Raw genomic sequence first — 69,985 nt, forward strand, 5'->3', positions numbered from 1 at the left:
TTGTGCAGATGCCGAGAAGTGTGTTCAGCTCTGGCTGAACAACATCAAATCTTGTGTGTGGACTCAGTAAGAAGACGCTATCAGTGCAAAATAAAATATTTTTTAATAATCTCATAAAATAGTATACGTATATATGGATTTGAGTATATATCAAGTCCATGTACAGTAATTTATAAGATAATTGAAAGGCATTTTCACTTCACACATATCTAAAAGCGAGTATACATGGACTTGAAAATATTGTGTAAAGTCATTTTACTTTCTGAAGGATACACTTACATTAGTTTATTGTCATATACACCAGGATGCAGTGATTCAAAACTGCATCTGAATTTAATATCCTATTTCTAATGTTTGGGAATATCAGTTTAGAATAAAGAAGATGCTCTGTGAATGGAAGTACAAGTGGCTGAGAGGCACAGAGTCTCTTGCCCAGAGTAGGTGAATTGAGGACCAGAGTTCATGGGGAAAAGATTTAATAGGAATCTGAGCGGTAAGTTTTTCACACAAAGGGCGGTGGGTGTATGGAACAAGCTGCCAAAGGAAGTAGTTGAGGCAGGGACTAACCCAACATTTATGGGTAGTGTACACGGGGCGACTTGACGCAAGATGTAGCCAGAGTGGAGTGGTCGTGGTCTAGCACGATATCACACGATATAACGGGGGTAGAGTAAAGAGTTCCCACGGTACTCGGCAATTCTGTCATTTGTGCGAGTGACTTGTCCGTCTCCTGATCTTCCCTGAATGAACATCGTGGACTGTAGTGTAGTTAATCACGTGGCACAAATGATGTTACTTTGTTGTCACACACTCTATTCGTTTTTTTCATCCGAGCTCTTTAATGAGCTGAAGAATAATCTGTTTTTTTAGACAAATGTTGTTTGGTGTGATGCACCTTCTCTCAATATGTGCAAGAAGTCGTCTTTTTATTTTGTCAAATATGAATAAAGACTGTGTCTCACATTGACCGTGATGATTGTGTTATTTTATGATCTACTGAGAGGTGAAACTTTCAGTCTGAAGAAACTTTCAGCCCGAAACGCCACCCGTTCCTTTCTCTCCAGAGATGCTGCCTGTCCCCGCTGAGTTGCTCCAAGCAACTGGTGTCTATCTTCAAAGGAGTGACTTCAGGAGATCTCTCTCTCTCTCTCTCTCTCTCTCTCTCTCTCCCCTTCTCCCCTCTCTCTCCCCCCTCTCCCCCCTCTCCCCCGCTTCTCTCTCTCTCCCCTCGTCTCTCTCCCTCTCTCTCCCTCCCCCTCCCACTCTCTCTCTCCCTCCCTCTCCTCTCTCCCCCTCCCCCTCTCCCCCTCCCCCCCCCCCTCCCCCTCCCCCCCCCCCCTCCCCCTCTCCCCTCTCCCCCCTTCTCCTCTCCCTCTCCCTCTCCCTCTCCCTCTCCCCCTCTCCCTCCCCCTCCCTCCCCTCCCCCTCCCTCCCCCCCCCTCCCCTCTCCCCCCTCCCTCTCCCCCTCCCTCTCTCTCCCCTCTCCCTCTCTCCCCCTCCCTCTCTCTCTCTCACACAGGCATGAATGGATGAACTCCGCGGGCCAGGCAGCATCTACAGAGAGAAATGGACAGACGACCCATTCTTCAGGCTGCCTTATGTCTCTCCCCCCCCCCCCCCCCCCCCCCCCCCCACCCTCACCCCTCAACCCCCAACCCACACACGCGAATGCTGGAGAAACTCAGCGGGTGCAGCGGTGCCGAAACGTTGTCTATTTCCTTCGTTCCATAGGGGTTGCTGCACCCGCTGAGTTTCTCCAGCATTTCTCTCTGTAGATGCTGCCTGGCCCGCGGAGTACATCCATTCACGCCTGTGTGAGAGGGAGGGAGGGAGAGAGAGAGAGAGAGAGAGAGAGAGACAGTCCTGGTCAGTCCTTTGAAGATAGACACCAGTTGCTTGGAGCAACTCAGCGGGACAGGCAGCATCTCTGGAGAGAAGGAAACGGGTGGCGTTTCGGGTCGAGAGCCTTCTTCACACTCTCCCTCCCTCACTCTCACACAGGCATGAATGGAGGAACTCCGCGGGCCAGGCAGCATTTACGTTCCTTCTCTCCAGAGATGCGGCCCGTCCCGCTGAGTTGCTCCAAGCAACTGGTGTCTATCTTCAAAGGACTGACCAGGACTGCCTCACTCTCTCTCTCTCTCGTCTGTCCATTTCTCTCTGTAGATGCTGCCTGGCCCGCGGAGTTCATCCATTCACGCCTGTGTGAGAGGGAGGGAGAGAGAGAGAGAGAGAGAGAGAGACGCACACACAAGGTTTCAGTGACAGACACCCACCGCCAGTAAATGAAGACACCCCCATCTTTCAGACAAAAAGAGACACACTGACATTAATGAAATGTTTAGCTAGTTTTATTAGATTTGTATGTAAATAGCAAACTGGCTGGATTCACTCTATCCAACTTCGGGGTTCACCATTGGCAGGAGTTCCCACGGCGACCGCAAGAGTTACTACCGATATCGCACGGGACACTTCGTTCATAAAATGTTGCAATGCTCAACCACAAGTGCACAAGACACTCTTGGACAAATTCAAACATGTTTGAATTTTCTCCCGAGTACCCAAGGTACACGATTAGCTGCCGTTAGCGCCACGGTGGTCCACGAATGCCGTACTGTTACCGCACGAGGTTCCCACGATGTCAAACTCTGGTTACCTCTTGCGTCAAGTCGCACCGTGAAAAGGGGGTTTAAAGAAACAGTTAGAGAGGCACATGGATAGGACAGATTTGGAGGGATATGGACCAAACACGGGCAGGTGGGATTTGTGTGGGACTATTGTAGCTGGGACATGTTGGCTGTTGTGCGCAAGTTGGGCCGAAGGGCCTGTTTCCACGCCGTGTGACTCTATAACTCTACGGCTCTGTTGGTTTGGTAATAGGAGGAAGAGGTTAATGGTGGTGGGTTGGTTTTGTGCTGGAAAACTGTGTCCTGCGGTGGGCTATAAAAATCAGCGCTCAGACCTTTACTGTTTGATATATACTGTATGTTAAATTACTTCGGATATGAATGTCGGATGTATGAACAGTAAGTTTAAAAATGACACAAATATGGACAGAGTTTTTGATAGTGAGGACGATAATCATAGGTTACAGAATAATGGACGGAGCAGCGGCAAATGGCATATAATGCTGATCAGTTCACAGTGATGCACTTTGGGAGGACTAATGACAGCTCATGATGAGCGGTGTGGTACGAAAGACAGTGAAGGGAAAAGGGACCTCAACGTTTCAATGAGGTCCCCCCCCCCTCATCTTTCTAAACTCCAGCGAGTAGAGGCCCAGTGCCGTCAAATGCTCATCATATGTTAACACATTCATTCATATAAATAGGGGAATGATGGAATTGCTGCGGGAACTAACTGAGAATCGAAAGGCCAAATGGCCTGCTTCCGTGTTATGAGAAAAAGTAACACTGGTGTTATCTCCGGTAAATAGCATTGCAAGTCCTTTTCTCTAATTTCTGTAACTGCTTCTGGTGAGCTATGGAACATGCTGAAATGCTTGTGCTCAGTTTAAAATCAGTTTGATGTGGCCAGGTTGTGATTGCTGTGTTAATGCCAGGTTTTCATCTCGTATGCAACCAGACCTCCAGAGACCACCCCTGCCTAGTTGACTCATTTCTTATTTATTCTTGTCCTCTCCTTGACGAAGCAGTTTGGTTGAGGGAGTTGGATTTTTTTTCAAACAACACATTAGAGCACTCCATTATTAGTTGATAAGAAATGTTTCTTTGTTGCCTGGGATAGGCCCAGGTCAGTTTGGCAAATTTTCCAAGAGCTGCCTTCATGGATAAAATTTCCGATGGCCCAGACAACAGAGGTCTTTCAGAAGTGCAATGCTATCTCAATATCCTTACTAAAATGTTTGGAGACTCACATCACATTTGTAGGTTTTTGACCAAGTCCATCAATCACTGCATTCACGCAAGATCAATGTTATCCCATTTTCTCATCCACTCCCTTACTCACTCGGGGCAATTTTACAGAGGCCAATTAACCTACAAATCTGCACGTCTTTTGGATGTGAGAGGAAACCAGAGCACCCGGAGGAAGCCCACATGGTCACAGAGGAAATGTGCAAACAATCAACGATAAGGTCAGGATCAAACCCAGGACTCTAGCGCTGTGAGACAGCAAGTCTTGATGTATACAAATGTTACATTATGTTTTGTATGCTTGACTGAGTGTATATACCTGTGATGTTGCTGCAGGCAAGATTTTTATTGAACCTGTCTGCATGGTCTCATCCTCAGCTAAATTAATTTTCATCTGTCACTGCTTTACCCGACCCCCACTGATCTACATTCCTTTATATTCTTCTGTATCAACTACTCACCCAATTTTTGTTAGTCAGCAAACTTACGAATCAGTCAATCTACTTTTTCATCCAAGTTATTTATATTTTGGAAAAATGACTATTACCCCAGCATCAATTTCTCTGGCACATTATTGATTACACCTGTTACCCTAACCTGTCGGACAAGTCAACAATGCAGGACTTTGTCAAACCTTGCTAAAGTCTATTTAAAGCATGTTTATTACCCTACCTTCATCAATTTTAGTAGTTAGCTCCTCAAAAGAATCAGTCTGATTACTGAGACAGGACTTCCTTGCATAAACCCATATGACTCCTCTTAATTGGTCCTTGCCCATCCACGTAAATATAAATCCTTTCCCTAAGATGTTTTCCCCATAGTTTCTCGACTATTGATGCAGGGAATTTTTTCTTCCTCTAAATGTCTTACTTCTTACCTTACATTAGCGCCCTCTGATCTTAGATACTTGTTCCCTGGGGAAAGCGTTTTTGCTACCTCACATAAAAGGGTGGTGGGTGTATGGAACAAGCTGCCAGAGGAGGTAGTTGTGGCTGAGACTATCCCAACTTTTAAGAAACAGTTAGACAGGTACATGGATAGGACAGGGACATGGACCAAATGCGGGCACGTGTAGCTGGGACGTGTTGGCTGGTGTGGGCAAGTTGAGTCGAAGGGCCTGTTTCCACACTGTATCACTCTATGACTACCTGCCTTTTCTGCTCCATATCCATTGCCTGGGGCAGAGGAGAAGCGTACAAGAAGGATGGGTTACACCTGAACAGACAGGGAGGCAGGTGTGCTTGTGTTGCTCGGGAGGTTCTAAGCTAGACTGGGATGGGGTGGAATCCAATGTAGTAGTGAGGCAACTGGATGGCAATACAGAAGTCAAAAACATCGCTCAGTAGATAGAATGGGCAGAAGTACGTCAGGGTGTGTGGAAAGACGATTGGATTAAATTGCATTTATTTTAATGCCAAAGGCCTGATAGGTAGTAAGGCGAATGAACTCAGGACGTGGATAGGTACGTGCGACTAGGATGTTATAACTACCACAGCAACCTGGCTCAGTGGGGGACAGCTTAATGTTCTAGGTTACAGGGGAGGTTGTGGTGATGGGCGTAAAAGAGGAAGAGGGTGTAGCATTACTTATTAAGGAGAACATCATGGTAGTAGTCTGATATGACATTATGGAAAGAAATCGTAGCCATATGGTTGGGGCTGAATGGGGGATGATCATCTTGCTGGGATTGCACTTTAGGCTCACAATAGTCATTGGGATTTAGAGAAATAAATATTCCAGGACTTTGCAGACAGCTGTGAGAATAATAATATCATAATAGGGGATTTTAATTTTTTCCTGGCATTGGGATTGCCAAGGTGCCAATGGCTTAGTTGGGCTGGAATTTGTCAAGTGTGTTCTGGAGAGTTTTCTCAGGCAACATGTAGTGGGCCCTACAAGAGAGAGGGCAAAGCTTGACCAACTCTTAGGCAATTGTGCAGGGCAAGTGACTGATGTGTCAGAGGGAACCTCTACCACTCTATTGGCCATAGAATGGTTATGGATAATAAATACAGGCATTGTCAGCAACTCACGTTTGCAACTTACGAACGAATGGAAGAAATGTTGTTTTTGCTTCTTTATTTGTGTGCAGAGATCACAAGCCAGGTCTTCACTCTGACCAGCCCACTGCAGATCAAAAATAAGGAATACTTTGTGCATTCAAGAGGGTCTTTTCAGAGCTGATAATCTCAAAACAGTATGAAGATGTAATAAATAAATGCATTTTATGAAAGAACCAAAATGATTTTAATAAAAGTCTGGTCCAACATGTGAGTGACTTCATTTTATATTACAGAAAATAGCTTTAAAAAAAAACTATACTGAAATATTCACGTTGCATTTGAGTACTAGTCAGTTTCTTGGTACATTAAAATATATAGGTATTTAAAAGTGTCTTTGTTTTATATAATTCATATGTTCTCAGGCAGGCAAAAATAACTTCTTCAAAACCTATCAAACTTTGATTATTCTGCCTCGTCAGTGTCCAATGGCGGACATTTTTACAAAAAGTGCTCATTCCAAAATTGTTGTTCTTTAAGTACTTTGGCTGGAAGTATTTTTTTTTGTTACAGACACCTTCCCTGCCTTTTAACTATTCATTTTACTTTTCAATAACTAAAAGTAAATCTAGAATAGATTTAATATGTATAGAAATTAATACAGAAAATTGCTGTCAAGAATAAAGCATTGAGGAATAACCTCTTTTGTCAATAGTTGATGCTTCACAGGATACTAATCAATAGTGCAATTACTCATTCATAGGTAGCACCTTGAGTCCATGTGCATTAATGTAAGTAAGAAAAATAGTTGCCCTCCTTTCAATCACATCAATCAGCTTCTCGATTCCCCTGCGACCTCCCTGGCTCTCCCAGTAAAGTTGGTCAAGGAACAAGGACTGAAGAAGTCTCTCTCGGAGAAGTCCGTTCTTCAGTATGGATATGGCAGATTCCGGAAATCTGTGGAAATATCACAAAAGATCTTATGTGCTGTTCACAGCCTTCTTCCTGCACATATTATACGGAAGCAAACCATGTCATATTTTGAATGTGTAGGAAGGACCTACAGATGCTGGTTTACACCGAGAATAGATACAAAATCCTGGGGTAACTCAGCGGGTCAGGCAGCATCTCTGGAGAAAAGGAATAGACAATAGACAATAGACAATAGGTACAGGAGTAGGCCATTCGGCCCTTCAAGCCAGCACCACCATTCAATGTGATCATGGCTGATCATCCTAAATCAGTACCGCGTTCCTGCCCTGCCCATATCCCCTGACTCCACTATTTTTAAGAGTCCTCTCTCTTGAAAGCATCCAGAGAACCTGCCTCCACAGAATCCAGAGAATTCCACAGACTCGCCACTCACCAAAAAGTGTTTCCTCTCCATTCTAAATGGCTTACTCATTCTTAAACTGTGGCCCCTGGTTCTGGACTCCCCCAACATCGGGAACATGTTTCCTGCCTCTAGCATGTCCAAGCCCTTAACAATCTTATGTTTCAATGAGATTCTCTCTCATCCTTCTAAACTCCAAAGTGTACAAGCCCAGCTGCTCCATTCTCTCAGCATATGACAGTCCCGCCATCCCAGGAATTAACCTTATAAACCTACGCTGCACTCCCTCAATAGCAAGAATGTCATTCCTCAAATTAGGGCACCAAAACTGCACACAATACTCCAGGTGTGGTCTCACTAGGGCCCTATACAACTGCAGAAGGAATAGGTGACGTTTAGGGTCAAGACTCTTCTTCAGACTCATTCATGTGCATTAATGTAAGTAAGAGAAACAGTTGCCCTCTTTATAAGACAAGCTCAGTTTGCCACCTAGATTTCCATGATCATGTTTCCAAGCTGCATAAATTCTTTCGTTGGGAGTTTGCCACATCTTGGCACTGCATCTTTAGTGTCCTCCTCACTGTTCACCAAGCCAAATTATCCAAATCTGTTGTTTGCACCCAACTCTGTCTGTCCTGCCATCGCCATAGCTAACTGGATGACCAGCCTCCAACAAATTACATTGAAAATTCTTGGCTGAGAGATGAAGCTTTGATCGTGCTAACCCAATGATCCAATGAATGATCCAAAGACCAATTTTACTCAAAATTTTTCTTTTTGTACTCCCCAAAATCATTTATTTATAGCTGAATTTAAATCTTTCTTTGAAGCTGGGCAACTTTTAGAATATAATTCTTGCAAGAATTTTTGCATTAGATAATTTACTGTAGCATGGATAAGGCACTGCAGATTACATTTAATTAAGATAGATATAACGTGTTGCATCTAAGACAAACCAGGGTAGTAAAGCAGAGTAATGCAGAACAGAGAGTCCAAGGGTACAGGTGCATGGTTCCATGAAAGTGTGACTCAAGTGGAAAGGGTGATGAAGAAGGCGTTAGGCACGCTCGTCCACAACAATTGAGATATTGAGTACAGGAGTTGGAACATGGAGATACAAGGAACTGCAGCAAAGCACAACGCGCTGGAGTAACTCAACAGGTCGGGCAGCATCTGTGGAAGGAAAGGATAGGTGAGGTTTGGGGTCAGGACCCTTCTTCAGATTGATTGTAGTAGAAGAGAGAATGCTGAATAAGGGAGATGAGGGTGGGTCAAAGCCAAGTAAGTGTGTCTGAAGAAGGGTCCCAACTCGAAATGTCACCTATGTTCTGCAGGGATGCCACCTAACCCGCTGAGTTACTCCAGCATTTTGTGTCTTTTTATCCTGTTAAATAGTATATGGATATAGGGACATTATATTAAAGTTGGGCAAGACTTTGGTAAAGACACATATGGAGTATTGTCCCAGTTATGGGAAATATGTCATTAAACTGGAAAGGGCGCAAAAAAAACTTTATGAGGATGTTCTCAGATCAGAAGAGGCTGGGTCGACTGGGTCTTTTTTCCCCGGAGTTTCGGTGGCTGAGTGGTGATCTTATTGAGATTTATAAAATCATCAGGTGCACATATCCTCCGGCAGCTCACTCCATACACCTACCACCCTTTGTGTGAAAAAGTTTCCCCTCCGGTTCCTATTAAACCTTTCCTCCCTCACAGTAAACCTAAGCCTCTGGTTCTCGATTCCCCTACTCGGGGCAAAAAGAAACACTGTGCGTCTACCCGATCTATCCCTCTCATGATTTTGTACACCTCTATAAGATCACCGTTCATCCTCCTGTGCTCCAAGGAATAGAATCCTAGTCTGCTCAACCTCTCCCTATAGCTCAGACCCTCAAGCCCTGGCAACCTCCTTGTAAATCCTCTCTGAACCCTTTCCAGCTTGACAACATCTTTCCTATAACATGGTGCCCAAAACTGAACACAATACTCTAAATGCGGCCTCACCATTGTCTTATACAACTGCAAGATGACCTCCCAACTTCTATACTCAATGCTCTGACCCAACTTCTATAGCCAATGTGCCAAATGCTTTTTGACCACCTTATTTACCTGTGATGCCATTTTCAATGAACTGTGTACCTGTACTCCTTGATCCGTCTGCTCTACAACACTAGCCAGAGCCCTACCATTCACTGTGTAGGTTCTGCCCATGTTAGTGCTCCCAAAATGCAACACCTCACATTTCTCTGTATTAACTTCCATCAACCATTCCTCAGCCTACCTCCAAAACCGGTCAAGATCCTGCTGCAATTTTTTGATAACCATCTTCACTCCCTGCAATACCACCGACTTTTGTGTCGTCTGCAAACTTGCTAACCATGCCCTGTATGTTCTCATCCAAATCATTAATGTAGATGACAAACTGCTGAGGCACACCATTACTGACAGGCCACCAGTCTGAAAAGCAACCTTCCACCATCACCCTCTGCTTCCTTCCATGAAGCCAATTTTCTATCCATTCAGCTATCTCTCCTTGAATCCCTTGGGATCGAAACTTCCAGAGCAGCCTACAATGCGGAATCGTGTCAAATGTCATACTAAAATCTATGTCTACATCTCTGCCGTCGTTGACCTTTCTGGTCACATCCTTGAAAAACTCAATCAGATTCATGAGACACGCCTCCCACGTACAAAACCATGTTGACTCACCTGAATCAGCACAGTCCACAAAAGTGCATGTATATCCTATCCCTCAGAAAACTTTCCAATCACAGATCTTTAGCTCACTGACCTGTAGTTCCCAGCCTTTTCTTTGTAGCCATTCTTGAATAGAGGCCCAACATTTGCCTCCCTCCAGTCTTCCAGCATCTCGCCTATATTTAAAGACGACTCATAAATTTTCCAGAGGGCTCCTGCAAATTCCTATCTAGCTTCCCAAAGTGGCCTTGGTTATATCTAATGAGGCTCAGGAGATTTGTCTATCTTCATACGCACAGAGACTTCAGCATCTGTGTCCGTAACACTGACTGCTCTCAAGACACTTCCAGTGACTCCCACGAGATCCTCTGTCCGCCTGTCTCTCTCCACTGTAAAAATCTGGTAACAGTCAAACTCTGCAGCATGACCCTGGGAATCATGATTCTGTGGCTGAATTCTCCTGATATTTAGCACTTTTAGGAGCCTACATACTGTATTCAAATTGCAAAAATAGTTTATCCTAATTGCTATGGAAGATTTATATATTTCATAACCATCTGGGCTATTGCATGCGAGCAAAAAATCGCATCTCATGGACAATCTGCCGATTTCACAGTGCTCAATGGGTAATTTTATTTAGAGCATGGACCTGAACACATTCCATTTTGCATTATTTCTTTCCCAGGAGAGCACATAACTTGGCTTGGATGAGATACATTGAATATATAATGTCATGCCCAAATGGCCAAGTATCATTTTGAAATATTGAATTTGGAACAGAATTCTCCTGCTGTGCTATTTACTATTTCCCTTCCCTGTAGCCATTAACTATCTTCATTTAACCCTTTGTACTTTGCTTGATTGTATTTGTGTTTAGTGCAGCACACCCACATTATAACGGGCCATTGGGGGGAGGGGGCAAATGGTGTCCGTTATTTCCAATTGTCTGCTTTAACCAAGTAAGATATTATCATTGGATGTAGTTAAAGAACTGCAGATGATGGTTAATATATAAAAGGCCACAAACTGATAGAGTAACTTAGTGTGCCAGGCAGCATCGCTGGAGAACATGGATTGGTGATGTCAGGACCCTTCCTCAGAATGATTGAGTCGGCTGAGTGACTACAGCGTGTGCGGACATGGCATCGAAGGACGAGAAGCCAAAGCAAAGAAGTCAAAGCCAAAGAGCCGAATGGAAACAAAGCTGAAATGCCAAATAATTGAAAGCATTCGAAGCCGAAAAGCCAACTAACCAAAAGGCTGCATCGGCTAAAAGCAAACTCACCAAATGGCCGCTCTGCCGAAACGCCACCTAACTGAAAGGCTGCGTCGCCTACAAGCCAACTAACCGAATGCCACTCTACCCGAAAAGACAAATAATGGCTTGTGTGGGAAAATGACCCCCACCCTCCCGTCTCCACCGGCCAGTGATGTAGTGGACGCGGGGGTCTGGAACAATTGCTAACAAGTCCTGCCCCCCAGCGACGTCATGTCCGTTATTTGACTTTTTGGCATTCGGTTAGTTGGCTTGTAGGTGACACATCCTTTCGGGTTAGGCGGCGTTTTCGGCAGAGCAGCCATTCGGTGAGTTTGCTTTGAGGTGATGCAGCCTTTCAGTTAGTTGGTTTTTGGGCGTCCTGCCCTTTCTGTTCATTGGCGTTTCTGCCTCGTATGCTTTAGGTTATTTGGCGTTTCGGCTTTGTTTCCATTCGGCTATTTGGCTTCAACTTCTTTGCTTCGGCTTCTCGTCCTTCGGCACCACGTCTGGGTACCGACTGCAGCACTTTGTGTAATATGCCCATAATGTGTAGAATGCAAAACTGGGATAACGTGGAACTAGTGTGCGAGTGATCAATTGTCGGCGTGGACTCGGTGGGCCAAACGACCTGTTTTCACGCTGTATCTAAACTAAATCTTATCAGATCTCTTTCCAACATTGGAAGCCAACAGCTGCATCCTGCAGTAATTTGGGGCAGCTCTGCAAAGGGAATATGATTTTTTTTTTCTCGGCTCTACAACTCACAGAAGGCTACTGCAGGAAACCACGTGTCCTCAATTGCTGAGAGAATTCAGGTGGTAAATTTAGATTTGGTTAATTGATTAATCTGAAATTTTAAATGGTCGTGGTGACTTTCAAGTTCCCGCAATATCAAATCACAGGTGTTCTTCAGGAAAGGAGGACCTAACATGGGACTTAAACCAACAGTAATGCTCTGTCAATAGCCTTGCTAAATTCTAACAGCCATTTCAGTGGCACTGACTAAAATATAATGAAAATTAAAAGTAAACCAAAAATTGCTGAAGAAACAAAAGAACTGCAGATGCTGATTAATACACACAATGATACAAAGTACTGGAGTAACTCAACAGGTCAGGCACATCCCTGGAGAACATGGATAGGTGACATTTTGAGTTGAGACCCTTCTTCAGACTGATGGCTATGCAATAATATTTGTCTTTTACTTCTCCTTTTAATACCTTCAATCAGATGGGATTTCTTTGTCAAGAATCAAATCTGCTAGACTGAATGAAAATGAAACACTTGATCATACTTGTGCATTTTATGTTTCCATCTCCTCATTACTTTTGTGTTTTGCTCCATGGATGGTAAGCTAAAAATAAAGAAGTGAAGAGAGATACTCTTCATGGCTTGGCTCATAACAGTATCACTATAGTGTGTATATTGGGTCTCAACATAGCATATAATCCTGCTGTAGTTTTAATATCCCATTCTAAATAGATACTCACTCAGTTATTCCTTGCAATACTTTAAAATTTAAGTTGTCTTCATTTCTGTCAAAGAAGCCCTTATTGTCTATGAAGACCAAATGCCGTGGATCACGGTCTCTGTACAAAATGTGAAACAAGCTGATGTTGTCCTGATTGTCACATTTCATTTTCAGGCCGTTTTGAGCACAAGTATCTTCCTTTCTAGGTCGAAATCCGCAGCAATTTCTGTCAAGTCTATTATAAACCTGAAAGAGAAAGCTTCCCTGAGATTATGTTGAAAATAAAATAATATCAACTGTAAATGCAGAACAAAAAACAAAAACAAACAGAAGACAGGAGGAACTGCAGTCTTGTGCAAAAAAAATACAAGGCGCTGGAGTAACTCAACGGGTCAGGCAGCATCTGTGGAGAGAATGGACAAACAAAATTGCAATCTGGACCCTTCTTCAGACTGTTTGCAGGGAAAGGAGAAAGCTGGAAGAGAGGAGGGCATGGGACAAAACTAGGCAAGTAACAGGTGGATACAGATGAGTGGGGGTGATTGGCAGACGGGTGGGCAAAGGCCAGATGGGGCAAAGGCAAAAGGAAACAAAATCCTAAGAAGAGAAGAGAGGCCAGAAGAAGAGATGTACAAGGAGACCATGGAAGAGCACAGGGGGCAGAATAATATGAGGAATGGGTGCACATCTTAGAAAGGCACAGGGAAGAGAGGGGGGTTAAAGAGGGAAGGGGGATTGTTCGTTCCCTAAAATTGGAGAATTCAATCTTCATACCATTGAGTTGTAAGTTATCCAAGCAGAATATGTGACGCCGTTACTCCAGTTTGTGTGTGACTTCACTCTGGCAATGAATGAGACCCAGAACAGGAAGGATGGTATGGTAACAGGAAGGGGAGTTAAAAACGTTAGCAACTGGTAGATCTTGGCACGCTGATCACAAGTGGTACGTAAATGATCGCCTGGTCTAAATTTGGTCACAGCAATATAAAGGAGATCACATCTGGAGTACCAAATGCAGTAGATAAATGCAGCTCATAAGCTGAGATATAGTCCCAATTACCCAACCTACCTCATTGTAGTCCTTGCACTTTTTTTAACCAGCACTTTTTCTATAATTTTAACAATATAATGCTGAACACCATGTTGTACACTCATGTATTTTTTCTCTTTGCACGACCTGTTGTACTTGTGTATAGGTTGATCATACTCATATATAATATGCATGCAAATAAAGCACACAAACAAATTTTCACTGTATTTGTGTACACATGACAGTAATAAACTAATACCAATTATTTAAAAACAATAGCCAGCATTGGGATTCATCACAAATGGCAGATTAACACATTTTAAATATTATCTTCTGGACATTGCTTATAGTACCTCCAGTGGTTGGAGCATCACTGAAGGAACAGTATTTTAATGCACCTTCAATATCTGTAAAGTAAAGCATTCTCTATATAAAAGGTTTTTAAAACCATGGCAAACCAGATACAAGTGATGGCACCACAAATATATCTGAGGAAAATCATGTGGACATTTAATAAAAGATAATTGGCATTTATAACTCATTTCCAATAAAGATATTTAATCTACAAAGATCCTAGAGGAGCTCCTCTAATATCTTTGACCGTGACCACCCATTGCACATTGATTTCAGATCTTGAATGCTTTACAGTAATATTCAACGTGTACTTTGAACACTCAATTTTATACTTAATTTTTGAAATTATTGTATCGTTTGGAGAATGAAATAGTTGCCAACATTTTGTAATGTTGAACTTGAAGATCTTATTTTCATAAACCTTTAGATCAACAATGTATTGCTGCTGAAAGCTGAAAATAGGCATGGTTGATACTGGCTGTAATTGACAAACACTGACTGTTAAGATACCAACAGGAGTCAACATCATGCCTCTTAAACAAAGGAAGAGAGAAAATTATAGACTCTGATGATATTGATACTATTGGATTCCCTGTTAATTTACAAAGATTACATGAGTGGAAACAAATACTGCATTTTACTTCGGAGTCACGTGAGTGACTACGTGAAGAACCCGTCCAGCACGCATGCGCGACATGAGCGTTCACGCAGATGCAACAGCGACGAACGAGAGTACGGGCGCTCCCGCTACAAGCCTGAAGGAACGGACTGTTATGTAAGTTCTTACCCACAGGTTCGATTTTACAACTTTGCTCCTCTTTGTTGCTCCAGGGGAAACTGGAGAGAGCAAAGCAGAACAGAGGGAAGCGGCCCCCGTTCGACTCCAGGGAAGGAGCATTCCGTCAGTGGAAGGGGGAGAGGTGGCACCTGGACTGCACACGCTGCGATCCACAGTCAGGGTACTGAGCCGATGTCCAGTCCGCTAACAGCTGTCTGACCAACAGCAGCGGACTGGAGGGAAACTCAAAAACCGGCCGGTAACCCCTGCATACTCCCGACAAAGAGACTCGCCGCCCGAGAACCGCAGAAATGCCGCCTGAAAACGGCAGGCAGCCTCTAGAGCAAAGTCAGCAACCAAACCTCGGGCTGGAGACAGACACGGAAGATGGAACCGGCACTTCAAACTACCGCCCGAGAGCAAGTAAGTGTCTGTTCTCCAAGCCTAGAGTAAGGTCATGGAGTAAAAAACTCCAGCGAGACTTGCCTCGGGAGCTGGGGCAAGCTCGCCAAAGGAGCATAACACTCCCGCTCCAGTGCTATAGCACTGGCCATCTCCCTTATCGAGGGATCGATGGCGACCAGGGCTGGGCTAGTCAAGAAGAGGGGTCACTGGCTGAACAACATCGGGAGTATGCTTGAGGTACAGGATCAGGAAGAGCTGCTGGGTGTGGCCGCTACGTGGCTACACCACGAGCGAGATGGCCTTTTCAGTCTAAACTGACAGCCAGCTTACTACCTGGTTTTTCAAAAAAAAAAAAAAAAACCTCTCCAAGACAGGTAGTCATGAGGCGTTGGATTTTATCACGCCTCCCCAAAATTGCATTTACTCAAAGTGCCCACCATTATTGGGGGGTACATTGAGCAGGGCATTTAAATACCCAAATATCTTAAATTGCATTTGATACCCCTGACGTCGGCTATCATTTTCGCATGCTCATTCCATAGGGGCAGAGTAGTATGGCAAAACACCTGACCCTACTGTTCACAGTATGCACCGCACCTTCTCGAAGGAAGTCATAAAACCTGCCCTCAACCTAATAAATTCACAGGACTGTGAGAACGCCGACTTCACAACCACAGATCCTGCTATCTGGCAAAGTTACCAAACCAAGCCTAAAAAACTGGACAAAGTGTCCAAGATATTCGGCATCATGAGGGCAGGGCCTAGAATGAGCAAACCACACAAAACCAGACAGCAGTACCTCTACGCGTCCACCAGTAGGCGTCTACTTAATGGTACTGGTGAAAGTTCGGGACCCGCATGCCAGCCCCCTTAAGCCTTTTCAGGCCAGGGTCCAGAGTGGGCCCCATGGAAAATGCGCCACCCCCCAACATCACCTACAGACAAGGAACCAGAAACCGAAGAAATGAACACACCACTAAACAACAGTGAAGGCAGATTAATATGGTTCCTACCATCACATAAAAGGTGAAGGGTTTGTACTAACAGGGTGGGGGGGGGTCACACCTGGGTTGGAAGCATGAAGAACTATCACACTTGGTAGTTATATACCAAAAGTATTCAAGGATAAAAATTGAATTAAGAAACTTGCCACCAGTTCAGCATGCACCCCAAAGGGGTCTACCCTCCCACTAAAAAAGAACATGAGGGACTAGCTAACTGGAGAAGATATACAAAGGGGTCATAAAGAAGTCTAATGTGAACCTTTGGTACCAAAAAACCCAAAGATGATGAATGTAGCACCATCATTGACTTAACCACTTGAGTATTTTCACCAGGTATACACACTTTATGGAAACTTGTAACTGCTAACCGTAGATTTCCTAGGATACTTTATGGTAGACATCGACTTAAAAGATGCATACTATTCAGTAACCATTCATAAAAGATCTTCTGAGATACCACAATTTACCTGGATGGGGTAACTATGGCAGTATAAATTATTAACAATGGCTAATATGAGCCAAAACTGTTTTCCAAGATATTTAAACCAGCCTTGACACTATTAAGGAACATATCATTATGGCATGTCTCTATGATATTAACAACAGACAAATCCATGGAAATAACTAAATAAGCAGCATTAGCTACTAAAACTTATTTAGCCTGGGCTCTGTCATACAATCCAGATAAATCTACGTTGACACCATGCACAACTATGGACTATCTGGTATTCAGTTAACTCTATCCACTTATCCATAACATTGCCATAAGGAGAGTCAGCGTATGGCACAACCTGTCACAATTAATGGTAACAATCAACCAACCATTCAACAAAGTGGCAAGAGTAATTGGGAATTAGTAGCAGCATTACCAGCTACTTAACTTGAACCTTTCCATTAGAGCTAAGGTGCTAGTGTTTAAACAAAATAACCCATACCCAGAAAATGGTGGCAAATGGACTAATCTAGAGTCGTCATCACTATAGACACTGGGCATAAAACCTAGTTGGAAATATTGAGTACGTTCTATTGGTAAAAGCATATTGTTCAGTAGTGCACGATTTTGCATGTTCGTTTATAAATTAACAACATCACAGTGGTGGCATATACCAAACCACTTGAGCGGAATAAAATCGATATCATGTGACAATTTATTTAACAATTGGAAACCGTATGTCGTCAAACATATTTGACCATCAGCAACTTACCTACCAGGTGAGCTAAATACTGTAAACAGACATATTAAACCAAAGTGTTTGCTGAAATTACAAAGCAATATGGAACACCAGATATCGATTTCCTTGTATTCCAATTGAATCACCACATACCGATGTATGTCACATGAAACCAAACTTTGAGGCAGTGGCAATGGATACATTCCCACTGAACTGGGGGGGGGGAATCTAATCTCTATGTTCTCCCCTTTTCTACCTCATCAGTCAGGTACTACAGCCTCATCAGTCGGGTACTACGCAAAATACAGATGGACTCTGCTTCAGGTATTTTAATAGTACCCCGACTAAACCTCCACAGTCATGGTTCCCAGTGGTCCTCGACATGGTCATTAAAACCCTAATGATTTTCCCAGTAGCCCAGACTTATCAACTCACCCAGTTTCAGGCATAAGCCACCCATGCCACGATAAATTAAACTACTGGGTTGCAGATTTGAAAAAAACACTGCATGGCCTGGGTTGCAGAATTGGGAAGACCACTGCTGGGCCTGGATTGTCAGACAGTACTATCGACACGATGACAGCATCCCATCGCATATCGACAAGGGAACATACTTGGCGAACATCAAGAAGTGGGAAGATACTGTTCAAATACAGGAACTACACATTCAACTACAACAAAACCTGTACTGGAGTTCCTGGCAGGTCTTCACCACAATGAAGGACTCAGCTACAGCACCATTAATACAGCCAGAAGTGCTCTGTCAGCCTACTTAACTCAGGCACCAGGACAACAGGCCATAGGGTACCACCCACTGGTGATCAAATTCAGGAGAGGCATATTCAAATCTAATCCCCCAGACCTAGGTACACCCAAATCTGGGATGTCAGTGTGGTCCTGACGTACCTTAGGGGATGGTCACCTGTCAGGTCCCTCACCCTGGAACAACCTACCCTGAAGACGGTCATGCTGATGGCCTTGTCCCAGCACAAAGAGTCCAGTTCCTCCATCTACTACGATTGGACAATATGGTTATAACACCAGACCGTCACATTTACCATTCAGGGGCTTGTCAAACAGAGCAGACCAGGAACATCAGGTCCAGTCATGGAATTCCGGGCATACCCACCTGCCCACGGTTATGTGTCATGACCCACTTATTGAACTACATTGACACAATAAGAAATCCCCGAGGGAGAGAAAAAGCCTTATGGGTCAGCCACAAGAAACCTCATGGTCGGGTGACAAGCCAAACTATCTCAAGTGGCCCAAGCAGGTACTGGGAGTTGCTGGAGTAAATACTAACGTGTATAAATCTTACTCCACCAGGGCAGCATCCACATCGGTGACTAAGAGGATGGATGTGCCTATGGACCACATCCTGGCTACAGCGGGGTGGTCTAGGGAGTATACGTTCCAAACTTTTATAATAAGCTGCTGGCAGAACCTGTATCGTTTGCAGAAAAAGTATTAGACTCTGCAAATATATAATTTAAGCCCGGGGGAGCATTTTGGTCTTGTTAATAACACCATTATTGTTTTACAAACAGATTCATGATTGATTACGATAACATACTTCCTCCCTCAAATGACTTAGACAGCGAGTGAAGTATGAACTGTTACATGGTTTGAAATCACAGAGCTTTAAAATCTTCACGTAGTCACTCACGTGACTCCGAAGTAAAATAGTAAGATTAAACGAGAATTTACCAGTTTGAAGTTTCATCTGTATTTTATGAGGAGTTACGATGAGGGATTACGTGCCCTCCGCTCCCACCCTCAATTATAGAGATCAACTGGTATTTTTAGTTCTCCTTTTCTTTACTATGTTTATTTCAATTATTGTGTTTCCTGTGATTCCACACCACTGCTTTGAAGTATACCACGCATGCGTGCTGGACGGGTTCTTCACGTAATCCCTCATCGTAACTCCTCATAAACTACAGAACAAACTTCAAACTGGTAAGTTCTCGTTTAATCCTACTATTTTATATTATGTCTCCTTTAGCCGTGAACCAACTTGGCATCACTGAAAAATACTTCCCAGTGTTCCATGACAAGACCATGAAGAACACGGCTCAGTTGCCATATTTCATTCGTCATCTCTTGGTGAAAGAAGAGATTGATGATGAAATCACTTCAATGGTGCCATTATGGCATTTGGCAACATGAAGTAAGCAATGTTAAAGGATTGTTTTAGTCTCCTCAACATGCAATTAACCTTGGGGGGGATCTATTTATCTCATTCCCTAAAATGAATCATACTTCCTCTAATTCCAATACCATTGATTCCTTCTTAATTCCCTTAAGAATGTGGCACGATATATTTCATGTACGAGTGCATATATGTGAAGACTCGCCAAATTCAAACGTAATTCTGCTCATAGAGATATAGTGTACTTATCTATTAACCAGCAGCCGTCTGTTTAATTCACTTTTTTTTGCAGTTTTAGTGAGTCCTGTGCCTTGTCTGTTGGAGAAATTACTTTTTAATGTGGGGGGTAGGGGGTAACAACATGTCTAGGTCCCTGCCTGGTTGGTGGGGCAGCTTTTTCTCCAGGCTGCCCCGTCGACCCATCCTCGTGGCCTACCAGCAGGCGTGGAGCGCCGTTTCCTGGCGGGGACCGCCCAGCACCTCGGCTTCGGTGGCAGCACAGCGCTGGAGCGCTATCGCGGAGCGGAGCGGGCGATGCCTTGCCTGGGTCGCCACGCTGGATCGACGCGCTGGAGCTCCGGTGAGCTGTGGCCGCCGAGATCAACACCTCCGGGTTGCCGGTCTGCGGAGCGGAGCGAGCGGCGCCCGACTCTAACATCGGGAGCCTGGGAGCTCCAAACCGGCGCGGCCTTGTCGGCTTCGGAAGCCGCGGTCCCCAGTTAGGAAGCGGCCGTTCCAGGTGGCCCAGCCGCTGAGAGGACTCTCCCGACGCCGGGGCAACACCACTCGGCCAGAACGGCCAGGAACATCGGGCCTCCGTAGAGGCAATAGCAGTGGCCCCAATAGGCCTGACTTTGGGAGAATTGGAGATGGGACATTGTGCCTTCCCCCACAGTGGTAACCATTGTGGGGGGATGATTTTTTTGTGTGTAAGTTAATATGTTAGTCTGTGTCCAAGATGGCTGTTGGAAGGGAGAGTGTACGCTGGCGCGCTTTAGCTGCCGCTGCTCTCTCTTCACATTGTGTTTTTGATTTTTTTGTCTTTGGAGCGATTTCTGTCTTTGATTTGTGTATTGGTGATGTCCTTATTATTTATTTTACTCCGACTATATGTTTTTTCTCTCTTGTTAATTTCTGTAAGGTGTCCTTGAGACTTTGAAAGGCGCCCGCAAATAAAATTTATTGTTATTATTATTATTATTATTGGGCTTGTCTATAGTATGATTTTACTGGATTGTATACAAAACAAATCATTTCACTGTACCTAGGTACAAGTTTCATCATCATCATATGTCACATTTGACAACATTACCTCTACATCACGATGGCCACCTTCATCCCATGGTGTGTTGTTACCCACTGCTAGACCCATCCCTCCTGAAAAACCCACCCCTGTACATCATCTGATAACCCCACTTAAATCACCTCCTCCACTTCCATAGGCAGTAATGGCGGTGCTGGCTTTGAAGGGCCGTAAGCAGGAAACATGTTCCTGATGTTGGGGAAGTCCAGAACCAGGGGCCGGCTGTTCAGAACTGAGACGAGGAAACACTTCTTCACACCGAGAGTTGTGAGTCTGTGGAATTCTCTGCCTCAGAGGGCGGTGGAGGCCGGTTCTCTGGAAACTTTCAAGAGAGAGCTAGATAGGGCTCTTGAAGAAAGCAGAGTCAGGGGATATGAGGAGAAGGCAGGAACAGAGAACTGATTATGGATGATCAGCCATGATCCCATTGAATGGCGGTGCTGGCTTGAAGGGCCATATGGCCTACTCCTGTACTTATTGTCTATTGTCCATTGTCTATTGTCTATTGAAATCAACTGGCATGACCCTCATTTAATTGCAGATCACTTGATGGGGCTCTTCACCCATTCATTGTGTCCCTAGCCATCAATTGAAGTTTCCGACCCACTAATAACCCCATTCAAGGCCTATTGCAGACTCTAAATCACCTTCACTCCACCCCTAACCAGTGATCACAGGCCTCAATGCCGTACAACAAGCAGCCAACACTCACCTTACACCTCCTTGCAACGAGGCCAAGGAGGAATCTATTTCCTTAGATTTCAACAGTGGAACAAAGTATATTAAACAATGATCAGGTTGCACAAATACTTGGGGGGCCTTACACTGCAAAATTATATTATGCATATAATGTGTAGCGGAACAACAGGATACAAGGGGATATGGTGGTGGAATGAGTGTGTACAGGCTGAATGACCTCTTTCTATGGAAATATGGAAAACATGTGATCCAGAAATTGACCTTGCACGTTGAACGTGTGCAGATACTTTTTTGAGGAATAATATAATTTACCCGGTTCATTAAAAAATTAACCAGGGAAGACATAGGCACATGGGTGAAATTATCACTGACAAACATCAAATATAAACATTGGCCTTTCTGGATGGAGCAGTAACCCTACATAACATTAAAAAATACACAGAATAACACTAGCCAATTGTATCTTACCTGCAGTAGAAAATCAAAAAGAGCTAGTTTGCACCATTCATAGTGGTGAATATCCGTACACCTCCAATCTGGCTTAGGAACCTTGCCGTGGACCCAACACTTCCATTTTAGTAATTTCTGGTAGGACATCCAATCCAATTTGACTGTAGACTGCGTGTCATTGTCGGCCATTTGCAAGGAATCATCCCAGAGGATGACAGGACGAGGTAAGCCGTCTGTTGAAAAAGAGCAAAAAGGTCACCTGATTTGATTTTCAGAAATATGCAACAAAATCAGTTCTGACTATGGAATAAACCAACTCTCGTTAGTGAGTTGGATGATCAGCCATGATCATATTGAATGGCGGTGCAGGCTTGAAGGGCCGAATGGCCTACTCCTGCTCCTATTTTCTATGTTTCTATGTTTCTAGTGACTTTGTTAAAGAATGAGAAGAATGAGCAGATATATTTTTCCAAAATTTAAGTTAAAATTAAATTCTCCCTCTCCCTCTCCCTCTCCCTCTCCCTCTCCCATAATTTCTGTTCTCTATCCGTTTCAACTTTTTTGATCCTTTACAATTCTGATCTTATCCTATCAAACACATTCCTTTTGTTCCTTTCACCTCCCCTTTATCCCACAATTTAAAACACCCTTGTTTTCTTACTTTTCCAGTTCTCGTGACGAAACCCTTAACCTGATTAGGAGGGGCGCCAGAGGTTATGGGGAGAAGGTAGGAGAATGGGGTTAGGAGAGATGATTGAATGGCGGAGTAGACTTGATGGGCCAAATGGCCTAGTTCTGTTCCTATCAATTATGAACTAGGAACTTATGAACTCCTTTTTTGCTCTGCATAAATGCTGCTTAACCTGCTGAGTGCTGCCAGCATCTAATGATTTGGTGCAGGTTACCAGTAATTGCAATTTTTGGCTCTGGATACAAAACAGCTATTGCTGAGAAGAATTATTAAAGACAGGTGGGAAAATAGGTAATGTTCTAACATATAATTCACCAACAGGATGGAAAAGTGAAAGTCACTTATCCTGCAATAGCGCACCTTAAACAAACTGACAGGAGGCAGCAAGTTACAACCCGCAGTGAAGCTTGGGAATGCATACAAAGAATAAAGTCACAAATCCGTGTCTACAGAGGCCACATTATGAGCAACTCAATCTCTAGAAGTTACATACCTTAAACATGACCTATATTGGACTTTTCCCAAGAAAGGTATCTTCACTATTATTCACCTATATTTTCAACTTTTCAATTATTTTACATTTCCAAATTTAAACAATCAAAGAATCAGAGGGGCGAAATTGATCATGGTAGAATTTGGGGATCAAAATTGCTTCTGCTCCACGTTTGTTTACTTAAGCAGACATGTAATTTAACCCAAGCAGTCATGGTAAGATTCCGATGAGTCAATGCTAAGTTTTCTTTAAGGCCAATAGATTATTCCTCAAATACGGTGCCCAGAGCTGTTTATAATACTTTGCCTGTTGTCTATCCAGGCCTATATATTCTGTTTCTTTTACAGTAAAGGAAGACATTTTAATAGTTTTTTTGATTATTTTCTGTACCCGAAAATGAGATTTTAATATTCATGCTCCTCCAAACCTTTATGACTATCCATGTCAATGGTACTTTATGGTCACATGTACCTATGTACAGTGAAATTCTTTGTTTTTGCTTACAACCCGGTGAAATCATACAGCAGTCTTCACCTGGGCAGTACACAAAGAGCCGCCACGATCAGCCGGAGATAAAGTTCCAAAAGTTCTTAGTACAGGGTTATCTTCTCGAAGAGGTGAACCAGGCCTGTCGCTGCATGTAACTGCAGGCAGCCTGCTGAGACCCTCTTGGTACCCAGTGGCCCCCTGCCGGACCCTCTTGGTTCTCAGCGGCCCACCGGCAGATGGCTCTCGGTCGATCCCAACGGGTCCCTCTTTGCTCGCAGCGACCCCCCCTCCACTGAGTCCCTCTTTGTTCTCAGCGGCCCATCCATCAGGTTGCCCTCAGTGGTCCGCTGGTCGTTCAGCTCTATGGCGCATCCTTCTTCCACCATGCGGCCCATTGCCAGAGTCTCACTGTTTAGTGATGTACTGATCCAGTCATTTTGATCAAAGAAGATGGCATCAAACATAGCCATAATGAAGACCATTTGCCACACATTTGCCTATCCAATTCATCAATCAGTACATGTTGTTGTAATTTAATGCTTCCTCCATTCTATTTACAAAGATGCCATTTTTTTGGTCCTTAATATGTGGCTTGAAAATACAGAAAAAGCTGCAGTTATTGGAAATCTGATATTAAAGCAGGAAATGTTGGAAAGAGCACGTCAGGCAGCCTTAGTTCTGTGGTAAAGCATGAGAGTCAAGTGAGTTAGATATAGCTAACAGAATCAAGGGATATGGGGAGAAGGCAGGAACGGGGTACTGATTGGGGATGATCTGTCGATCACATTGAATGGCGGTGCTGGCTCAAAGGGCCGAATGGCCGACCTGCACTTATTTTCTATGTTTCTATGTTAAGAGACTCGAGATGCCAGAATCTTGAACAAAAATCAAACTGCTGGATGAACTGTTGGTTATGGTGAGTCAAACCGATTGATCCCGTGCTGTAACCCTATGAATATAGAACTCTATAGGTCAGTGGGTCAGGCAGCATCCGCAGAGGGAAAAGGAGAGATGTTGTTTCGGGTTGGAACCTTACTTCAGACTGATGGAGTAGAGGAGAGATACCAATAGAAAGATATGAGAAGAAGAGATGGGGCAAAAGCTTGCAAGTGATAGATGGATTCATGGGGATATGAAAAAAAAATGAAAATGATGAGTCAGGAGGGGGGGGAGAAGGGTGGAGAAAGAAACCAAGGCTGGAGCCGGAGAAGGTGAAAAGGTGGAATCTGATAAGAAGGGAGGTGGGGAGTGAAATGTAGAACCAGAGGGAGGAAAGCTGGGTAGAAGAGAACAGAGGGGTGGAAAAAGAGCTGGGGCACTCAGGAGGGCAGTGAGAAGAGCAGATGGAGGAAGCGGAGAAGGGGAAAGGAACAGGAGAGTAAAATGTGTACAGCAGAGGCGGAGGAAAAGCTGGGTGGGTGTGAAGGGGGAGGGCAAGAGGAAGTTACCTCAATTTAGAGAATTAATTGTTCATGTCGTTACTTCATAGACTACTCAAGTGGAAAATTAGGTGGCCTTGCTCTGGCAGTGGAGGAGGACAGAAAGAACTATTTAGGAATGGGGAATTAAAATAGTTGGCACAGCACCTGTGTTCACGGAAGCGGTTGCCCAGTCTAGATTTGGTCTCACCAGTGGAGAGGAGACCATGTTTAGAGCACCAAATGCAAGAGATAAGGTTGGAGGAGGTATGTATAAACATCTGTCTCACTAGAAGGGTCCCCGAATAGTGGTGAGAGAGGAGGTGTAAGGACAGATGTTGTATCTCCTACAGTTGAGGGGAAAGTTCCTGGGGAAGGCAAGTTTGTTTTTAGTTTACTTACGTCACTTCCTGTTCAATCATCTCATGGATTTATAAAAACGGCAAATAGTTGTAGCCATTTCCAGGTCACCACTTGTCATATCTAGCCCATTTAGAAAATTGGCCCATTGTCCTTACATTCTGTATCCTGCCTTTCAGAGATTTTCCTTTGTGTGCCAATACCACACTCCTAATTTAATGAGCGTCAAGCTCAGTTAAAAAATGCTCACAAGGGACTTAGATCATAAGATCATAAGACATAGGAGCAGAAATAGGCCATTCAGCCAATCGTCTCTGCTCCACCATTCAATCGTGGCGGATCTATTTTTCCCTCTCAACCCCATTCTTCCGCAAATGTCCCCATAACCTTTGCTCACCTTTCAAACTATGTTTTAAAATACTCAATGATGTGGCCTCCACAGCCATCTGTGGCAATGAATTCCACAGATTTATCGCTCATCAATTGTCTTCTGGAAGTTTCTACAAATACATTCATGAGCATTCCCAAATTCAGTCATATCACTATCTATTAAAAAAATTCAATTATTTTAGCGTTTGCAAACCTTACTCCTACAAAACCCCTGTTGTGTCTAATAATTATTCTTATTTTATGTATAATTTCCCCAGATCACCCGTCACCGTCTTTAAGTAGTAGCGTGACATGGATAGTTACCCAAGCTTGAATCAAATGGATGTGGAAAAAAACACATTTCCTACATTTGAGATCTTAATTCTTTAGATATGCATCCATAATGTCAATTGGCTTGGAATAAACAATTCATTAACATATTAATGCAAAGTGCAATATTTATTGATTATCCCTTAAGGTATAAACTATGACAATACATCAAGACTTGCTTGTAAATTACACTACAATGAATCATAACATGTCTTTGACCATAAATTCCAGTAGATTGTAGTAAAATTCAAACTTCAAATGTTGATAGTATTATGGGTTTAGTTTAGTTTAGAGATACAGCGCGGAAACAGGCCCTTCGGCCCACCGAGTCCGAGACGGCCAGCGATCCCCACACACTAACACTATCCTAGGCACTAGGAGCAAATTACAATTTTTTGCCAAAGCCAATTAACCTACAAACCTTTGGAATGTGGGAGGAAATTGGAGATCCCGGAGAAAACCCACGCAGGTCACAGGGAGAACGTACAAACGCCGTACAGACAGTACCTGTAGTCAGGATCGAACCCGGGTCTCTGGCGCTGTCCCAGCGTTTCAGCACCCTGATATTAAACCTGACTTTTGTTGCTGTCTGTGTGGATTTTGCACATTTTTCATGCGACCATGTCTAGTTAAATGTAGTGTTTGGTGTTTTTTAATAGTATTTTTAAATGTGTAAATGTGGGGGGCGGGAGGGGGAAACTGTTTAAATCTCTTCCCTGTCCGGGAGACCCGACTTTTTCCCTGTCGGGTCTCGGCTGTCGTTGGGGCCTAGCACCGTGGAGCGGCCTCCAGCCTGAACGACCCGGGGGCTCGGGAGACTGCGGAGCTGCGGATCTGCGGACTCACCATCGTCGGGGGTGGCCAGCCTCGGAGCGTGGGGAGCGGCGGTGACTCGCTGCTGCGACTCGACTCCTGGGGCTCGGAGGCTCCAGCAACGCAGCCGCAGGTCCAGTGGACTGTGACATCGGGAGCTCGCGGGTCTGGGAGGAGAGAGAGAGACCGCTTCCCGGAGCTCCCGCAACGCGACTTCTCCAGCCGGTGTCACGGGGTTGGAACAACCCGGACCGGGACAGTACATCACCCGGCGCGGCTTCATGGCCGTGGGACTCACCATCGCCCGTGGGGGTTCCAACCTTGGACTTTCAGACCGGGAGCGGGGCCGTAAATCGCCCCGCGCGGCCTAAAATGGCCGTGGGACTCATCATCGCCCGCCTGGGGCTTGGACATCAGGAGAGAAATTGAGAACAGGGGAGAGAAAAGACTTGCCTTCCATCACAGTGGCTTCACTGTGATGGATGTTTGTGTGAATTTAATTATGTGTATGTCTGTAAGACAGTGTCTTTGTTTGTATGGCTGTGGAAACAACATTTCGTTTGAGTCTCACTGGGGCTCAAATGATAATAAATTTGTATTGTATTGTATTGTATTGTATTGTTTTTTTCTGGGTTCTCTGGTTTCCTTCCATATTCCAAAGATATATGGGTTGGTAAGTCCATGACCCACTGTAAATTGCCCCTTGTTGGTGTTGGTGAGTGGTAGAATCTGTGAGGGAGTTGATAGGAATGTGAGGAGAATAACACATGATTAATATAGGATTGGTTTAAATGGGTGCTTGATACAGCATGCATTTGATGGGCTAAAGGATTTGTTTCTGTGCCATGCAACCCTATTTCTCTGTCTGGGAATGAATATATTTTTACAGTGGGGTGGAAGGTGTGGTGATGTTGGCAGGTATTAAATGTTTTGTTTAGCATCAACAGATTTGAGTAAAGGAACAGGGAGGTTCTACTGCAGTTGCACATGTTCTTGGTGTGACCACACCTTGAGTATTGCGTACAGTTTTGGTCTCCAAATCTGAAGAAGGACATTATTGCCATAGAGGGAGTGCAGAGAAGGTTCACCAGACTGATTCCTGGGATGTAAGGACTTTCATATGAAGAAAGACTGGATAGACTTGGCTTGTACACACTAGAATTTAGGAGATTTGAGGGGGGATCTTATAGAAACTTACAAAATTCTTAAGGGGTTGGACAGGCTAGATGCAGGAAGATTGTTCCCGATGTTGGGGAAGTCCAGGACAAGGAGTCACAGCTTAAGGATAGAGGGGAAATCCTTTAGGACCGAGATGAGAAAAACATTTTTCACACAGAGAGTGGTGAATCTCTGGAACTCTCTGCCACAGAAGGTAGTTGAGGCCAGATCATTGGCTATATTTAAGAGGGAGTTAGATGTGGAACTTGTGGCTAAAGGGATCAGGGGGTATGGAGAGAAGGCAGGTACGGGATACTGAGTTGGATGATCAGCCATGATCATATTGAATGGCGGTGCAGGCTCGACAGGCCGAATGTGAGGTTGTGTAACCTAAGGGGGATTTAGCAGTTTCAATGTAATTTGGCTGATGTTGCCATTGCATGTGTTGACAATCTAGAAATCTGAAAATAATAAGTGGTAAATCAATAGTTTAAAACGGGAATATTATCAGGCAATTCCACCTAATTTCATTAATGCACAGAAAAAAACATTTTTTTGCAAATACCTGTTTCAAATTTTCTTTCAAAACAAAACAAGAATTTAGTTTAGTTTAGTTTAGTTTAGTTCAGAGATACACTTTGAAACATGTCCTTTGACCCCCCCTAGTCTATGCCAACCAATGATCACCCATACCTCTCTCCTATCATACACACATTCTATCCTACACACTAGGGGCAATTTAAAGAAGCCAATTAAACTGGAAACTGGAGAAAACCCACGTGGTCACGAGGAGAAAGTACAAACTCCATACAGCCAACACCCATAGTCAGTATTGAACCATTCTGTTTGTAGTTTGTTTGTTTGTTTTTTTGCTCAAAGTCCGCGAGCATTGCCACTTTTCATTTCACTGCACATCTCGTATGTGTATGCGACGAATAAACTTGACTTGACTTGAACCCAGATATCTGGCGCTGTAAAGGCAGCAACTCCCTGTTGTGCCGCTCTAAAGTTATTTAGAATATTCTATTATTGCCCATATTTTTAGCACACAGTTAAAATTCAGTGGAGGTGTTGTTTAGATTCAAATTAGTCCGTTAAACCTTTATTTGGATTGGGTTCATTAATATTCTTCTTATTTACCCATTACTAAATCTAAACTGGCCTACTTTCTAACATTTGTTACAGAAATTAGATCTAGCATAGAGAGAGTCTGGAGTCATGACTGATTAAAATTGTCATCTGCATCAGGAATGGAACAATTACACTCTTGCTGCAACTTTACATGAACACTACAACACAAGAAAATATAAAATAATATAATGCATTTTCTGTAACAATATGTGCTCAGACCATAATAATGCAAACCAAGTTCCATAGTCCAACCTCAGCAAAGTCCACCCTAGAAATTGTTGCCGTATAATTGTGATTAGGGTTGTGCAGGTTGCAGGGTTATGTCGATCGCAAAAAACAGTTCTTTTCATGGAAATTTCAAGTTTAGCATAGTTTGAGAAAGCAAATTAGCTCAGTCTGAAGTATATTGTTTATCTGGAATGTATTGAAAGTAGCTTTTTGTGATAAAATGGCTCAGAACCAACAAAGAGCAGGCCAGATCAGATGCAGTCACATAGCACGGTCAGGACTTGATTGTACACTCATGGTCTGTGAATGTTTATGTGATAGAGATCAAAATGTCGGATTGAATATTTGAAAGGGAAACAGGAAACAGCTGCTGATATTCTAATTTTGGTTAAGTCTGACTTCAGAGAGTGTCCATGGTAAACTGAGCAGATGTGTAAATAGGTAAAATGATAGCGAGTTAGTAGAACATTTTCAAAATGAAATTTAAGGTGAGAAAAAATAATAATTTTGTTCCTAAGGAACAAACATTCTACTTAAAAAAAAAATATAGGGTCTTAATAATTTAAGACTAAATGAAAAAAGAAGCACTAATGCAAAATTAAATATGGATTTTGGTAGCTGAAGAAATATAATGTAGCTGAAGAGATATAATGAAGTTATATGTAGTTGTCAATAGGGGTTATAGCCAATAAGTGCCGATATTGCCAGTGACAAACACAACTCATAAATAAATCATTCATTTCTTAAACTACCAGTATTAAGTTTAGATATGATTGTGTTCCAGCCTACAGTTGTATTTCCGTCCAACACACACCATGTCGTTCATGAATGACAGATAATCTGTGAAGATCACCAGCTTCGTTGTTCCCATCCCCACAAACCCAAGAAAGCAGCAGTTTTTCTGGGAAGTGACAATAGACAATAGACAATAGGTGCAGCACCTTCGAGCCAACACCGCGATTCAATGTGATCATGGCTGATCATCCCCAATCAGTACCCCGTTCCTGCCTTCTCCCCATATCCCCTGACTCCGCTAAGTGGATACATACTGTAATGTAAAGACTGTGTTAAATGAAAATAATAATGAAAATCTAGCTTTCAATTACCTACCACAACTGACTGATTGCAAAGAAATCGATGGGAGCACAGGAAAGGAATATAAGAGACTCACCTACATGATATAAATTACCATGAGGGAGAAATAGTTTATGGAAGAAGACCATATCCAATGTATAGTTGAGACAGCAAGGGCTACCGGAAATAGGACAAGTCAATGTTTATGCCGCTAGGGTGCAAACTGCCAAGCGGAATATGAGGTGCTGCTCACTCTGGCCATGGAGGAGGCCCAGGACAGAAAGGTCGGATACGGAATGGGAGGGGTAATTGAAGTGCTGAGCCACCGGGAGATCAGGTTGGTTAATGCGGACCGAGCGGAGGTGTTCGGCAAAACGATCGCCAAGCCTACGCTTGGTCTCACCGATGTAGATCAGCTGACATCTAGAGCAACGGATGCAATAGATGAGGTTGGAGGAGATACAGGTGAACCTCTGTCGCACCTGGAATGACTGCTTGGGTCCTTGAATGGAGTTGAAGGGGGAGGTAAAGTGGCAAGTGTTACATCTCTTGCGGTTGCAAGGGAAAGTGCCCGGGGAGGGGGTGGTATGGGAGGGAAGGGAAGAATTGACAAGGGAGTTGCGGAGGGAGCGGTCTTTGCAGAAAGCAGACATGGGGGGTGATGGGAAGATGTGGCGAGTGGTGGGGTCACGTTGGAGGTGGCGGAAATGACGGAGGACTATTTGTTGTATGTGACGGCTGGTGGGGTGAAAGGTGAGGACTAGGGGGACTCTGCCCTTGTTACGAGTAGGGGATGGGGAGAGAGAGCAGTGTTACAGGGTATGGAAGAGACCCTGGTGCGAGCCTCATCTATAGTTCCGATGCCCTGGTGTGGAACGCCTCATCCTGGGAGCAGATGTGGTGTAGACGGAGGAATTGGGAGTAGGGGATGGAGTCCTTACAGGAAGCAGGGTGGGAAGAAATGTAGTCTAGATAACCATGGGAGTCAGTGGGTTTATAGTGGATGTCGGAATTGGGAGTAGGGGAGAAGAACAGAAGATTTAGTTATGAGTTTTGATTAACTTTTATTCCCCATAATTGCAATAAAGAAATGTATGTGATGTTTTATATTTATGCATGTTTATTTAAATATGTAAATAACATTGCAGGAGATTACTTCCTGCTACTTAATATATGCTCAGCTGTGGAACTTTAGGGCAGAGTATTAGTTGGAATGTGAAGTTGTGTCATTTAGCACTGCATGCTCTGAATACTTGAACAGAAGTGTATTACATGAACACTATGCATTTTCCTAAACACAATAAAATGGATGTACCAACATTAGGTCTAATCTAAAAAATTTTAATTGCATGTTTCCAGCATGAAAATAAATTGCTGAAAATTAAGAAAGAAACTAAAATATACTGCATAATGAAAAGGGATCATTGGATGTCCCTCAGTTGTTATCCGGAATTAAGATAAATGGTCAATATATATAGCACAAAGCTCTCCGCGCAAAGACCCAGTGGGCAACGTAGCCAGAAGCATAAAGACTTGACAGACAATGGCCTGTGGGGGGAAGCCACCAAGCCGGCCCCTGCTTGTCCTCTGAAGTCCAGAGACTGGAGAGGAAGGAGCCTGTGATGATGGGTACGGGGAGCAAGGCTGGTAGGAGAGGGAACCGCGGTCTTGCATTCCGCACCCTCGAGGTGGACTGCGGAAGGCACCCCAGGGGAATGAAGGTGCATGAGCGAGGAGAGGGACATTGGTTTGCTGGACGATCCGAATGTCCAAGGAAGAGAACGGCTGAAGGCTCGTCAACAGCCTGGGCCTCGCCTGGATCAAGCGCCACTCATAAGACATACAGTAGAGCGGATTTTAAAATGGCACCAGAACCTGGCTCCTCTTGCTGGACGTCCTGTGGATGTTCCTTCATCTGCTATTGCTTTTTTGGAGCTGCTGGCTCTCGCTTTTTAGCAGGAATCCCACTGAGAATCGACTGTGCAAGAAAATAACCTTTGACCCAGGAAAGCTTGTTTAGCTCAAGATAACAACAGAAGTGCAATGTGACCTGCTACATCAGTCAATATGCCCTTGAGGAAGAATAACTCCCATGTTTTTAACTTAGGGAATAGTTTAGTTTAGTTTATTGCCACATATACCAAGGTACAGTGAAAAGCTAACCTGTCAGCAGAAAGACAGCATGATTACAATTGAACAGTGAACACTCAGTGTTAAACATGATGGCAAATCCTGTGGCTGATGTCCATGCTTGGTCTTCAAATGAGGGAAAATCTTTGTACATTCATACAATTTAAGTTGCAGAACTCAACAAGAATGTGGTGTTCATTCAGTGTTCACGTGTCAAATCCTTAGGACTTTATCCCAACTTTAAGATTTCTGCATGCGCTGGTTGTGTGGTCAATAGAGGTATTGATTTTGGCCCAACTCTGCAATGTTGTACCATTGCACACCATGACTAGCATTTCCTGTACATAAAAATCAAGTTTATGCTCATGCAAATATGCAGATACCAAACAATGTGGCGGAATTAACTAATGTCATCCATGTCCATTTCTGGAGAATATGCAAATTAACCTCTGGAAACTCCATCCTCATCGCCATCATTTGAGGTATTACTGATTTATTGGGAAAAGTACTAATAGGTGGCTTATTACCTTTCATATATTCTCAACAAAACAGTACGTTTTCTGTGCCATATAAGAAAAAGGGCCATATGGAAATTTTCTGTGCCATATGGAAATTTTAAGAAGTTGTCAATGAGTATGTTAGATGCAAAGTTTTTCACAATAACAAGACATTTGATTTTCAGGATGCTTGCCTTTATTAACTGGATTTCTGGGAGGAAACATGACATGTGTTTCCTTCACAAGGTCAGCCTTGGAGACAAGATGCTCCAGTAATCCAACTAGACCAAGCATAGAGGAAATTCCAAAATAGCGACTCATAGTGGGATCAGAGGATTAAAGGGAATGCTGACATGCTTGTATGATTAACTCAGATGCTTTAGTCAAGAACAGTATTAGGAATCACCCAATCTATGCAATTTCACAAGACTGAAGGCCAGTGATCTCTCGGGATCGGTCACAGATCTTGGCATTGCTTGTTTGGGTCTGTTCCAGATGGAATCATAAGGAGAACATTCAGAGTCTGCGACCTTCTACTCAGCCCCTGTGGCAGTGAACACCAAGTGTGATACATGGACATTAGGCCTGTGGATAAAGGCAGCTATGGAAACACACAGGAAGAATGTGATACAGGCAATGAGTAGGTAGGAGTGATTGGCAGCTACTTGGTCCAGCCATGCCCAGCCAATGAACCAGAATGGGTTTATGATCTGAGTAAAATACTAAGAGCTGGAGGAACTTCGTGGGTCAGGCATCATCTAAGGAGGGAATGAACAAGCAATACTTTGGGTTAGGACCCTTCTGGGTTTTTGATCTACTCCAGAAGATCTTCTGCTAAAAATGTGAGCTGGGTTAAAAGGAGTCATGTTACCATCACAAATTGGATCAAAAATCAATTTTCTAAATGACTACAATCAATCAAAATGTGTCCTCTTTAGACCCAATCCCAATCTTACTCTGAACTACCATTCTTTGCACACTGCGAGCTTATTCATCCCTATTAAGCCACAATTATCAATTTTTTTTAATTGAAATTGCCAGAACAAAATGAACAACGTAACATCTGTTCAATTTCACCCAAATGATATAGGTAATGAATACTGAAGTGAACTCAGTTGGCTTTGGGAGTGCACAATGATTACATCGCCTGTAGTGGTATTGCCATTCTTGCATTTTACAAAAGCCATTCCACACCTCAGGATATAATTTTAACATTAGCAGAAATTTACGGGTATGATATGGGACATTAGTTGTCACATGTCACCGAGATACAGTGTCATTTATTTTTTTTATCACAAGATATCACTTTATATAAGCACATCTTAGATAAGCATCTCAGATACAGTACAGGTGTATAGCTGTGGTATACTGAGACAATCAGCAGAGTCGCCAGTTTGCGACATTTTCAAGTCCCATTTGTTGCTACTGTGGGATTCTTGACCTGACCATGAAGGCCTGTTGTCCTGGTAGCGTTACAGGCATACTCGTATAAACAACATATAACTTTTTCAACTTTTTATGTATTCCAAGTGAAAGTCTCCAATCATTTTTGCGCAATGTAAAAAGAATGACAGTAGTGTTTTTGTTCTGAACTTACAATCAGTGTGCCCAAGACACTGAATCAGAATATCTATGCAAAGTTGGTGAGAAAATAATTGGCGGGGGTCATAGTTCACCCTTTCGCATCTAGCCTCTTTCTTCGTATCAGTTTTAATTGTGTGCCAAGTTTGGGGGGGGAAAAGGCAAACTTTGGAATTTAATACATGTGATTCCTCAGTGATAACATATTATCTTATGGAGAAGAGATGGAGAGCAGAGGAATTGCAACTCTTGGAATACAAGAAACACAAAGAAAGTGGAGAACAAATAAAGCTGCAGCTGCTGGAATTTGAATCTAAATCAGAAATTCTGGAAGAACCAGCCAGTCAAGCAGCATCTGTGGACAGACAAACCAGTCAGCGACCCTTCCTTAGAATGAAGTGACATCTGATCTTCTTGTTGCGTATGGCATGCACAGCCTAGTTGTCGAACAACTTGTTCTATTTGATCTTATTTGATTATGCACGCCGGGTTGATTGCATTTGTCGAAACAGAGTGGACCACGTGAAGGTTACAATCTCCCACCCCACATATGATAACCAAACAACATTAGAAAATTAGAAATAGAGGCAGGAGTAACTTGTGAATAATACTGCAATGGAAAAGATAATAGTTGATCTCCCTCAATACTTCCTACCAATTCCCTCTACCCTTTGATTTCCCTGGATTCCAAAAATCAATGACTCTCAGCTTTAAATATACTCAACAACTGAACAGCCATAATCTTCAATGTAACAACATGTAGGCAATTACAACAGTTGAAAATCCCAAAGATTTAACATGATAAAACTCTCTCAGCAGACCTATTTTCCCTCTGGGATAAATAAAACGGTGGTGTATCGTGAAGACAAACTGTTACTTCTCCAATGGGCCTGTCCCACTTAAGGGGACTTTTTCGGCGACTGCCGGAACCCGTCATAGGTCGTTGCAGGTCACCAAAAATTTTCAACATGTTGAAAATCCAGCGGTGACCAGAACAAGGTACGACACTTTGGGCGACTACTCACGACCATACAGGCTTCATCCCGCGACATGTCACCGGGGTGTCGCCTGTATGGTCGTGAGTCGTCTCCTCGGTTGCCCAAAGAGTCGTAGTGTCTTTCTGGTCGCCGCTGGATTTTCAACATGTTGAAAATTTTCGGCAACCTGCAACGTCCTATGACGGGTGTTGGCAGTCGCCGAAAAGGCGCGTATGTGGGACATGCCCATAAGTGTCCTATTTCCATACTTTAAAAATTGACTTCATTTGCCAACAACTGATTGACAAACTGGCGTATACTTACTACTCTCAAACCCTCCTTCTTGAATTCAATGTACTTTTCTAATTTGCTGATACTGTTCCAGAATATTGGAAACATTAGGATATTGCAACCAATTGATCACAAACCTTGAAAGTAACATCACAGGCAGATAGGATGGACAAAAAGGCTTTTGGTACTTTGGGCTTCATCTCAATACAGAGTATAGAAGTGGAAGGTCACGTTACAGTTAAATAAAACATTGGTGACGCCATAATTAGAGGATTGTCTTCAGTTTTGATCACCAGATGGTGTGAAGCTGGAAAGGATGTCAATCTTGAATACATTCCATAAACCCTTCTGATGGACGTGAGCCAACTCATAGAAACATAGAAACATAGAAAATAGGTGCAGGATAGGCCATTCGGCCCTTTGAGCCAGTACCGCCATTCAATATGATCATGGCTGATCATCCAACATCATTACCCCTTTCCTGCTTTTTCACCATGTCCCTTGATTCTGCTAGCCCTAAGAGCTAAATCTAACTCTCTCTTGACTCCATTTGTTCAGGCTATGTAAAAAATAATTTCCTATGTTACGAGCAAGTGTTATCTTTCCATTAATACACTGGCCATTGGTATATATTTTTTTTCTGTACAGCACTTTGGTCAACTTTGGTTGTTTTTTAAAGTGCTTAACAAATAAAGTTGGATTGGATAGCAATGGTTAAGAACCTGCAAACTATTCATTCATATTTACATATGAACAAAAGAAAAAACAAGTAGGAGTTTTCATATAGACCCTCGAGCCAATTCTGCCATTCAATACCATCGCAGCTGAGCTGATATCTCAAGTTCATCTTTGTACCTAATGGCCATATCCTCCTGTTCATTTAGTGTCAACAAATTTGTAATTCACAGCCATGAATATAATCAATAGTTAAACATTCATAGCCCCTTTCCTATCTCCACCCTGAAACATTATATATCTATTAAATGTCCCAGACACTTCCTTCATTGTTATCACAGTTTTCCACTTCTACTTCCTGTTCCACTGAGCCAATTCCTGACCAATGTCAAAATATTTCATTACAGCAAGTAGTGCTTAAAAGATCTGTGCAAAGGAAGTGTGTGTGTGTGTTTGTATTAATTTATATTTTAGGGTTAGGTTTGGATTTAGGTTTAGCTTAAGATTAAGATTTATTATTGTCATGTGTGCTGAGGTAGAGTAAAAAACATTATATCCAAGCAGATCAGATATACCATACATACGTACAATTGTCAAATCCACATGCAATAGAGCAAGGTGCAGAATTGAGTGCAGCACAGAGTGCAGAATTGGGTCTGTGAACATCACTGAAAGCCTAATCTTTATTGCCTGCGTTAATTATCCTGAACGAAGTAGCTTGGCGGCGGTAGGCGGCACGACTCCCGTCAGCAGCGGCCTCTGCAGCCCGTCCGCGTTTTTATTATTTTTTGTCTATGTTTCTATGTATAGTTTTGTTATTTTTTGTTGGGGTGTGTGTGTGGGGGGGTGGGGGGTGGGGGGTGGGGTGGGAGGGAGGGGGTAACTTTTAAATCTCTCCCTGCACGGGAGACCCCGACCTTTTCTTGTCGGGTCTCCGTTGTCGTTGGGGCTGCAACGAGGAGCGGCCTCCAGCAGGAGAAGACCGGGGACTCTGGTGCCGACGACTCACCTCACCGTCGCGGAGCTGGCCGAGTCCAGAGCGGGTGGAGCGGTGGTGGAGCGCTGCTGCTGCTGCGGCCCGACCTCCGGAGATTCGGAGGCTGCAATTGCGGGTCTGGCGGACGGCGGCACCGGGAGCCCGCGGGTCCCTGGAGGGAGACCGCTTTTCAGGGCTCCTGCAACGGCGACTTCTCCCACCCGAGTTGCGGGGTTGAAGAGCTTCTGGAGCGGGGCCTTACAACACCGCCCTGCGCGGCTTGGAATGGCCACGGGACTCTGCGAGCGCACGCCGGGGGCTCTAACATCAAGACCCGGTGTGCGAACTCGCACCACCCGGCGTGGCTTTAATGACCGCGGGACAATGCCATCGCCACCGGGGGCTTTGACTTTGACTCTGACATCGGGGGGGGGGGGGAGAGCAGTGGAGAGATAAGTTTTTTTTTGGCCTTCCATCACAGCGATTTGATGGATGTTTATGTAAATTATGTTGTGTCTCGGGTCTATTTGTTTGTAATGTATGGCTGCAGAAACGGCATTTCGTTTGGACCTCAAGGGGTCCAAATGACAATTAAATTGAATCTTGAATCTTGAATCTTGAATCTTGAATTGCTGTGTAACTTCAGAGTCCATGTAAGGCCAGCAGGTTTCCTCCCCAGAAGCATAATATTGAACAAAATGAATGTACAAAAATCCACTTGTTTTGTGGTCATCATTACTAAAGGCAGTTGTTCTCTTCAAAAAATATATTCCAGATTAGTAACTACAACTCTCACAGATAGAATTTGAATTCAAGTCTCCAAAAGATGAATACAAACTCATGGTACCAACTGCGCTATCATTATATCTCTTGTAGGCAAGCAGCTGACTTTAGCAGTTCACTGTTGACTAGACATTCTGAGCCTATCTCAATGGATATTTATTTATTGTCACATTACATAGTGAACATTACATAGTGAAATTCATTTTGCATATAATGCTGGCAACGCCATATTTGACGCCATTTCATCAAGTTCACATTCACGTCCCCGGCCAAGCGTGGCCGTGCTGTCTTCTGCTGCTGCTCCACAGCTGTAGGACGGGTCCAGACCACGTGCTGGGCATCTTGGATCGGCGCCTGGTCCAGCCGAGCCCCAGGCTGTTGCACACACTTGGTCTGCTTACTGACCCTCAGTCCAACTACTTCCTCTCTGGGTGGGCAAACCGGACCTTCAGGTGGGTTCGCAGTCAATGATCCGCAGCAGGCAGGCATGCTCGGCCCTCCGGCCGGGTTCCAGTCTGCCGCGGACGAAGAGTCTGGAATTCCGGGTGGGTCCTTGGTCTCGGGGCCCACAACTCCTCGGGATACTCCCGCCACGCATGCGGCTCCTGACATGTGAGGTACAATGTGTACCCCAAACCAAGCCAACATGTGACCACCCCATTGGGCCCTTTGTAGTGATATGGTCTTTTGGAACACATAAGGTCATAAGGAATAGGAATAGAATTAGGCCATTCGGCCCATCAAGGCTATTCCGCTATTCAATCATGTCTGATCTATATTTCTCTCCTAACCCCATTCTCCTGCCTTCTCCCCATAAACTCTGGCACCTGTACTTCTGAAGAAGGGTTTCGGCCCGAAATGTTGCCTATTTCCTTGAGTCTGAAGAAGGGTTTCGGCCCGAAACGTTGCCTATTTCCTTCGCTCCATAGATGCTGCTGCACCCGCTGAGTTTCTCCAGCTTTTTTGTGTAACCTTGCCTATTTCCTTGTCTGAAGAAGGGTTTCGGCCCGAAACTTTGCCTATTTCCTTCACTCCATAGATGCTGCCTCACCCGCTGAGCTTCTCCAGCACTTTTGTTTACCCTGTACTAATGAAGAATCTATCCATCTCTGCCATAAAAAAATATCCACTGACTTGGCCTCCACAGCCTCTGTGGCCAAGAATTCCACAGATTCACCACCCTCTGACTAAAGAAATTTCTCCACATCTTCCTAAAAGAATGTCCTTTTGTTATGAGGCTATGACCTCTAGTTCTAGACTGTCCCACTAATGGAAACATCCTCTCCACATCCACATTATCCATGTACTCAAAGAAAAGATGGTCCACAGTTAATGCATAAAAAGGTAAAAGATAAATTCCAAAATAATGTAATTTTTCCAAAATGATGTGGCTGCATTTTGCAGCTTTGTGTGCAGAATGTTTGATTTTTTTTAATGCATTCATCATTCTGCAATTATTGGAAGTCAGACAATTGGTGACAAATCAGTGCGTCCCACACATGTGCGAAGGCAGCAAGAAATAGCAGAGCTAAAAGCAACTGGCCCAAGGTCACATTTTCATCTTCTCTCTCGTAATGAACCAGTTAAGTAAACTCCCATTGGGGCATACAATATAAATGTCAATTTCACATGCTGCAACTCACTTTTCATGCCATACTTCTTCTGTAAATCCTTTATAACATAAATCATTACAGCATCAAGTAGGAAGGCCAGGGTTGGTGAGTCTTCATATGAAAGATATATTATGAGCAATAGAGATATATTGCTCATGTTGTATGACATGAAAGCAGGCCCTTCAGCCCAACTTGCCCCGCTGACCAACATGCCCCATCTACACTATTCCCACCTGCCCTTGATTGACTCTCTAAACCTATCCTATCCATGTACCTGTCCAAATGTTTCTTAAATGGTATAATAGTACCTGCCTCAACCACCTCCTCTGGCAGCTCGGTCCATATATCCACACACTTTGTATAAAAATGTTTTAAAGTTACCACTCAGGTTCCTATTAAATCTTCCCCCCCTCACCTTAAACCTATGTCCTCAGGTTCTCGATTCCCCTACTTTTGGCAAAAGATTTTATGCATTTACCCTATTTATTTCTCTCATGATGTTATATACCTTGATAAGATCGCCCCACATCCGCCTGTGCTCCAAGGAATAAAGTCCTAGTCTGCTCAACCTCTCCCTGTGGCTCAGGCCCTCGAGTCCTGAAAACACCCTCGTAAATCTTCTCTTCACCCTTTACAGCTTGACAACATCGCTCCTATAACATGGTGACCAAAACTATTTTGGCAACCTTTAGGTTCCATGTTTTACAAGATTACCATGTAGCTGTCGTCGAGGACAGCTATATTAACATATCCTCCTAGAATTGCATTATACCAACCATTATCTTTTTCCTTATATTATTTTTAAAATATCTGCAGAATTTTCATCGCTGTCCCTCAGCTCAGATATTCATTATGAGTTTGCTTGAGGACGATCTTCCCGGTGACATTTGGAAGTGGTTATCTGAATGCGCTGCCTTGTTCCGTTCTGCTTTAAAGTATCCCAACTGTTTTCCATGCCGCTTAAAGTATTTGTTAGAAAGTCTAGATTGAAGAACTTGGAGCTGTTGTCCTTGTCAGGACGGAGGGTTCTCAATTAGTTCTCTAATCTTTTGCTTTTAGATTTATCGGGGAGTTGATATTCAGAAAATAAATGCTTTGATCCAAGAACAGGAAACCTCACATTGCACTTATTAGCCATAACGGAAGAATTACTGACTCTCAATCGCTCTTTGCATAGAAACAGTACCATCTCTTTACAGTGAGCTACTGACTATTATATTAAATTTATTTCACGATCTTCATTCTTTGCATTAAACATCATCTGCTCTGCTGACTACAGGCTTACAATAAGGGTGCTAACCAATTAATAACATCTCCATGACCAGCTTAGATTTGCCAAGTGGACAAAGATGTGTGAAGTAACCTATTCCAGTTTCAACATATTCCTAGAAAATCCACCAAAGTTCATCTCACATGTTCAAGGCTATTGTGATAAGTTAGTTCTTATCAACTGGTACTAAAGCGATCTACTTAACAAGTGGAAACATATTTTTACAGTACTTATGAAGACAAATGCTTCTCTTGCACACCAATAATTAGGGCAGGAACAGCACACTTCAGGAACAATGAGGTGATGTAAACAAATAATGTGTTATGACTCAAATGACTGATATAAGAACTGTTAAGGGGAGAAGGTTGGTGAGTATATAATATGAAGTACTTGCTACGTTAAGAGACCTGCTGGAAAACATACAGGAAATGTAAAGGTACATTGAGTAACACGCTTCTGGATTTGAACTCAAGGAACGCCCTACTTCTTTGTGAGACATGTTTGGATTAGGCACATTAATTCCTGAAGTTTACACTGGATCCAACTTAAATGGAATTTTATGATAGAGCAGTTTATTATCCTGACTCGGCACATTTCTAGTAAGATCATTTACAGTCATATAGTCATAGAGCAACTTGCTCATGCCAACCAAAATGCCCCATCTACACTAGACCCACCAGAAGATAGACACAAAAAGCCTGAGTAACATGCAGCATCTCTGGACAGAAGGATTGGGTGATGTTTTGGGCCTTCAGACTGATGGAGTCCTCGTTTGGCCCATGTCCCTCTAACACTTTATTTTCTATGCACCGGTTCGAATGTCTGTTTAATCTGCACAAATAGTTTATATCCTTTCACTAATTTCAACTACATATTTCTTTATGGTCGATTATGGTCTTACCATCCTGTTTATGTGAACTCAACTTGGTAGATGGGCTGACGCTGTTGTTTTACTTGAAGCTGCATTTTTACTGCTACTTCCATCATGGCAATTATGATTCTTCTGCTCAACTCTATAGGATAAATTGGGTTGCGGATACCTCAAATATACTTTAAATCTTCTCTATGTCAGGAGTTCTGCAATTATATAATTTGTGTTAGTGTGGATGTGGTGGTGTTCTGAACAGCAAGAAGCAGGCTAAGTGATATTTCATGCTGAATTTGGAATAACCCTGACACACCTGAGGCTATTCTGACTGACTGGTCGCCTGTTGCATTTTAAGCTGGAACTTTATGAAGGAGTGAGTGCAGGTGTAAACACTCTTCCCTCCAATAAAGTAGGTCAACTGTAGATTAAAACAGAGGCCTATTGTTGGTAGAGTTAATGTCTGAAAGTCAGAAAATCAGAACTTTGGATCCTTCTCAGGATATAGAATAAATTGGAACAAAAGTGAAATTATGTCGATAAAACCAAAAGACTCAACACATCTCCGGAAATTTCCCTTTAAAATAGCTACAGAAAAATTCAAATATTTGGGAATTGAAATTACTAGAAATTACCAGGATATGTTTAAAGCCAATTATAATCCCTTACTCAAGAAATTAAATAATTTGATTAAATTCTGGAAAACACTTCCGATGTCCTTAATAGGCAGAATAAATACTATAAAAATGATTTTCTTACCACAAATCCTGTACCTGTTTCAATCAATATCTATATATCTCCCAAAAAAGTTTTTCAAAAAATTGGACTCAGACATTACAAATTTTATATGGGATTATAAATCCCATAGAATCCCATAGAATACAAATAGCACACCTTAATAAACGAAAAGAGTTGGGGGGTCTAGCAGTAAATATTAAAAATATGATTCATCTGCTGGACTATTCTGCCCAGCAGGCGGACTGGATGGTAATGGAAAAAGGGGACTGCTCCCCGAGTAATATAGGAGCGACTATCCTCTCACCAATAAATTTGAATAATAAAAATTATAATAAAAATCCAATTATACATAACACAATTAGAACATGGAAACAAATAAAACAGAATTTAAAATTAAGAAACCTATCTCTTTTAATACCAATAGTTAATAATCCATCGTTTAAACCATCAATCATAGACAAATCATTTATACAATGGGAAAGAATGGGAATCAAAACGCTCGAAGATCTGTATGAATTGGGAACATTACTATCATTTCAACAACTACAACTGAAATATAATTTGAAAAATAACCAATATTTTAAATATCTTCAAATTCGTGATTATCTGAAAAAACACACAAAAGACTATCATAATATGCCTTCCGACTTACTGGATGAAGCAATGAAGACAAAGGCAGAATCAGCTAATCTAATATCGTACCTATATAATATCATTTTTAAACATAGAAATACCCACAACAAGTGGAAACATATTAGAAGAGATTGGGACAAAGAATTAGCTATAAAAATTTCAAAAGAGAGCTGGGATAATCATTTACTACAGGTGCATAATGTTTATGACTCACATACGACATACTGTCATCAATTCAAAACATTACATAGATTATATTATTCAAAAACTAAATAAAACATAAAATCTTCCTAATGTTTTGAGTAATCTGTGATAAATGCCTGTGTCAAGAAGCTACCATAGCGCACTCTTTTTTTTTTTGTACAAAAATCCAAAAATTCTGGTATGAAATATTTGATATAATTTTTCAAAATTAATCAAAATAAACTGGTACCAAACCCAGAATGGATTATTTTTGGAATATCGGAAGGTAACCCTGAACTAAACGTGTTTCAGAAGAATTTACTCAATTATGGGCTAATAATGGGAAAAAAAACTTATACTTAAATTCTGGAAAAATGCGCCCGCACCAACAATAAAAATGTGGACATCAGATATGTTTGAAACATTACATCTGGAAGAGATGAGATTCCTCTTAGCAGGTAAAGCAGACCAATTCCAAAAGACGTGGTCTATGTTTCTGGACCTATTACAAGTATGAGGTGCAATAGTAATTTTTAAAAATAAATAAATAAATAAATGGTATCAGGACCTGGTAACGGGAGGTAAAACAACAAAAACAGACTTGGTTGGTAGTCCCCTTTCTGCGGAGTTTAATGTTATAATAGAGCGATTGTTCCTATTTTCTTTTTCTTTCTTTTCTAGGGTCTACTTTCTCACATTACTTCCTTCTCTAACTTCTTTTCTAAGGGGCTTTCTTTTCCCAACACTCTTGCACTTCACGACTCTTGCGCACTTTCTTTACTTTCTTTACTTCTATCTTTTTCTTAAAGCTCAAAAAAAAAATGAAGCGGTACAAAAAATGTATTAAGATATATGTGTTGGGTAGTATTGTAATTTACCGTACTTCTAATAAAAAAAAAATTTAAAAAATAAATAAATAAAAAATCAGAAATTAAAGATAGACACAAAATGCTGGAGTAACTCAGCGGGTCAGGCAGCATCTCTGGAGAAAATAAATAGTTGACGTTTCAGGTCAGAGACCCTTCTTCAGACTGAGGGTCAGGGGAGAATGAAACTAGGGGGGAGAGTGCAGTGGAGAGATAAGTTTTTTTTTGGCCTTCCATCACAGCTATGTGATGGATGTTTATGTAAAATGTAAATTATGTTGTGTCTGGGGTCTATTTGTGTGTAATGTATGGCTGCAGAAATGGCATTTCATTTGGACCTCCAGGGGTCCAAATGACAATTAAATAGACTATTGACTATTGACTATTGATAGAGATATGAAAACATACAGAACCAGATCAGAAATTAACTCTTTCAATTAACTTATGCACATAAATCCACTTGATGTATGTTCAGCCTTGTGCTTGATGTGTTTCACTTCAACCCTTCTCATACAGTGCCCTCCATAATGTTTGTAACAAGGACCCTTCATTTATTTATTTGCCTCTGTACTCCACAATTTGAGATTTGTAATAGAAAAATATCACATGTGGTTAACATGCACATTGTCAGATTTTATTGAAGGATATTTTTATACATTTTGGTCCCACCATGTAGAAATTACAGCTGTGTTTATATATAGTCCCCCCATTTCAGGACACCATAATGTTTGGGCCACATGGCTTCTCAGGCATTTGTAATTGTTCGGGTGTGTTTAATTGCCTCCTTAATGCAGGTATAAGTGAGCTCTCAGCACCTAGTCTTTCCTTCAGTCTTTCCATCACCTTTGGAAAAGTTTATTGCTGTTTATCAACATGACGACCAAAGTTGTGCCAATGAAAGTTAAAGAAGCCATTATGAGACTGAGAAACAAGAATAAAACTGTTCGAGACATCAGCCAAACCCTTAGGCTTACCAAAATCAACTTAGTGGAGCATTATTAAGCACTAGTAAGCTTACTAATCGCAAAGGGACTGGCAGGCCAAGGAAGACCTCCACAGCTGATGACAGAAGAATTCTCTCATTAATAAAGAAAAATCCCCAAACAACTGTCCGACAGATCAGAAACACTCTTCAGGGGTCAGTTGTGGATTTGTCAATGACCACTGTCCGCAAAAGAGTTCATGACAAAAAAATCCAGAGGCTACACTGCAAGATGCAAAGCACTGGTTAGCCGCAAAAATAGGATGGCCAGATTACAGTTTGCCAAGAAGTGTACCACTGTTCCACTTGGCGATTTTTTCGGCGACTGCCAGCATCATTGAATGACATATCAGGTCACCAAAAAATACACGGCGTGATAACGTATGACGCGGCGTGATGACGTATGATGCGGCGGTGACACGGCGTGATGACGTATGACGCGCTGTGTTTTTTTCAAGTGTCGCGACATTTTTTTTTGTTGCTGCTGGATTTTGAACATTTCAAAATCTTTTGGCAACACTGATATGACGCCAGCAAAATCGCCAAGTGGGACAGCCCCTTTAAAAGAACAACCACAGTTCTGGAAAAATGGTCTTGTGGACAGATGAGACGAAGATTAACTTACATCAGAGTGATGGTAAGACCAAAATATGGAGAGAAGAAACTGCCCAAGATCCTAAGCATACCACCTCATCCGTGAAACACGGTGGTGGGGGTGTTATGGCCTGGGCATGTATGGCTGCTGAAGGTACTGGCTCACTTATCTTCATTGATGATACAACTGCTGATGATAGTAGAAAAATGAATTCTGAAGTGTATAGACACATCCTGTCTAATCAAGTTCAAACAAATGCCTCAAAATTGATTGGCTGGCAGTTCATTCTACAGCAAGACAATGATCCCAAACATACTGCTAAAGCAACAAAGGAGTTTTTCAAAGCTAAAAAATGGTAAATTCGTGAGTGGCCAAGTCAATCACCCGTTCTGAACCCAATTGAGCATGCCTTTTATATGCAGAAGAGAAAACTGAAGGGGACAATCACAATAAATAATACTTTATTAGCCAAGTATGTTTTGCAACATACGAGGAATTTCATTTGTCAAGTGAGTCATACAAATAAAAAGCAACGGAACACACAAAATCCTTTCAAATGCATAGCCCCCAAAACAAGCATAAGCTGGAGATGGCAGCAATACAGGCCTGGCAGAGCATCACCAGAGAAGACACCCAGCAACTGGTGATGTTCATGAATCACAGACTTCAAGCAGTCATTGCATGCAAAGGATATGCAAAAAAATACTAAACATGACTACTTTCATTTACATGACATTGCTGTGTCCCAAACATTATGGTGCCCTGAAATGGGGGGGACTAAATCTAAACACTGCTGTAATTTCCGCGTGGTGAAATCAAAATGTATAAAAATGGACTTTATTAAAATCTGTCAATGTGCACTTTAACCACATGTGATTTTTTTTTCTCTATTACAAATCTCAAATTGTGGAGTACAGAGGCAAATAAATATACAATGGGTCTTTGTCCAAAACATTGTGGAGGGCACTGTACCTTCTCATCTTCTTTCCCTTTCCTCTTCTTCCTCCTGCACCAGAGTTGCTGGCAATGCTGTGCAGCATACAAGAGGCTACAAAGAATCTTGAATCTACACATCAACACCAATACCATGTTACCACTCAAATGAAACAATGCACTGAAATATTACAGATCTGCCCTGTTTCAGCTTGGAAGAACCCAGAATTGTAAAACTTGACATTTAAAAGCCACTGGCAACACACGTCTGCCCCCTGCTCAATGCTTTCAGTCATGGCTGCAGCATGTGGCACTTAGTTTAGTTTAGAGATACAGCACTGAAACAGGCCCTTCGACCCACCGAGTCCACTCTGACCAGCGATCCCCCTACACTAACACTATCCGTCACACCAGGGAACAATTTATAATTTTTACCGAAGCCAATTAACCTACAAACTGGTACCTCCTTGAAGTGTGAGAAGAAACGGGAGCACCCGAGGAAAACCCACACAATCATGGAGAGAATGTACAGACAGCACCCGTGGTCAGGATTGAATCCAGGTCTCTGGTGCTGTTAGGCAGCAACTCTACTGCTACGCCAACAGTTGCCAACAACTGTTAAGGGATTTTGAGCTAAAGTGGAATTGTCCCAGCCATTGCTCTTTATTGGAGCACCCAGGAGAACCGCTGGATAGGACCTCCATTTAAGGCCCATTCTCTCCCTACCCCTACATCCTCCTCCAGCAGATGGTCTTGTTTTGCTTTTCTTCTTCCTCCTCTGCATTCCTGCACCTTCTTCTCCTTGTCATTCATGAAGGGAATGATGACCAAAGAAGCCAAAGTTGTCTGAAGGCTTGAAGTGAAAATTCACATTCTGTTACATCAGTTGTCTTTGAAAATAGCAACATGTGCCAGAAATACCAGCTGCTTAATTTAAACCAATGCTACCTACCAACTTGCAAGTAACTGACTTTATCTATAGGTGTGGGTAGGGAGGTTTCTGCTAAAAACTGGATTCTCTGCCGGTTACATTTATCGTGCTAGCTGTATGGCTGAAGACTAATTTGGCGGCACTGGTTTCAGGACAGTATTGCACTATGATTTAGCATCCAAGTTGCCAATTCTGCATGACAGGAATGTGCAAGCACCACCATCAATGACCACCGTAGAATTTTATGACCAACAGATCTTTAACTCTGGAGACACAAGGGTCTTTAGATACCGAAGTTTGGAGCGGAAAAAAAATGCTTGAGGGACTCAGCAGGTCAGGCAGCAATTACTCGAGGAAATGGACAGCCAACCATCTTAAATTCTCTCCAGTTCTCATGAAAAGGTCATTGATTCACTTATCGAATCTATTGAGTATTTTACAGCTTTTCATGTTTTTAAATGCTTTACGATGGAATATACATAAAACATCTATTATATTACTAAAAGTCTGTTCTTGACCGGTTTTGGCAATCTGTGCTGCGATTTCCAAGAGAACGCCGCCACCTACGGCCGTCATTTTTGGCCAACTCGCTCAGAGCCCCCCTCCGCCGCATATGTGCCGAGGATTTTTCCAGTCGATGAAAAATGACAGAGATATTAATGATTTTACAAAATTCCCCATTCTCTCTGCTGGCGGCAGGGGGGATGGACTATAAAACCAGGAAGTGGTGTGCCTCAATTAGTCTGCAAGCTGGAGGAAAGCAGAGGGCCACGTTTCTCTGAGCTGTGTATAACACTGAACACATGTCCACACAACTATGAGTAAGTACCCTTAATGTGGTTTGAAAATGAAAATATGGTTAAAGTAAAAAAGCACTGCCTACAAATGGTTGTTTGAGGGGTTTGGGTTGAAATAAAAAGGCACTCTCTCCCCCCCCCCCCCCCCCCCCCCTCCTCCCCCTCTCTCTCCCTCCCCCTCCCCCCCCTCTCCCCCCCTCTCCTCCCCCCCTCCCCCTCCTCTCCCCCCTCTCCTCTCCCCCCTCCTCACCCCCTCTCCCCTCTCTGTCTTCCCTCCCCCACCGTCCCTCCCCTAAACCCCCCCCCTCCCCTCTCCCTCTCCTCCCCCTACCCCTTCCCTCCACCACCCCTCCCCCCCCCTGCTCCCCACCTCTCCCCCTCCCCTCACCCTCACCTCCCCCCTCCTCCTCACCCCCCTCACTCCCCCCCCTCCTCTCTCCCCCCCCTCTCTCCCTCCCTCTCCTCCCCCCCCCTCCTCCTCCCCCCACTCTCCTCTCCCCCCCTCTCCTCCCCCCCGTCCTCAACCCCCTCTCCTCTCCCCCCCCCCTCCTCTCCCCCCCTCTCCTCTCCCCTCTCTCTTTCTCCCTTCTTTTTCTCCCACCCCTCCATCCCCTCCCCTACCGTCCCTCCCCTCCCCTCCCCTCTCCCCCTCCCCTCACCTCTCCCCCTCCCCTCTCCCCTCCTACCCTCACCTCTTCCCCCCCCTCTCTCACTCTCACCCTCTCTCTCTCCTCCCCTCCACCCCCACCTTTCCCCTCTCACCCACCCTCCCTCTTCTCCTCCTTGCCACCTCCTCTCCCTCTTGCCCCTTTCTCTGTGTCTCTGCCCCTTCTCTCTCTGCCCTCACTCTCTACCCCCCACCCCCTCCCCCCCCACTCTAGGTGTGACTGCAAGTTGGGGGCTATGCGTCAGTAGATAGGGTGGTTATGGGGTAAAAGGAGCAAATTAATAATATTAATATAATATCAAGGGGGATAATTAGCGTGAGTGCAGGGGGGGGGGATAGTTAGTGTGTGTGACGCTGCATGCCGCCTCCCCCCCCACAACTGCACGTTGGGGGAACAGACCCAACGGGTCTGCACTTGGTCTAGTACTACAAAAATTCAAAGATAGACACAAAATGTTGGAGTAACTCAATGGATCAGGTAGCATCTCTGGAGAAATGAAATGGCTGCCGTTTTGGTTCGAGACACTTCTTCAGGTCTATATAAATTCAAATTGATGTTGTTTCTTTGTGCTAATGTCAAAGCATAGATTTCTGCTTTGTGTTACAGTGGCCCGAGCTATACTCCATTCTCCAAGTGTAGCCCAGTCAGGGCACTGTTCAATGTCAACATGATCTCTGGTTTATTGCCATCTCACACTATTTAGACATTGTGGGCAATGAATCAACTTCCACTTTGCCAAGTTGTAATATACTTTGGACCATTAATACTTCAAAGTTTACTTTAGATTTACCGTGATGTCCATTGACCCTGATGTTGCGACCAGCAACAACAATACGCACACACCCTCTGACCTCAAGGAAAACCGCCATAAAGATAGAGTGGGTTCTTCCTGCACAGTTCTGCCTCCATGCATTTCCTTTCACTCTCACAGGCATGCACCAGCTCCAGAGCTAAAGCAAACATGAGTGAAGTAAATATTTCCATGGTGGGACAGCAGTCTAGCATCAGCAGACAGTTATTCCAAGAACACTTCACTGTCACTCGAAATTAGCTCTTTAAACGTCACTTTTAGCTTCACACCAAGCACATGTGATATACAGATAGTTAGAGGCAGAATCTTCCAGTTTGTATTCAGGCGGATTGGCTGGATAAGTGCAACTCAAACAAGTCGACTTCAATAACTTTAAACCGTGTCAGCAATATATTTAGTAACTTGTTTGGAACTGCCACACCTATTGTTTATAGTCCAATGTGTTAACCACTCCGTATATTTATATTTTATCCCTAATAATCCTACTTTTTAGATCCCAAATTTTCTTCTGCAGTTTTTGGTTTATTTTTGTAAAATTAGGTTGTTTATGAACTTCAGATTTTTTTCACATTTCAGTTTAGGGATATTTTTTAACATTTAATATTTTTTTAATTATTATTTTATACAATTTAGGGATATTTTTTAACCATCCTACTTCCCCAATTTTACCTTGACATTCGACTTTCCTTAGTTAGTAGCAATGTATTTTTTAAATGTTCTGTGTGTGTTATTTATCACTCTCATCCAGATTAATTTGCTCTAAGATCCTGCACTCAGCAGGGGGTTGTAATCCTGGGTGTCTAGTGGTATCTACATCATTGCTGAGAATAACTGGTCAACAGGGAACAAATGAAAATTGGCATCACCACCCTCTCAATATTATTCTGGTGCTTGATAAATAACCATCAACTAGCTCTGGATTATCAAGTGATTGAAGTTGCACTTGGCAAAGCTGATTCATATCAATTAGTTTCAAACATTCTCAGGAAGTCTTAAAGCAATTTCTAAAATTAAGGTGCTATTTTAAATGCTGAGAATTCAGATGATTTCACTTGGATTCTTAATTTAATTTAAAAAAATACCATGGCTGGATGAGGGTAAATCTGCATTCCTTGAGCTCTTTCGCAATTGATGCCCAGTGCTGGAAATAGGAAATAAAAACAGAAAATACTGAAAACACTTAGCTGGTCAGGCAGCATCTGCGGGAAGAGAAAAATGTCTGCATGGAAGAGAAATATATTTAATGTATTAGATTCAACAATGGGGACAATGCCATAACTGTAAAGTATTTGACCAGAAATGTGAACTCTTTTTTTTCTTTCCACAGATGTTGCCTGACCTGCTGAGTGCTTCCATGATTTTCTGTTTTTCTCACAGAAATAACGGTATGTTTACATTTATTGTAAATGCATAACTATTCCGATTGTCAAAGCCGTTGTGCAAAAATGAAATTTGGAGCTGTAATAGCATAAAGTATGGAAACAGGCACATTGGCCCAACTCATCCATGTTGGCTAAGATGCCTACACTTCCTCTTCCGGAAGTGGCGGTGCTGCCCTGCAGCTGCGGCTCGCCTGCAGTCCGTTTGTCTTTTCTTTTTTTTTGTTTTCTTTTTGTCCTGTTTTAGTTCATTTTAGTTTATTTCGGTTGTGTATGTGTGGGGGGGGGGGAGGGAGAAACATGTTTTTGGTCTCTTTCTTCGGGGGGATGAGACCTTTTCTTGTCGTATCCCCCGTGTCCGTCTCCGTCTGTGCTGAGGCCTAATGGCGGAGCTGGTGGCCTCCAACTGGGACTGACCTCGAGGCTCTGGAGGAAGAGCCAGGACTTTCCAATACAAGGCTGGCCGACTTCGGGGCTGTGGCGTTGTGGCGGCGGCGACCCGACTTCGGAGCCTCGAGGCTCGGCCGCGGGCTCAGTGGATGACATCGTTGGGAGCTCGGAGTTCCCAGGTTGGTGACCTGTTTTCCGGAGCTCCTGCAATGACAGCTTCGTCCGCTGGACTAGAGGGTGGCAGCTTCGACCGCCCCGGGCCGCGGAGTTTGAACCGGTCCGTTCGCAGAGCTCGGATTCGGCTGCGGGACTTACTTACCATCACCCAGCGGGGTCCCAACATCGGAAACCTGGATCGCCTCAACGCAGAGGGAGAACAAGGAGGGAAGTGTCAAGGACTTAAGGTTTTTGTTTTCCATCACAGTGAGGAGGACCTGGTAGACTCACTGTGGTGAATGTTAAATCTGTGTTTATTGGGTGTTTTGTTATTTTATTCTATGTTATGACTGCAAGGCCCGAAATTTCGTTCAGACTGAAAAGTCTAAATGACAATAAAGGATACTTTACTTTTTACTTTACTACTGTAAATGTGCCTTCCATTCCCACATCCTCTTGACAGCTCATTCCATACACTCAACACACTCTATGTGAACACTTACCCCTCGATTTCATTCCAATCTTTCCCCTTTCACCATAAAATTATGCCCCCTACCCTGGGAAAAATATTGTGAATACCTACCTTATCTTTGCCCCACATCATTTTATAAATGTAAGGTCTCAGCCTTCTTTGCTCCAGAGAATAGAATCACAACCTATCCAGTCTCTCCTTACAACTCAAGCTCTCCTGTCCAAGCAACATAACTGCAAATCACTTCTGCATCCTCTCTAACTTAATCACATCCTTCCTGTAATGTGGCATCCAGACTGCACACAAGACTATACGTGCAACTGTAACATCATATTCCAATTCCTATGCCCAATGCCTTGACCAATAAACTCAAACATTTCATACATATTAATTTACTGTTTACTTTTTGTTGTCATTTTCAAGGAACTATGTGCTGGTAACCCAAGGTCTTGCTGTTCAGTAACACTCTCACGCATGCCATTCACTGTATGACTTGGCTCAACTGCTCTAACTGTATTATCATAGAAACATAGAAAATGGGTGCAGGAGTAGGCCATTTGGCCCTTCGAGCCAGCACTGCCATTCAATAGAATCATCCAAAATCAGTGCCCTGCTCCGGCTTTCTCCCCATATCCCTTGAAGCCATTAGCCCGAAGAGCTCAATCTAATTCTCTCTTAAATATATCCAGTGAATTGGCTTCCACTGCCTTCTGTGGCAAAGTATTCCACAGATTCGCAACTCTCTGGATGAATAGGTTTTTCTCACCTCAGTCCTAAATGGCCTACCCCTTATTCTTAAACTGTGACCCCTGGTTCTGGACTGCCCCAACATCGGGAACATTTTTCCTGCATCTGGCCTGTCCAATCCCTTAAGAATTTTACATGTTTCTATAATATCCCCCTCATCCTTCTAAATTCCAGTGAATATAAGCCCATTCGATCCATTCTTTCATCATATGTCAGTCCCACCATCCCGGGTATTAATCTGGTGAACCAATGCTGCACTCCCTCAATAGCAATAACCTCACATTTAGCCACATTATACTGCATCTGCCATGCATCTGCCCACTCACCCAACCTATCCAAGTCATACTGCAGCCTCTTTGCATCCTCCTCGCAGCTCACACTTCCACCCAACTTTGTGTCATCCGCAAACTTGGAGATGTTATATTTAATTCCTTAGTCTAAATCGATAAATAGCTGGAGTCCCAGCACTGAGCCTTGCGGCACCCCACTAGTCACTGTCTGCCACCTATGGAGCGAAGTAAATAGGCAATGTTTCAGGCCGAAACCCTTCTTCAGAAACCCTTCTTCCTAAAGAAGTGTTTCGGCCCGAAACGTTGTCTATTTCCTTCGCTCCATAGATGGCAGACAGTGACTAGTGGAGTGCCGCAAGGCTCAGTGCTGGGACTCCAGCTATTTATCAATTTAGACTAAGGAATTAAATGTAACATCTCCATAGATGCTGCCTCACCCGCTGAGTTTCTCCAGCATTTTTGTCTACCTTCGATTTCCAGCATCTGCATTTCCTTCTTAAACATTAATTCTTACTCTTTGCTTCCTGTCTGCCCACCAGCTTTCTATCCATGTCAATACCCTACCCCCAATGCCATATGCTCTAATTTTGCACACTAATACCATGTGTTCTAATTTTGCACACAAACACACTTGCTCACTTTCCCAGTTAATCTAGATCCTGTTGTAACCTTAGACAAGGTTAATGTACCGCCAATGTTGGTGCCACAAACTTGCTAAACATTCTGAAAATGGATCACTGATTCACCGGGAAAGTCTGTTTATGTCCCTGGATGGTGGGAAGGGAAAAGATGAAAGGGACAGGTGTACCATTTCCTGTTTAAGAAGGAACTGCAGATGCTGGAAAATCGAAGGTACACAAAAAAGCTGGAGAAACTCAGCGGGTGCAGCAGCATCTATGGAGCGAAGGAAGTACCATTTCCTGTGTTTGACATGAGCAACTGTCAGACAACAGAGAATGGTAGACAGGGATGGAAGAGAGAACCAGAGAACCACAGGGGGAATCTCCACAAAATGCTGGGGGACATTACTCAAGGATTTGAGGGAGGGGACATTATGTTTAATGATGGAATCTTTATGGACCGAGCAGAAAATGCGAAGGACGATTTGTTGAATGCCGCGGCTGTTAAGGTTGAAGGTAAGGGAAATTTTGTTCTTCCTCTGACCAGAAGAAGGGGTGAGAGCAGAGATGTGGGGAATTAATGAGATGTGGTCAAGGGCTCTGTCCATTTTTGTAGAGAGGAGGCCACAGTTAAGGAAGAAGGAAGACAGTTCAGATGCATGTATGTAATTTGTTTAGATAAAAAGGGATTATTTTAGATGGGTATCTTGGATGGCATGATGAAGCTTGGTTGGATCAGAGGGCATGTTTCTGTGCTGCATAACTTTGAATCTGTGCCAACTATATTCTCTTCAAAATCAGAAGATGGACAATAAAGGATCCAGCACCAATCTCTATGATACACCACTGGTTACAGGTCTTCAATCTGAAAAGCAACTCTTCACTATTACTCTCTATTTCCTGCCATGAAGCCAATTGGTTGATTTAGTTTAGAGATATAGCATGGAAGCAGGCCCTTTATCCTACCTAATCCACGCCATCCATCAATCACCAAGTCACATTGATTCTCTGGTATCCCACTTTCACTTCTACTCCCTGCACACCAGGGACAATTTCACAGAGGTCAATTGATCCTACAAACTCACACATCTTTGAGCTGTGGGAGTAAATGTGAGCACCCAGAGGAAACCCATGCGATCACAGGAAGAACTTGCATCTCCACAAGAAAAGTAAGTTCACCAGGTAAGAGAAATCCTGAGAAAGTTTAAAAAGTATTACTGCCATAAAAGTAAAGGTTTGAAATGTACAGGTAGTTCTGTTATAACGTGGTAGTTGATTCATAAGAAACCTTGCGTTGTGGAAACTCGCAATATAAAAACAATTGTGTCAATGTCTGCGCATCCCTCTGCAATTGGATCCTCAACATCCTCATCCACAGACCACAGTCTGTCCGTATTGGTGGAAATGTGTCAGCCTCGATAACAATCAACACAGGAGCACCTCAAGGCTGCGTGTTCAGCCCCCTGCTGTACTCACTCTATACTCATGACAGTGTAGCCGGACACAGTGCAAACTCCATCATCAACTTCGCCGATGACACCACTGTTGTTGGACGAATCACAGATGGTGATGTCAGAGTATAGAAGTGAGATCAACCGATTGACCAAATGGTGCCAGCACAATAACTTGGTCTCAACACCAGCAAAACCAAGGAACTGATTGTGGACTTTTGAATGGGTAGGATAGGGACCCACAATTCTATTTATATAGTGGAAAGGGTCAAAAACTTCAAATTCCTGGGCATGCATATTTCCAAAGATTTTTCCTGGTCCCAGCACACTGATGCAATTATAAAGAAAGCATATTAGTGCCTCTACTTCCTGAGAAGATTACAGAGAGTCTGTATGTCAAGGAGGACTCCCTCAAACTTCTACATATGCACAGAAGAGAGTATACTGACTGGCTGCATCATGGCCTGGTTCGGCAACTTGAACGTCCAGGAGCGGAAAAGAACGCAGAAAGTTGTGACCACTGCCCAGTCCATCACCGGCTCTGACCTCCCCAACATTGAAAGGATCTATCGCAATCGCTGCCTCAAAAAGGCTGTCAACATCATCAAGGACCCACACCATCCTGGCCACACACTCATCTCTCCGTTGCCATCGGGAAGAAGGTACAGGAGCCTGAAATCTGTAACATCCAGGTTCAGGAACAGCTACTTCCCCACAGTCATCAGGCTATTAAACACAACATCAAATAAACTCTGAGCAATAACAGTCTATTATTACTATTGCACTTTATCTGTTTATTTATTGTGTATGTATATATATATATATATATATATGGTCTATGGTATATAGACACACTGAAATTTATCTCCCATTCTGTATTATGTTTACATATTCTGTGGTGCTGCAGCAAGCAATAATTTCATTGTCCTATCTGGGACACATTACACTAAAACTCTCTTGACTCTTCTTGAAGGGGACCAGAGCATTTCAGACTTGCTATAACAGAATTCTTTCACGTAGGATTTTTAGAAATAAAATTATTTTTACTAGCTGGAAGTTTATTTTTGTTACTAAGAGCTAAACATACCAAAAACTGTATGTTACATTGTTTAATATCGTATCAAATGGCAATAGAAGTGATTGCTTGTATTTAGTCAGAGGGTGGTGAATCTGTGGAATTCTTTGCCACAGAAGGCTGTGGAGGCAAAGTCAGTGGATATCTTTAAGGCAGAGATAGATAGATTCTTGATTGGTATGGGTGTCAGAGGTTATGGGGAGAAAGCAGGAGAATGGGGTTAGGAGGGAGAAATAGGTCAGCCATGATTGAATGGCAGAGTAGTCTTGATGGGCCAAATGGCCTAATTCTACTCCTATCACTTATGATCCCATGAATTGCAATGATCATCTGCGGTGAAATTAACAGTTTACGAATTTCTTTCATTCCTTCCTGAATTCTTATGAAAACAGTATTTTTTCACCTAAACATTTTTTTTAACCAAGACTTTTTGTTTTAATTCTGCTTGTCATTTGTCAGTATCTTGTAAGTGATTTTCTAGTTCCCGATCGAAACCGTGCTATAGCCAATCAGCTCCGCTTAGTACAAATAGTAATAGATGCTGCAGATGTTCTACCAATCGATGGTAGCCAGTGCCATCTTCTTGGCTGTTGTGTGCCGGGGCAGCAGGGCAAAGGCTGCGGACGTCAACAGGAATAAGAAGCTCATCAGGAAGGCTGGCTCTGTCCTGGAGGTGGAGTTGGATTCATGGGAGGTGGTCTTGGAGGGGAGGATGCTCCTCAAACTGCAGAGCATCCTGGACAATACAGCTCACCCCCTCCATAACACACTGGTCAACCTTCAGCAACAGACTGGTTCACCAACAGAAGAAGAGATCCTTCTTCCCTGTGTGGCTATCAAACTGTACAGGACTTTTTGGTGCCTTCCCTCACAGTGGAAAGTGTTGATTCTGCTGTTGGGTGGACGTTCATGTTGAATCCTATAGTGTATTGTGTCTTTTTTTCCTTCTTTTTTATTTTATAGGGGGGGTTTCACGAAAGGTCACTGGGTCATAGGGCTCGACGCACAGAGCCGTTAAATCCAACTGGAAGACATCCGTCACTTCCGGTATATGTTATTAATGCTAGAAACGCGTACCTTCCTACCTGTTAAAAACCGCCAAAATGTTGAATTTTTGCGCTGAAAAAAATTGTGTGAGTCGGGGTAAGTGTGAGAGACATGTCCCCAACTTCAGAATTCCAAACGTGAAGCGAAATGAAGGTAATGAGAAGCAGAACTGAAGGGAGAACAGCAGCTAAAGTGCTTGGTAAACATTGAAAATATTGGGAATTATAACGTTTGCTCACTGCATTTCATCAAGTAAGGCATTATTTGTGTTTTTTCTTGATTCCTTTGGCATCTAAAAATTCTCAGAGGTGATAAATCTGGCTGTAAATTTTTCTTCAGATGCGTTTTCATTTCGTATGTAAAAACCCACGAGAACCATGGGCGATTTAAAAAAAAATTACAGACAGATTTATCACTTCTGAAACGTTTTAGATGCCAAAGGAATCAAGAAAAAACACAAATAATGACTTACTGTTGATGAAATGCAGTGAGCAAACGGCCAATGTTCGCCAAGCACTCTGGCTGTTGTTGTCCCTTCAGCTCTCGTTTCTGTCTAGCGTCATTTCTCCTCACTTTTGGAATTCTGAAGTAGGCTAAATGTCTCTCACACTTATCCCCATTTCCATAATTATTTACAGCGCAAAAATTGACCATTTCAGCGGGTTTTAACGGGCCCGCTACGCTGGAAACAATGGTAAGTGCTTACCTGCAGCTCATCGCGTGTACTCCATTTGGAGTAGCGTAGCAACAGTACGGGTCATGGGTCGTGACTGCCGTGAAACCTCCCTATATGGATGTATGATAATCTATTTTTTCTCTGTGAAGCACTTTGGCTTCAACATGATTTGATTTAAAAGTGCTATATAAATAAAATAATACTTACTTACTTACAACTCCTCCCCCCTTCGAATTACACCCCCCCCCCCCCCCCCCCCCCCCCCCCCCCCCCAAATCTTTGCACTTCCCCAATCCTTTCCACTCGTCACTTTAATTTCATGTTTCCTGCGTTTTATGACTGTTGGCAGATCAATTTCGCTTCCGAGATAAATACAGTTCTATGGTATCGTTCCTAATTAAACTCAAATGCTGAAGTAACTGAACGGGACAGGCAGTGTCTCTGGTGAGAAGGAATGGGTGTGTTTCGGGTCGAGACCCTTCTTCAAATGAGACCCTTCTCTCCAGAGATGCTGCCTGTCCCGCTGAGTTACTCCAGCACGTTGTGCCTATCTTCGGTTTAAACCAGCATCTGCAGTTCCTTTTCTACACATAGTATTCATCAGACGCGTCATGTCCAATTGTGGAAACATGTTTTACAGCAGAACTGCCTGCAATTGCTCTGAGCAAGCGCGCTGTCCCCTGCAGCCTCCAAGCAGCCTATTGGAAAGTTCAACCGGGACATTCAACCTGAGTTCCCGCTCCACAGCTGACCGACAAGGGTTGGGTTGGCTAGACTGGAGCGAGGTTACCTGGTGCGCGACTCACCTCTAACAAAATGAACCCTTCTGACCACAGCGGGCAGACTTCTGTTCAAGCCCAAGATGCGGTCTAGATGGAAAGCAAACACTTCGCTGACATCCACCGGGCTCTTGAGGACCCCGCACGGCTGCCGGCAGCCCGGTGCTTTCGACAGGTCCCGGGGGCTGGGGTTCAATGATTGCTGTTCCCCGGCTACTCCTTCAAGTAAATATAGAGATCGGCGTCCGTTTTGGGGGACCTTGTGGATCTGAGCGATGCTTGAATCGGCCAGGAAACGCATGGCGTTGATATCTTGGCGGCTGAGCCAGGGAGGAGCGCTGTCGCTGTAAATCCGAATATTGCTCCCAGTGTTTTGATTCTCTGCTTGGATGGACCTCCTCTCACCTGCACGATGAAAACTCTCCACCCTCCGCTCCACATTAGCTCTGGCGAGTGTTGCGTGTAAACGTGTTGCGTTCTCGGTCCCCCTCAATCGGTGGTCTATTGACTGGCTGCCCTGGCTCTTGAATGGACCCGGGTCACTGTCCCGCATCGTTTGCGCGCGTTTAGCCGTCCATTTCTTCCTGAGTTTGGGTCTCACTGTCCCCCTGATGTTGGCCGGTTTGATCCTTTTTGATCTCATCGTTATGTACACCACGTTTGGGTTGAAGGTGACCCTCTCTTGCTCGCTTTCCCCGGCTGGAAAGCTGTTCGGGAGCCGATTAGCGGGCGCGACCTCCCTTCTGTCCACATAGTCAAAGAGTCGGACCTGGATTAAAACAGTGCCCTGCATCACCACCAAGGCATAAATCAAACACGCTGCGGCGATCGCCAGGTTCCTCTTGTTCTTGGGGCGCCTCCTGCTTGCCATCCAGACACAAGGGACAACCAACAAGAAACAAAGTTTGCCGGGTTTTAAATAAGTCATCCTTTCGGCGTCCCAACATGATGGACGAGGCTAGCGGTGACAGGCGAGGTTTCCAAAGATTAGGTGGCCAGCATGCTCCTTAACCGCTCTCCAGTCTGCCAGCCCCCATCAATCTGACTGGCAAATATGGAACTGTGAACTCCCGCTGGCTCACGCCTCTCTGTAAATGGTATTAGCGATTAGCGGGCAATGAATGGAGCAAACTGCTCCCACCCACGCACAACAGAAGACAGAGAGAGAGAGAGCGCTGAACTTGGTGAAATTCTGCACAACACTCTTGGCGAGGGGCGTTTTATTCACGTTGGGACGCCACTGGATTGGATGAAACAGCCACTTTTTCTTTCGAAACAACCTGCACTGTCAATACTTTCAGCTGTTCCAAGGTAACAAGCCCCATCGCACGCTAAGTGCCTCTCTTCAATAAAACATACCGCACCAGAACTGTGCGTTAGCTTTACGCAAATGGTGCAGGTTTGGCACAGTGGGGGGTTTTTTTACATATTGAAAAGATTTTGTGATTACATGCAGCCTGAATGATCTCACCAATTATTCGCATGTCTAGAAGAAGCAGGTCTACATTCGTGTAATATTCACAGACGGTGCAAACCTGATAGAGTTCTTTGTCACTGCTAAAAACTTCGTACGATGGATATACGAAGGCGTCCATCGCTAATTGGTTATACATTTCTATTCAAGGGGCCAAATGGTTAATTTTGCAAGATCGGTTTAATACGACGGGAAATTAAACTACAGATAGGACGCGTTTGACGTTTTCGGTCGGGTACTGTGGAACATGGTAATCCACGAGACTGTATTTTGTGAGAGGACATTGGAACGGTACATTCATTCCTCCAGGGTCTGATTTAATAAAAATAGTACAGTAACGGAATTTCTTCCCATTCATTGCCAAGCGATTGCTAAACAAACATGTTCTTCCTGTGACCTAAGCTGAGAAATCAGCGGAAAATAACAGTAAGAATAGTTTCAAACTGACAACATCGTACTGACACCGTTGCCCCTTTAAGGAATGCTATTGTTTTTTTTTAAACTAGAACGAAAATTACACATAATCTGTTCGAAACTTAAATAGAGCTGAAATAGAGGATTTGCACATGACTCATAATATTTCAATTTCTTCTTGCATGCATTTTATCGCACACCGACCTGCAATTATGTTGAGGGTTCTTAAAAACAAGTTTGAACTTGGGAACCGAATCATAGAAATTTAGTGCACATAAGAACTTGATCTTCGCTGTCTTGCAGATAAATAAAGTAACTGGGAAAGGTGAAAACGTCTGGTTAAAAAAAAAAACAGTCTTAATTTAATTTGAACTGGGATCAGAGTAAGCCGTAATAACATCCCGAGACTGGGGTAAATGAGCATGTGTTTTTTTATTTAATGCGCAGCCCCTGCATGAAACTGCGTTAACCCAGGTTAGATCATGTCTGAGAATATTTCCGGGTGAAATCACTGTGTATCTGGCACAGGCACTTTCCCACACGATTCATTCACCTCAGGGCATCCAACGTTTTTCCAGCGTCAGTCACGCACCGAGTGGCATCATAAATTGGATCAACCCATATTTCCTCCCCTACCGACTTAATTTTGAGTCTGTGGTTGGAGTTTACAGCGTTCGTTGAACAGACACAAAGAAGGCTAAGAACACACCACAAGGAAATTGTAACCAGGCATTCTGTCATCAATGTCTTGCACACGGCATCTCACCGCTTTCAGTTTTCAAAGCTCAGAACATTTGAATCCTCATTACTGTTGCTACATCATCGAATACATTTTAAAATATATTGTGTGTTCTTCAGAACTTCTTGCTGCAATCTGCACAATTGATGTTTCCACATTTAACTGTGATATGGGGCCATGGTGGATTGTGCTCAATCAGCCGAATGATTTTAGGTTTTTCAAACATATGGGAAATCACTGGGCCTCTTCGTCCACATTCTCCCTTGTCTGCACGGAAGCATTTCATCCAATAGACCACCAAATACAAAGTAACTTTACAATAGACAATAGACAATAGGTGCAGGAGTAGGCCATTCGGCCCTTCGAGCCGGCACCGCCATTCAATGTGATCATGACTGATCATCCCCAGTCAGTACCCCGTTCCTGCCTTCTCCCCATATCCCCTGACTCCGCTATCTTTAAGTGCCCTATCTAGCTGTCTCTTGAAAGTATTCAGAGAACCTGCCCCCACAGAGAATTCCACACTCACAACTCTCTGTGTGAAAAAGTGATATAATATCCCTCCAATTTACTCTATTTACAATAGACGACTTCGCACAGCTCACTTCAAGAAACAAGCAGGCCATATTTTAGATCATATTTGATTGCATTTTTATTCAATTTCATGAATTTTGATGTTCTACGTAATTTCTGTTTTGTGGGCCAAAAATGGGAGAAATCTAATTTCTCTTTACGTCTCTCAAGAACACCACATATTACATTGCATTCTATAAATTTACAGCAAAAATGCCACAGGCACAGTCACCTTTCTATCAGAATTTGCCAAACTGGTTATCTATAATTTAATTAACTCCGGCACCTATTGTCTATTGTCTATTGTCTATTGTCTAATAGCTCACCCTGCCTCAAGTGCATAATGGTGTTTTCTGATATATTGCCTTCCGGTTAACAATTGTTCGTTCTATTTGCTGCACAACGTGTTCGAGATTTAACAGAATAATATTGCACAGTCATTAATTTTGCCACTTGAGGATTTTTAAGTAAGCACATTCTATTTATTTAGTTTTAACATAAAAGTTTTTCACACATTATATATTTCACGTCTTTCTATCCTTTACGATCTAATTTATTTTTCTTATTCTAATCTTTCTTTAATATAACAAAAAAGAAGAAGCTGTACATAAAATGTATTATGAAAATATATATTAGGCACTTTGGTGCCATATGATTGTACTTACCTCTAATAAAATAAAAGAATTTAAAAAAACATAAAAGTTCAATTGCATCAGCATCAGCATTAGAAATGCTTCCCCCCCCCCCCCCCCCCTACACACACACAATCCACTGTATTAAATGTAGAGCACGTCAATGTATTCGATACATTTAAGATTTTTTATCTAAACAAGGCAAAGGAAATATATGTTGTAATCTCAAAGGTATATTGTTTACAGAATTAATCCATATCTCATATAAATCAATCTAATCAGGGTTTCCAAAATATTGAAATTTTCTTATTTGAACCACTGAAGTATAGTGAGAATTGTAATTTAAATACTCTGAAGAAGGATCCATTGCGTCCACAAATGCTGCCAGGCCCGCTGAGTCCCCTAAAGCTTGGTGTTTTTGTCTTTGCACTATTATTTTTTCATAGACGTGTTTGTTGTTGTTTATTATGGTGTTTACAGAGTCCTATGTGCATATATCTATTGTGAGAATTTCATTGTTCTCGTTTCGGGACAATAAAACACTCTTGACTCTCGCCAGCCTCCTAGCGTAAATTCCGCAACCCTGCTGGTGTTTCACCTCCAGTGTATTTTCAGTGCCCCACCTGGTTTTCACAGCTCTATTGTGAGCGCTGGAACTGAATTCTGCCCTCTCCCAGCGGCTACCTATAAAGCCGACCCCAACACGACGTTGTGCTGCGCAGGAGAGCGAAAATAATCATAAAACACAAATTTGCAAAGAGGTGAAAGAACTGACAACGACCTGCACTGCCCGAAACTGCAACATGTTCGCATTGTACACTGTGTGTAATCTAAAAGCACCGACCACGCCGCAAGATTTAGCTGTGAATGAGTGAAGATTTACCAAATAGATTAAACGTTGGCACGCGGACTGATTTAGTAAATAAATATTAACGATTAAACATCGGTTCACGGGGATATTGTTTAAAAAAAATCCTCCCCGGCGGGGAATTGAACCCCGGTCTCCCGCGTGACAGGCGGGGATACTAACCACTATACTACCGAGGAACAGCGATAGCTACATTCCAACTCGTCAATTTTTAAAGGGTGCCACTGGTTCGGTATTCGGCATTTTCTGGTTGTATTCCACTATCATCATTATCTGTCCATTCCCTCCACAGATACCGCCTGACATTTCCTCCAGTCCTTTGCTTTTTGCTTGAAATGTCTACTTTCTATCTCTGGTTTTATCCACCCACATTAGCCTCTCTACTAATGGTTCCCATAAACATTACTGTTTTTCATACTTATCACGTTAAAGCACTGCTAACATTGCTGTATATGTGTTCCTGTATGTCCCCTAACTGTTTCCCCCTTCCTCTCCTATCCACCCTCCTCCCTCCGCTACCTGGCTCCATCAACCTTTTTTTTGTCCATCTGCAATCCATCTTCCACTCTCTCCTGATTCCACCCTCACTCTCCCCAACCCACCTCCCCATCTGCCTATCATCCTCCATGAAGGTCTGAAGAAGGGTCCTGACCCAAAACATCACCTATCCATGTAATTCACATTAGCTGCCTGACCTGCTGAGTTACTCCAGCATTTTGTGTTTTATTCAAGATTCCAGCATCAGCAGTTCCTTCCCCAAAACGTCGCCTATTTCCTTCGCTCCATAAATGCTGCCTCACCCCCTGAGTTTCTCCAGCATTTTTGTCTACCTTCGATTATCCAGCCTCTGCAGTTCCTTCTTAAACTGACCCTCTCGTCGCTCAGCATCTTCCCTTTATACTAGTTATCTTGCCTCTCGACTTTCATTCATGTTGCAGGATCTCGAAACGAAATGTCATCAATTTATTTCCTCCCACAGATGCAGCCTGACCCATGGAATCCAGATTCTAGCAGCTGCAGTCACTTGTGTACCCCAATCCCATGTACACTCATTTAGTTTAATAACATCGTGCTCAGCTTGTTGTCAAAACGTTTCTGTAAATGCAAACTGCCGACAACATAAGGTCATAAGGTCATAAGTGATAGGAGGAGAATTAGGCCATTCAGCCCATCACGTCTGATCTGCCATTCAATCATGACTGATCTATCTCTCCATCCTAACCCCATTCTCATGCCTTCTCCCCATAACCCCTGACACCTGTACTAATAAAGAATCTATCTATTTCTGCCTTTAAATTATCCATTGACGGCCTCCACAGCCTTCTGTGGCAATTAATTCCACAGATTCACCACCCTCTGACTAAATAAATTCCCCCTCATCTCCGTCCTAAAGGAACATCCTTTAATTCTGAGGCTATGACCTCTGGTCCTAGACTCTCCGACTAGTGGAAACATTCTCTCCATATCCACTTTATCCAAGCCTGTCACTATTTGGTAATTTTCAATTAGGTGCCCCCTCATCCTTCGAAACCAGCAACTACAGGCCCAGTGCTGGCAAATGCTCATCTGCAGGACTGGTGGGCGGCAGCTTCAACCACCCCGGGCCGCGGTGTTTGAGCCGCGGGACTGATTTATAACATCGCCCGGGGGGGTATCGCCTCAGCGCAGAGGGAGAAGAGCAGGGAAGAGACTGCAGACCTAAGACTTTTGCTTCCATCACAGTGAGGAGATGCTGGGTGGACTCACTGTGGTGGATGTTAATATGTGTTTATTGTTGTTTTTATTGTATTACTAGACCAAGTGCAGACCCGTTGGGTCTGCTCCCCCAATGGTGTGATTCCCCCAACCCAATATTTCACCATGCACCCGTCTCCTCCAATGGAACTGAAGCCGTTCTCAAAAGTAAGATTCCAGCACTGCCCTGCCTCTTTAAAAAAAAATCCAATGGCACCTCCCCTGCCTGCTGCAGCAGTGAAAAGTTCAGTGTTCCTGTCTTGCAACTTTGTTTCGAAGTGTGTTGGAAGCTGACATGTAAATGGAGAAGCCTGTTTATTTTTGAAATACTTGGGGGTGGGTGGGGGGAGAAGGATTTGATTAAAAACGTGTACTTCAACACGACGAAATGAAATGAGGAGCGGATACTTAGAAAGAAAAGCGAAATCTCTACCGAAATGGAAAATATCTCGGAGATTGAGCGTCTGGATTGGGCGTGGCAATGAATCAAAGGAAGAAATGCAGCCGGCAGCCGTACATGCAAATGAATCCATTCCGATTGGACATCTGCGAGCATCGGCCATTCCGATTGGACATCTGCGAGTATCGGGCACGAATCGAAAGGCAGGAAGGGCGCCGGTCGGCAGTCGGTCGGATGGGGCCAGAGTTTTAAATATATAATAGAAGATATAGATAGATAGATAGATAGATAGATAGATAGATAGATAGATAGATAGATAGATAGATAGATAGATAGATAGATAGATAGATAGATAGATAGATAGATAGATAGATAGATAGATAGATAGACAGATAGATAGATAGATAGATAGATAGATAGATTAGTCCCACATGCCTGCTTTTGGCCCTCTAAACTTACCTATCCATGTACCTGTCTACATGCCTCATTGAGATAGTGCCTGCCTCAACTACCTTCTCTGGCACTTTGTTCCATACACCCACCACCCTTTGTGTAAAAAAGTCATCCCTCAGGTCCTCCTCACCTTAACCCTATGTCTACTGATTCTCGATTCCCTTACACTGGGCAAAAGACTACCTTTACCCAATTTATTCCTCTCATCAGCAGAGCCATCTCCATCATCAAAGACCCCTACCACCCATCGCATCACATATTCTCCATCCTGCCATCTGGGAAGAGGTACAGGAGCATTAGCTGCAAAACCAGCAGGATGCTCCTCAGCTTCTTCCCGCAGGCTATAAGACTGATAAACGGACTTTGCCCCCTGCCAAAGTATCGCGCACCAACCACCAACCTGGACACACTGCAGCAGAGCCACTGTTGTGCCGCTGCCGATCGGAACGCCTGTTGATGTTTAGTAGAGTGTTAATTTGTTCATGATATATGTATTTTTATTTCTATTTATTTTTAATGCACACTGAATGGACACTGGTTGAGCAACGTTTTTTTGTTTCCTCTGGGTATGTGAATACTCAGGAAATGACAATAAAGATATACAATACAATACAATACAATTTGGGACACCTCTGTAAGATCACCCCTCATATAATCCTACTCTCCAGGGAATAAAGTCCTAGCTCTCTCAACCTCCCCCTAGAGCTCAGTCCCACGAGTCCTGTGTACTGTTGAAACTTCTGTAGATACTGTCCACAGGAAAATTAGATGAACATGCAGAAAAATGAAATAAACAAAACAAAATATAAACATCTCAATTCTGGGCCTCTGCTCCAGTTTGCTCCAGTGGAGCTGCAGTGTGAATAACATTGGTGCACGTGGGCTGCTTTAGGGAAAACAATCTGCTGCATGATAGAATGCCGACTGCATTGCTGCTGTGCCAGTGCCAGCGACCATGCTGCATTGGAGTACTTTGGGAGCAATGCCACCACCTCCAGCGAGACTGGGACATGCATTGGAAGAATGGCACCGTAGGGAACTGAAAGAACTGCAGTGGCTGGTAAGATCGAAGGTAGACACAAAATGCAGCATCTTTGGAGAGGGGTCGAGAACCTTCTGATGTCAGGGGAGCGGATAGGTCATAAGGTCATAAGTACTCGGAGCAGAATTAGGCCATTCGGCCCAGCAAGTCTACTCCACCATGTAATCATGGCTGATCAATCTCTCCCTCCTAACCCCATTCTCCTGCCTTCTCCCCATAACCCCTGATACCCACACTAATCAAGAATCGATCTATCTCTGCCTTAAAAATATCCACTGACTTGGTCTCCACAACCCTCTGTGGCAAAAAAATCCACAGATTCACCACCCTCTGGCTAAAGAAATTTCTCCTCATCTGCTTCCTAAAAGAACGTCCTTTACTTCTGAGGCCGTGGGTAGGACAAAGAAGAGAGTGGAACTAGTGGCAGAACTGAGAAGGTGTGTGGGGTGAGGGGTGAAATGAAGAGAGAGAGAGCAAGGGCTATCTGAAGTTAGAGAAGTCAATGTTCATACTGCTGGGGTGTAAACTACCCAAATACAGTGCATTCAGAAAATATTCAGCCCCCTTCACTTTTTCCACATTTTGTTACGTTACAGCCCTAGTTATTTATTTTTTTTTACATCCATCTACACAGGTATTTAGAAATGTTTGCAAAGTAATTAAAAAGAAATAACTGAAATATCACATTGACATAAGTATTCAGACCTTTCAGATTGTCAGATTGAATGGAGAGCGTTGATGTACAGCTATTTTCAGGTCCCTCCAGAGATGTTCGATCGGGTTCAAGTACGGGTCCTGGCTCGGCCACTCAAGGACATTCACAGACTTGTCATGGCCACTCCTACATTGTCTTGGCTATGTGCTGTTGGAAGGTGAACCTCCGCTCCAGTCTGAGGTCCAGAATGCTCTGGAGCAGGGTTTCATCAAGGATCTCGCTGTACTCTGCTCTGTTCCACTTTCCCTGGATCCTGATTATCTCCTGCCGCTGAAAAACATCCCCACAGCATGATGCTGCCACCACCATGCTTCACTGTGGGTATGGTATTGGCCAGGTGATGAGCGGTGCCTGGTTTCCTCCAGACGTGATGCTTGGCATTCAGGCCAAAGAGTTCAATCTTGGTTTCATCAGACCAGCGAATCTTGTTTCTCATGCCTTTAGCAAACTCCAAGCGGGCTGTCATGTGCCTTTTACTGAGGAGTGGCTTCCGTCTGGCCACTCTACCATAAAGGCCTGATTGGTGGAGGGCTGCAGATATAGTTGTCCTTCTGGAAGGTTCTATCATTGCCACAGAGTAACTCTGGTGCTATGTCAGAGCTCCATCAGGTTCTTGGTCACCTCCCAGACCAAGGCCCTTCTCCCCCGATTGCTCGGTTTGTCCGGGCGGCCAGCTCTAATGAGGAGTCCTGGTCATTACAAAGTTCTTACATTTAGGAATGGCAGAGGCCACTGTGCTCTTCAGGACCTGCAATGCTGCAGAAATTGTTTTATACTCTTCCCCAGATCTGTGTCTCGACACAATCCTGTCTCGGAGATCTACAGACAATTTATTTGTCTTCATGGCTTGGTTTTTGCTCTGACATGCACTGTCAACTGTGGGACCTTATACAGACAGATGTGTGCCTTTCCAAACCATGTCCAATCAATTTAATTTACCACTGGTGGACTCCAATCAAGTTGTAGAAACATCTCAAGGATAATCAATAGAAACAGGATGATCCCAAGCAATTTTGAGTGTCATTGCAAAGGGTAAATGTAAATACATGTAAATTTGATATTTATGATGGTTATGTAAATGTGATATTTCAGTTATTTATTTTTAATTACTTTGCAAAAATTTCTAACCAGCTTTTGCTGAATGCACTTTATGAGATGCTGTTCCTCAAATTAGTGCTGGGCCTCTCTCTGACAATGGAGAAGGCCCAGGACAGAAAGGTCAGATTCGGAATGGGAGGAGGAGTTGAAGTGCTGGGCTACCGTGAGATCAGCTTGGTTGAGACGGGCTGAGCCGAGGTGTTCAGCGAATGATTGCCGAGTCTGTGCTTGGTCTCTCCAATGTAGAGAAGTTGACACCTAGAACAGCGGATGCAGTAGATGAGGTTGGAGTTCGTGCAAGTGAACCTCTGCCTCACCTGAAAAGACTGTTTGGGTCATTTGGATGGAGTCGAGGGGGGTAGGTAAAGGGACAGGTCTTGCATCTCCTGCAGTTGCAGAGGAAAGTGCCTATGCCCCTGTCCCACTTA

General features: G+C 43.3%; 1 protein-coding gene and 1 non-coding gene across 2 annotated transcripts; both read right to left on the reverse strand.

Annotated features, from left to right (window-relative positions):
- Positions 1–6,098: 6,098 nt before the first annotated feature.
- On the reverse strand, positions 6,099–60,657 carry gask1b (golgi associated kinase 1B). The gene is made up of 4 exons (XM_055645808.1): positions 59,443–60,657; positions 22,003–22,217; positions 12,654–12,880; positions 6,099–6,832 (listed from the first exon to the last, which is right to left on the reverse strand). The coding sequence occupies exons 1-4, from the start codon at positions 60,341–60,343 to the stop codon at positions 6,625–6,627; spliced, it is 1,551 nt and encodes a 516-aa protein (XP_055501783.1). The 5' UTR covers positions 60,344–60,657; the 3' UTR covers positions 6,099–6,624.
- Positions 60,658–64,222: 3,565 nt separating this feature from the next.
- On the reverse strand, positions 64,223–64,294 carry trnad-guc (transfer RNA aspartic acid (anticodon GUC)). Its single transcript has one exon. It is a non-coding gene; the product is annotated as a tRNA-Asp (tRNA).
- Positions 64,295–69,985: the final 5,691 nt, after the last annotated feature.

This window comes from Leucoraja erinacea, chromosome 1 (assembly GCF_028641065.1).
Source record: "Leucoraja erinacea ecotype New England chromosome 1, Leri_hhj_1, whole genome shotgun sequence".
Classification (NCBI taxonomy): domain Eukaryota; kingdom Metazoa; phylum Chordata; class Chondrichthyes; order Rajiformes; family Rajidae; genus Leucoraja; species Leucoraja erinaceus.

Coding starts and splice junctions, on each gene's coding strand:
- gask1b (XM_055645808.1), bottom strand. CDS start 60,343: ATGACTTATTTAAAACCCGGCAAACTTTGTTTCTTGTTGGTTGTCCCT. Junction 12,881..22,002: donor TTTTTGATTTTCTACTGCAG/GTAAGATACAAT, acceptor TTTCTCTTTCAG/GTTTATAATAGACTTGACAG. Junction 6,833..12,653: donor GTATTGCAAGGAATAACTGA/GTGAGTATCTAT, acceptor ATATTTCCACAG/ATTTCCGGAATCTGCCATAT.